We start from the raw sequence: 72,089 nt of genomic DNA, 5'->3' as shown, positions 1-72,089 counted from the left end.
AAAAAAAGAAAAAAAAAAAGAATGGTCTAAACACCTTGTTCATAATTTCCATGAATGCTGCTGGGGCATTAGTTAATCTGAATGAATAATTCTATTTGAAGGCTTTTACACTACACACCATCCACTTTGCATAATCTAATTTGAAAGATACATTTTAAAATTTGAATCTTACAAATCAACTTGTGCCATATGGATGGTGTGTGGTGTAAAGGCCTTCAATAGCACTACTCAATCCAAATGACATCGTTATGAATTTGAAGTTTCCATTCCTCGTTCTAAAGGAAATTTTGGACACATCACTCTCCTTAATTCTTAACTGGTGATACCCAAACCTAAAGTTAATCTTATAAAATATTGAGGCTCCTTAGGATTGATCGAACAAGTCACTATTCTAGGCCAATTATTCTTAAATTCTATTGTCACCTTGTTTAGTTCCTAGTAGTCAATGCACTCCCATCCTTATTTTTCACGAATAGTACTAGCGCTCCCCAAGGTGATGAACTAGGTCTAATGAATCCCTTTGTCAACAAATCTTGTAATTGACTCTTCAGTTTCTTTAGCTCCGATGGTGCCATTCTATAAGGCGCCTTGTGCACTGGGGTGGTTCTTGGCACCAGCTCAATTGAGAAGTCGACTTCCCAATAAAGGGTAGTCCTGGAAGATCATTAGCAAACACTTCAAGGAACTCCACTATTGGTATTCCAAACCTTTCTTTAGGTTCCTTTCTGGCTTGAAGTGCTAAGATTATTCCCATCATTGTCCTTCGCCAACTACCTTAGAACACCATTTCCACTTCTTCGGATGGTTGAAAGTTATCCACCGTCGACGGTTCATGCTCGTAAAATTATAAAATAATCAATACATTCATAAATGATATTAAAATTGAGTAGGTTAAATAAAATCAACTTTGCCTCTTTCGCCTTTCCTCCTATTTCTAACGGACAAGATGTTGCTATTCTGGTGTAAGATACTACCTCACTGGAACTCTTTGTTGCTTCAGCTCTATCCATAGACCACTTACCCTAGTGAAATGATCGATACAAATGACTGAGAAGCACCTGAATCAAATAAGGTACACACGTAGCACCCAAATATCAGGACTTGCCTTGAAAAAACCGAATCGTTCTAGCTCTCATAACTAAATTGCTAAAAATACTATTAGGCTATTAGAAGATTGGGAGTCCATACCTGTAATGACGCCTGCCTCTTGGGTCTCTGGTGTGTCTTCATCAATCTCCATCAACGTTAAAGCATACACCCTTGCTTGCATCGTCTACCTTTGGCCTCCCTTCCTCCTGCAAAACCGGTCATTTGCACTTGGACCACTCACTGGCACTCCTTGGCATAATTGAGCAAGGCTTGATAGCACTCCCCTTCATGGGATCTACTATAGTCGCCGCACACCAGTGTTCTGACTTTCATGTGTATTCGTGGAGTAACCTATGGTCACACCCCTATCCTATTCACAAACTTTTGACGCGACCCTCAACTACTTCCTTCCCTCGTAAAGGTAGTCTGATTTGGTGATAGAGGCCACATTTACCAGTTTTTGAAATGTCTTGGATTTGTAGGTGGGCTACTTGGGTACATATTTGTAGTTGTAACCCATCCTAAAATCACTCTGCACACATCTCTTTTGTGAAAATAATATGACGGACAAACTTTCTCAATTCCATGAACTTAGCAGCATATTGTTCGATCATCATGCTGCCTTGGACCAAATTGCCAAAATCCTTTGATTTCTGTTATTGTACTATGGGAGGGAAATACCAGTCATCAATTCCTTCCTAAACCATTCCCAAGTGATGCTTCCATGAATCCCAGTTCTATGATAAGAAATTGCCTCTTGGCATTCCACCAAATCGCTCCTTCTCCTTGAAATAAATAACTTGTGTATAGTTTTTTATGGTCCTTTGTGCAACCACACACTTCAAAAGTCCTTTCAATATCCACAATCCATCTTTTGGCCTTCGTCAGTCCTCCATTCCCAAAGAACCCCTGACCCTAATACTAAAGCACATCAATGTTGGTCGACACGTGGATGGTTAACTTGTTGGATCTATATCTACCGTTGGAAAAACTCTTGTTGTTGTTTTAGTACGTCCATCATATGGTCGATCACTCATGTCACATCATAATTACCTTCTTTGTGAGTTCAATCCTCTATGTTAACAGCCCTGGGTCATCCGTTTCCTGGAACACTTGGTTGCACTATAACAAAATCCTGTCACACAAATCCAAGTTTATCACTCTCCTGCTTGATCCTAACTCACTATACATCAAGCCAAGAATGCTCAAAGATCCAGCCTATCACACTAAAGATCATGTCATATTACTCTGATACTGCACCTATGTGACATTATGGATTTACCCAGAGTCATAAAATGCTCTAATACCAAGTCGTGGCACCCTCGACCCTCGATAGTTCTCTTGTGAGCAAACTGCGGTGCCTGGGATAGCTGGTCATCTATATCCCTTGTATTCGAGAGAAAGGTGTGTCCCTATATGCTATGGAAATATGAATTGTAATAAAATTGCAATGGAATTTGTAAAGGGATTAGTTAGAGACTAATACTAATAGTACTAGAGAGACATAAAATTAAAACCTTCATTAATAGTAATATCCATTTGTTGCTATCACTTCTTTCCAAACTTAATTACACACTAACATCATTTCCTTGCTCACATTTCAATACACAGACCCCAAAAATGTATGTCGCCCTATTATAATAAACATCTCAAATTTACAAAACATGAAACTAAATGGAGACAGGCCTCCATGGCTATTCTTTAGGTTGAGCCAGTCTTTCTTCCTAAGGATAATTCTCCTAGATTATATCTGCATCAAAGTCTACATTTTTAAAGAATGGAACAACAGGTGGGGCCACCACTGTGAAATTCCTAAAAAAACCTTAGTAAGTTAAAATCCATAACAGTACTATAATGAGAGACAATGACAATGAATATGTATGCATAATTTTATGTAAATGAGGCTGAGAACACACATAGTTTAAACATGACAATGAATCACCCTCTAAGCAAAACACATATTTATAGCTGAAGAATCACCCTCTGAGCAAAATATATAGATATGGTGAGGAATCACCGTCTAATTAAAACACATATTTCCATAAGATCTCATCAGAATACCACAATGGGGAATCACTCCACCCTATCTACACGAGAAATCTCTCTACCCAACCAAAATGTGAAATACATTCACGAAAACTCAACGAAGAATCACTCCACTCATTCACATGGGGAATCTCTCTACTCGGTCAAGATGCGGAACACTTACACCAAAACAACATCAAGGGCACTTCACATGATCAACCCAGGGACTCTCTTTACTCATGATATCTAGTGAAGCCAATACGGAAATTTCCCACCCTGATCATCATAGGAATCCCTCTACCCGTAAGAAGCTCGTGCCAACGTGGCCCTCAGGAATGGTATAAGAAATCCTCGACCTGATCCCATGAGTACAGAGCATAATGAAAGCACATCACTTATTCTAATACTAAGGTTGCACTAAAATGGCTATCCTTATGTTGACAAAGATTGGAGCTCTTAGCTTCCTCGAAGTCCTTGCGTAGAAAAGAAGGAAAAAAGTGTTGAAGTCTTTTAGGATCTTTGAAGTGAGATGTTGTCCATAATCTTTTATACGGCATGACTACTAATTATGGTCCTGACGGAACTTGATATTTCCTCTGACCTCTATCATACTTGAATGGAAGACATTCAATCTCGACCGTCCATTTGTCCTCAAAACTTGAAGAATGACTAATGGGATAAGGTGCTTATGTCTCTACAGCTTTCCTTGGGACCAAATCCATAATCCTTGCCCTAATGGAGTCTCCCACGTGGCTTTCGGCCATTTCACCAAGCATCTCTTGTTGTGCCGTCTCTAAAGGAGTACCAAGCATCTCCCTCTGACCTCTCCATGCTATCACGAAGTGCTCCCAACTCTGGATCGGGCTTGTTACCCTTTGCTTGCCTTTGTTATGATTAGCACCTCCTTTTCTTGGCTAGTGTCAGATTGTAATGTCCGTCCTTGTGGTGGGTCTTTTTATAAAATATTTTGAAAAAGAACGACGGGAATTACTGTCTGATTTAAAACTTTTTGCTTTCTTCCTAGGTTGCAAGACTCTACGTTTATAAAATAAAATGTGCTTTTACAATAAAAGAGGTTTACAATGGAAAACATCAATTTTAATAAAAAAAAAAGGCCTCTCTTACATTTAAATGCTCATGCCTAGACTTCCGTGCTCTTCCTCATGGGCCGTGTCAGTCCCAACGCGTACATCATTTCCTTCCCTGTGGGGGGGAGGGACATACATAAAAACTAAAATGAGTCGAAGACTCGTAAACATTACTTCATGCAGTTAAACTATAATAACATAGGTTTTCATTCATGCATTCATCATTCGTACATACTATACTACATGCATGAGTGCATACGTGCGTTCATTTGAAAACGTCACTAGACGGGGTTTTCCTTTGAAAATGGACTTTCTTTTTGTAAAACGTGTCCCCTGTCAGTGCCTTCATTTCTGCAAGAGTGCAGTGCCTTCATTTCTTAAAGTGCATTCGTGCATACATACATACATATATACATTCTTCTTTCACTTTCATAGGCCAGTACACATTGTTACGCCCCGTGTGTTAGGGTTAGTGGCCTTATGGCCAATGGATTTGCCCGTGGCCACGGGTTGGAATCCCATTCAGTTAGGGTGCAGCACTGGGTGCACTACCAATACTACTGCCCGGCATTGCAATCTGCCCATTCATTCATTGGGTACCCCTTTTCATTCATTCATGTGGCCGTTACGTATCTTCATACTTTTTATGCTTCCCTTTTATTCTTTCATTCATTCATATTAGCTCTGAAGAGCTGGAGCTTTCGTTCAGTTCTTTCTTTCCTTTAATAGTCCTTTCATGAGAAAATATTTATTTTCATGAGAAAACATCATTTCATGAGCATGGGCTTGAACATCCTCTTTCATGATGTCCACGAGCATCACCTCGTGGCCTTCATGAAAGTATCAGTTCGTACCGTCCATGAAACATAAAGCACGGGCTTAAACTTTGCCTTTCACGGCATCCGTAAGTATCACCTTGAACATCGGCCTTCGTGACGTCCACGAGCATCACCTCGTGGCGCTCGCGACAGTGTCAGTCCGTAGGATCCGTGAAGGCGTCGGCTCAAGCTCGTCTTTTGTGCATTTTCTTAGAAAATACATACAATAGATACATCTTATAGGAATCTATTCGCATGCATACAATTAATAACTTTGGGTGTGTAAAAAGGGGCTTTCATGGAATGGCCGTACGTACATATACATTTCAAAGCATAGCATCTTCTTTCGTAAGCATTTTCTTAAAGAGAAAAGCGTTTCATTTTCGTTTCGTGTAATTTCTAGAAAACTCTAGAAGGGCATGAACGTAATACTTACCTGGACTCCATGCTACTTTCATACCATGCAGTCCAATCATGCGCGTGTCAGCTGGCAACCTACATGCATACATAACCTTAACATCATTCTCTATCTAGTGCATAAGCAACTTAACTATAAATAGGACTACACTATACTTGGAACATTCTCTTTCTATCCCGTGCACTTACGTACCCTTTACTATGCTAAAACCTTCGGATACCACTTACGGTCACTATCTCTTCCAAACTCGACGTTCCACATCGAGTGTTCATTCACTAAGGTGAACCCATAATTCACCTTTGGATTAAGACAGTAAGACCTTCATCTTACTCTTCTCGTTAACCACATTCCGACGCATGATTCCGTCAATTGGAATCATGCATCCCAATTCCTAGACAAGACACCCGTCACTACCTTCATGCATCTTAGCCCATACTAAATCCTCATTCTCATCCATACAAGCCACACGGCTCTAAGCCAACTCTGAGGCTTAAGAACTGTGTAACTTTGCTCATGACAGATTACTCATTATATATGGTGAATCTTGTGTCTAACCAGATTACACATGTACCTTACACCCTTTATCACCTAAGATCAACATATGACACGTTGATCACCTGCCCGGAGGGACAAGGGTCATACTCCGATACCAACCTTCTCTAGACCCGGCTAGCATGACTCTTTATGCTATCCGTCCCTTTTGACAGTTCATCCCAACACTTAACATGACAAGGCTCCATTCACCATTACGCCTTGTGTCACGTCATATAGCTCGAGACTATATCCAAGCTACACCATGACCTTGTCACGTCACCTGACATCCCATTATGTCATTTCTTACATCAACTCCTTAACTCATCACGAGTACAGTTCCTCACGTACTCATGTCACATTGTGACATCTCTTCACGTTCCTGTTACATCATTTCTACAATAACTCTTCACCCATCATAAGCCTGACTGTCAGGAACCACGTCACTTTGTGACGTTGCCCAGTCATGCTTCCGCTGCATACTCTTATACTTGTTCTACTACTTCACGCATACTCCTAGCCATAAGTCCATCACGGTGACACTTGTCACCTTAGACTACATGCTGCACCATAACTACTTCGGGACATTGTTCCACAATTCTCGACACTATTCACCACGTTCTACACCCATCAACTGCACAACCATCCTTATCTCTGCGACACGTCACATGGAGTGTCGTTGCCTCGTGGAGTACTCTCCACGTATACTCCCTTTCCACACGCTACAACCTATCATAAATATGGCATACCCGCCATACGATGCATCACTCTACCACATAGAGTACACTCTACGTATACTCTCTTCACACACGTTACGCTACATCACCACTACAGCATACCCGCCGTATAGTGCGTCACTCCATTACATAGAGTACATTCTACATATACTCCCTTCATATCCGCTACAACCTATCATCAATATGGCATACCCGCCATACGATGCATCACTCCACCACATAGAATACACTCTGCGTGTACTCCCTTTTCACACTCTACAATCTATCATCAATATGGCATACCCGCCATATGATGTATCACTCCACCACGTGGAGTATACTTCTCGTGTACTCCCTTCATACACACTACGACCCATCACTATTATGGCATATCCGCCATACGTTACATTACTCTACCACATAGAGTACACTCCACGTATACTCTCTTCACACACGTTACGCTACAACCTATCATCAATATGGCATACCCACCTACGATGCATCACTCCACCACATAGAGTACACTCCTCGTGTACTCTATTCATACACGCTATGACCCATCACCGTTATGGCATACTTGCCATATGGTGCATATCTCCACCACATAGAGTACACTCCACATGTACTCCACTTACACTCGTTACGCCATATGGTGTGTCACTCCACCACATGGAGTACATTTCTCCTGTACTCCCTTCATACATATTACGATCACCATTATGGCATACCCGCCATACGATGCATAACTCCACCACATGGAGTACTATCCTCGTGTACTCCGTTCATACACACCACATCACCATTATGGCGTACACGCCATATGGTGCATCAATCCACCACATAGAGTACACTCTACGTGTACTCTCTTCACACACATTACGCCACATCACTATTATGGCATACTTGCCATATGGTACATTACTCCACCATATGGAGAACATTCTACATGTACTCCCTTCACACATGTTACGCCACATCACCACTATGGCATACTCACCATATGGTGCATCACTCTACCACATAGAGTACACTCCCCGTGTACTCCCTCTTCACATGCTACAACCTATCGTCAATATGGCATACCCGCCATACTATGCATCACTCCACCACATGGAGTACACTTCTCGTATAGTCGTCCCATTTCACAATACACCAAGAGGGTATATTTTACATATACTCTCCTTATCTTACTCTATGTCACACACAGAGTACACTCAGTGTGTACTTTTTCTACTCCACCTGCCACGACACCAATACAACACATACTCCGCAGCCACACTACACAGCACCGTCCACAAAACTTCACAGCACACTTCCCAACTATGCCCAACACATCACAGCGCACTACACATATAAGCCCAACACTTCACATACACAACACATCACATCACCACACCACACAGATATGCCCAACACTTCACAGCGCACTACACAGATAAGCCCAACACTTCACATACACAGCACATCACATCACCACACTACACAGATATGCCCAACACTTCACAGCGCATCTCAATACAGCGAATTCCATAAATACTAACAGCATAGTCCACAACCTAATCCACTAATCAATATCTAACATAAATAACGAGAGATAGAGGGTTATACCATCAACGGGATAACCCACGCATTGCTCGTTGGCCGTCATGGTTGATGACGTCGGAAAAGACATATGGGGTGGCTACACCACATATGGGAACCGTTTGGGCTTTTGGATAGCTAAGTGTGGTCTTGGAAGGGCTTGTGATGGCCTTGTGTTGGTGGCTGTGAGGAGCGTAACACGGCGGTTCTAGCCTTATGCAGTGGCGGTCAGTCATGCACAGTGACTGTCCATCACATGTAGTGGTTACCCACCACATAAAGTGGTGGTTTGACCCTAGGGCTCGGCTAAGGGAGGTGCGGTGGATCTCGTGGTGGCGTCGAGGTGGCGTCATTGTGGCTCACGGTGGCGGATCTTGCCGCACAGTGGAGGAGAAGCCGTGGGAGAGTGAGAGAGAGTGTGTGTGCATGGGTGACAGATTGGGACCGTGGGTGGTTGGGTTGGCTTGGTGGTGGCATGTGGAGGCTGAAGGGGGCAGTTACATGCCGTGGGTGGCGGTGCACAGTGTGAAACCCGTGCATGTGAGGGAGAGGGAAGCTCGTGCGTGAAGGAGAGGCTATGGGTCGTGGTTCACATGGAGGAGGAAGGGGATGAGCTATGGTGGCTCACGGTGGTGCCTAGTGGCCGTGGGAGTCGCTCACAGCGGCGCTAGAGGTCGCGCACGGTGAAGCCGTGTGTGGGTCTCTTGTGCGTGCGTGTTACAAGGAAGGTGGCTGCATGGGAGGTGCTGGTTTTGCTAGAGTTTGGGTGGCAGAGGAAGCTGCCGTGGAAGTGGTGGCGTCGAAGGACAGCGCACGGCGGCGCTATGGCCATCAAGCCCGTTCGGGCTTTACACTTCCAAGGGAGAGGAAGAGAGAGTGTGAGAGGGATGGATGGCCACATGGAGGTTTGTTGGAGGGAGGAGGTGCCGTCGGTGGTGGAGGTGAGGCTCACTGGTGCACGGCGGCGCTGGGCTGTGCAATGGGAGCTTCGGCGAGAGAGAGGGGTGCTGTGTGCTGTGCAAGCCGAGAGGGAGGAGAGAGAAAGGGGAGGGAAAAGTGAGCGGAAAGAGTGAGGGTCTAGGTATATAATCCAGTCCCTTCGTCTTGGGGTCCTCAAAACAATCTAACGTTGAGATATTAAAATACTGATTTGAAAATACGTAAACGTTAATTTAATTAAAAGCACCTCGAGGAATTAAGGTAAATATTATTTTAAACTAACTTTAGTTTATAAAATAATATTTCTTCATCATTAATAAAATGATGAAGTCTTATTTAATATATTTAAAAGAATGAAACCATTTAATTTAATTAAAGCTTTCAACATAATTTAAATTCCTTAATATTTTAAATAACTGGAATCATTTTAATAATTAACATTAAAATGATCTCCGACAATTATAATATTTTGGAGCTCTTTAAAATATTGTAATTGTCTCATTTAAAAACAAGTTTAACTCAACGATACTGGAAATACCTCATATAAATATTTCCAGTACATTTAAAATACTGGGCGTGCCTTAGAAGTCACCTATTATCTCGAGAGACACGTTGTGATGGTTCTGCACACATGACGATGCTCGCAGTCGCCAGAAAGAATGGCAGACTGTTGCATAATTCCGTCATCGAAATTTGCTTACGTCAGAAAGGAGGAGCCTTATGTAAGAAAAAATAAGCTTACGTAAGAAGAAAGGAGCGGGGGTTACACAGTTTGTCACCCTGTGTGTTCCCCGTATTTGCCAAGCTCTCTATAATGTGTTGTGCACCTTACTTCTTGTCTAGCTACACGTTTCATGCCCGGCTACACCCGTTTTGTGAGCATTTTTCCTTGTTTGGCATAGTCCTCACAATATTCTTTAAAAAAGTAAAGTTGTCTTGGTGGCAATTTTTACTTGTCACGAGTAGGATTTACCACATCCCATCTATTTTTTAAGAAGAATCGACCAATTTGAGACAAAAAAAAAAAAAGTCACCGCAATAGTATACCAATGTTGAATTCCCTGAAAATCTAGTATTAACGATGAATTTTTTTTATAAGGAGTTTATTGCCAGAAATGCCCATCCTTTGTGACGAATTTTAATCCCTGAAAAAAATTTGGCCATAAAAAGCAAACTTTTTTGTAGTGTCGACTGTACTGGGAAAGATGTAGAAAAGTCTTTGGGAAACAAATGGTGAGATCTTCTTGTAGATGGAGGTGTAGAAAGGATGTGAAACTACTTTCAAGATTGTGAATGTAAAATCTTTGGTTTGTCTATACAATACAGCTCAATGAAGATGGTTTCACAAGGAAATATTTTTGAGCGGATGTGAGATCCAAGGGAAACTATCAATTTTTGGTAATTTTGTTACATTTGATACCATATATCTCACGAATTGCTATAGGATGCCCTATGTTCCTCCTACTAGGGTGAACCATCATGATGGCTACAGGCAATACCTGATCATCATCATTGTATAATGTTTGATTGTGCATTGCTTGCAAATTGGAGGACTATGTCTTATATTTTGTTGTTAAGAACATGGCTAGAGGCAATACTTGGGCATGCCCCTATTTCCACAATCACAAATGACAAGAAAGTAGTGGGAAAGGCAATTGTAGAATTACTAGCACATACGGCTCACCAATTGTGTTTATGATATATTTTACAATAGGTGACAAAACACTTAGGACCTATATAATAAGTCCGAGTCTTTTTTAGAAAGATTTGTATCATTACACCCATGAGACAATGACGTATGGTGACTGAGTGACTCTAAATGGGGTGAATTGTTGGTGAGGTATGGTTTGGGTGATAATGCTTTATTGTAGAACCTTTATGCATGATGGGAGAAGTAGACGCCAGCCTATTTGTACTAATTTCTATGATGGTAGGTTCACAATATAGAGAAGAGAGAGCATGAAACAAATCTTCAAAAATTATGTGCGTTCGAGTTTAACGATGAGTAATTTGTCTACAAATATTAAAAGCTTTAAATGCCTAACTTCTTAAGAAAAAAGAGAAGGATGTTAAGAACAAAACATCCAAGCGAGTTTTAACAACATAATACAAGAGAAAGGAGAAGGCGGCCTCTAACACCCCTGTCCTGATTGGGTCGGAGAATTAGCTCTTGTCACTTAAAATCATATCTCAACCATACAGCCGTAGACTTTAAATTTTCAATGACGCATAGGACTCACTATTTCAAATCAACTATTCTAATATGATTAATCTAAACACCACAAAATCTCAAAATAAACATCAACCTTCCAATATTAAGTCAACTGAGCAAAACAAAACTATTGAATAAATTCTCCAATACACAAAGTACCATTTTTGTACTTAATCAACTATGATCAGGTAGCCTTATACATGCTTTCTACTCTTGATCCTCAGCTGAAACATCCAAAATATCTGAAAATATTGTGGAGAGAAGGGGTGTGTTATAAACAACTCAATAAGCAAAGAACATATACTAGTATGTAAACATAGGTCTTTTCAGAGAGTTCAGAATGCTTGAATTGGATTGGACCCTGGAGAGTATGACGATCGATACTATGTGCATGAATGTGTATACCTAAAGGATTAGGAGGTATGTGAGACATTGGAAAAAAATGGAGGATTAGAATTTTGCAACATTATGTTCGATAAAAATGATCGTGGATTAAAATAGGGGTGGAATGGATGTGATGGATAATTATTTAGCCTTTGTTTGAGGTACTAGCAAATTTTGAGGGCAAAATTTTATAAAGGGGGGAGAATGTAACACCAGGCCCATACTCAGACCCGGCCCACGAGGAGAGCCCAACTACTAGAAACAACTTTATTTTGATGTCAGAAAACACTTTTCCCTTTTCCTTTCTTCCTCCCCCTCCCCTTCATCGGTTCCTCACTCCTCCCGATTTTCACTCGTCTCCATTTCAATTTTCCCCACATCTCTATAGTTTATTTCCTCACACACCAAGTCTCTCACTCAACAAACCCACTCTCAATCTCTCCCAACCCCACTCCCTCACAAACTCTCTCTCTCTCTCTCAATTTCTCTGTAGGTTTTCACTTCCCTGCAATCCAGCCACGTTGAAGCCCCACATACGGTAAGCTTTTCTCATGGCCTCGCACCTCCTAACCCACGCACGGTCAAGCCATGGAGGACCCTCTTGTGTCATGCTAGGCACCACCTTATGCGGTCGAAGCCTCCGAGCATTGTCCTGCAACACCTCCAGCCGCAACCTTTTATTCTAAGCCAAGTCAACCACTGCTGCACCCATCACCACCAACGTCGAACTCAAGAACCCACATATTCCCCCACGACCACAGCCCACGACAACGCTCAGCCCACCACCCAACTGACCACCAACAACACTCAGCCATAGTGAAGCCAACTCTCACCCTCAACCTTGGACTATTACTGCTAGCCATAGTTGCCCAGACATCTTCTCTTTCTACACCATAAAGCAAACCCAAAAATCTCTTTTTTGATACTCAAAACAGAACACAAAAAACACTTGCCCAAGCTGGGTTTTAGCCACTGCAAACTAGCCATGCAATAAACCCAAGCTGACAACACCACCTCAACTTCATGATATGTCTCCTTAAGACATAACCAGACCATGCCAACAGTCACTTTGTGTTGGAGCATAGCATCCAAGATTGAACAAATGGAATTGAAGTCTAAAGCAGCACGTGTTAAAATGAAAGAAGAAGAGAGTTAGTTAGTCAGTCAGTTAGTTTATTTTCTTCTGGTACTTGTATATAAATACAGTGCACTCTTTTGTAATAAATTAATTCAGTCAATTTCATAAAAGCATTTCTCAGTTTCCAAGTCTCTCTGCTCCATCTCGAGTTCCATTTTCAAGCTTGATTCATGTCTTCATCTAAAACTTAACACGGTATCAAAGGGATTGGATTTTTTGACACTTTTTTTCTAGTAGCAAAGGTTACTTCCATACGATTGATCCTAGCCATAGCTACCATTAGAAATTGGCATATTCACCAACTAGATGTAAATAATGCCTTTTTACATGGTGACTCTCATGTGGAAGTTTATATGGAATTACCTCTTGGTATGGCTGAAGAGGAAGAAAACAAAGTTTGCAAACTTCTTAAGAGTCTTTATGGCTTAAAACAAGCAAGTCGACAATGGTTTGAAAAACTATCAAAGGCCTTGCTTCAATATGGTTTTGTCCAAGGCAATTCAGATTCTTTTTTGTTCATCAAGAGGTTTGAATCATCTTTCATAGCTATACTGATTTATGTAGATGATGTTTTATTGGCTAGTGACAGTTTGATAGAAATTCAATTGCTCAAGGATTTGTTACATGACAAGTTCACAATTAAAGACTTCGGAGAAATCAAATATTTCCTCGGATTGGAAGTGGCAAGGTCCAAGAATGGAATCTCAATATGTCAAAGGAAATATGCTCTTGATATACTTCAAGATACTGGGGTACTTGCTGCCAAGCCTGCTGCATTTCCAATGGAATCCAACCTTAAGCTCACTAGAACAGATTCTACCTTGTATGATGATCCATCAGCTTACAGAAGAATGATTGGAAGATTGCTATACTTAACCATCACCAGACCTGACCTTGCCTATTTAGTTCTGGTTTCAAGTCAGTTCCTTGCCAAGCCAGCAGTCAGTCAATATCAAGCAGCCACTCGAGTTCTTAGATATTTGAAGGCAACACCAGGACAGGGATTGTTTTTTCCCTCATCATCAGAATTGTAATTGAAGGCATTTTCAGATAGTGACGGGGCAGGGTGCATTGACACTCGAAAAAGTGTAACAGGGTTTGCTATTTTCCTAGGCAACTCACTAGTTTCATGGAAAAGTAAGAAGCAAGCCACAATAAGTAGGTCATCTGCAGAAGCAGAGTACAGGGCCATTGCATCAACAACATGTGAAATCCAATGGCTTCTTTATGCCTTGCAAGACTTAGGCATTAATCACCAGTAGCCAACTATGCTTTATACAGACAGCAAATCAGCCTTATCAATAGCAACAACCCTGTTCAGCATGAGAGGACAAGACATATAGAAATAGATTGTCATCTCATCAGAGAAAAACTGCAAAAAAAAGTCATCAAGTTATTTTACATTCCTTCAAGATTGCAATTGGTAGATATACTAATATACATGTTCATCTTGAGGGGGGGTGTTGGAGCATAGCATCCAAGATTGAACAAATGGAATTGAAGTCTAAAATAGCACATGTTAAAATGAAAGAAGAAGAGAGTTAGTTAGTCAGTTAGTTAGTTTATTTTCTTCTGATACTTGTATATAAATACAGAGCCCTCTTTTGTAATAAATTAATTTAGTCAATTTCATAAAAGTATTTTTCTCAGTTTCCAAGTCTCTCTGCTCCATCTTGAGTTCCATTTGCATGATTCATCTCTTCATCTGAAACTTAACACTTTGAACCACCGGTCTAAGTCGGTGATAAGAGGAAACAAGCTAAGTCACCGAGAGCAAAACCATGTCACATGAAGTTACACCATAGTCCGCCACACATAGCTTGGACTCTCTCTCCCCTTTATGCGGTAAAGCTTTCATCCTCACACCGTGCGCTCTCTCTCTCTCTCTCATCACTTTCTCTCCTTCTCTTAGTGTCTTGCCACCGCACTCACCACCGTAGACCTTAGCCCAGCTCATTGCCCCGTCATGCCTCCCCTCCTCTCTCGATAAGCCTCTGCTGCCTCTCTACTCACGAACAGTTGTCAGTTTTCAAATAAAATAAAGTTTCCACATAAAGCTTCTTACGCGGATAGTAGAGAAGATTTGTTTTGTGATATTACAATTTTGCCCTCTTAGTTATAAGCCAAATCATAAGGTGTTTTGAACTTGTATTTCTACTGGGTTTGATTTTCCAAAAGGCCTAAGCTTGACTGTAGAAAACTTTTGTGTTATTTTTAGTAGGCTTTGTCTCACTTTAAATTAGCTCAAAAAATTGTTAACAGAAAATATTTAGGGGTTCAAATTATATTAGTTGGTATTAAATTTTCATAGTTAGATTTTAGTAGTAAATAATTTAGTGTTTATTTTCTTAGTCAGAGAAATTAAGCGGATATTGATGAATTTGAGAAGTGATGGTATTTTAGGATTATGAGAAACTTAGTTTTCGAAGAATTAAAATAGGTTATTTAAGTATTTCAAGTTCAATTACAAAGTACGTGTTCAATTAAAAATTTGGTCAAGTTACATGACTATTCTATAGGTGACGATTAATATTCCCTTGGCACTGTTGTGAGAAAATTAAGAGAAGTTAAGAAGTCCAGGTAAGCGAGGTTCCTATGCTAGACTATGCATAAACAGAAATAAACTTAGTTATATGTTCTGCATTACTCATGAAATCTGTATAGAAGAGAAAAAGCTTTATGGCATGACTGATGTAGACATTAGCAATATTTTGACATGCTGTTTCTGAAATATGCAAAAGAGCGAATATGAGATTTAGGAATTTTTTACATGTTATATGAAGATGTTCTGAATCCATTTTTGATTATGTGAAAATGATATGAATATGTTCAGCACTCTGTTTGATATGATATGCATCTGAAAAACCATTGGCATGACTTTCTGATTCTATTATGATTCTGCACCTATTTTTGTTTCTGCTTTTGGTTTTAATGCGATGACTCTGATTCTATTATATGGTTGGTACGAACATCTCTTATATGAGTGCACCCACTATGGAAACAAATTGGTTTTTCTAGCATGTTCTTTCCTGTGTGCACACTCAGGGCTCCAAGAATGGATAAGGGAAAGTTTCACATTCTGATACTACATGGTTTGGCCACTAGGGATAGCACAAACCCTACCACGGGAGTTAAACATGGCATTTGATATGATATGGTAATATGATATAATACGATAGGATATGAAATCAAATGAAATGATAAGGTGAATATGTTTAGTCATGTTATGCTGAAGGGTCTTTGAATATGAATAGTTTAAATGTTGCTTTCTTCTTCTAATAATACGTTTTGAGATTTGCCTATTGAAACTGAAATATTTTGGTTTTGTATTATGAACTCTCTGAAAAGGCTCATATTTACATACAAGTATATGTTCTTTGCTTACTGAATTGCTGATAACTCACCTCTTATCTCTACAATATTTTCAGATGTTTTGGATGTTTCAGCTGAGGATCAAGAGTAGAAAGCATGTATAAGGCTACGTGATATAGTGGATTAAATACAAAGAGAGTACTTTGGTTATTCGAGAATTTTATTCAATAGTTTTGTTTTGCTCAGTCGACTTTGTATTTTGAAAGGTTGATATTTATTTTGAGATTTTGTGGTGTTTAGATTAATTATACTGGAATAGTTGATTTGAAATAGTGAGTCCTATGCATCATTGAAAATTTGGATTCTACGACTGTCTGGTTGAGATATGATTTTAAGTGATAAAAAATAACTCTCTGATACATCCGAGACTGGGGCATTACACTGCCTGTGTTTACACAAGGAAGTCCTATTAAATAGCCAAAGGTACATAGCATTTAAGGACCAAAAAGTAGCATATAGAGTGTCACCTATTGGGAAAGAAATCCTTGTTTATGAGGTGACAATTGATATACATGAGAAAAACACTCTTATGCATGTCACATGTTTGAACTAATTGGAATAATATGCAAGCATATTCTTACTATTATTGTCAAGAAATTTTAGTTGACTACAAAAAAATTACTTATTTGTGATAAGTGTTTTTCTACGAAAATTATTATTTCATATCAAAATGAGTATGTTCTTGTCACAAATATTCACTATAATCGCAAATAACTCATCACAAATATTCATTTTTTTTGTAGTGGTTAGATAGACTTCCTTCACATTGTGTTCTAGAGAGATAGACAATGAATACCAAGAGTCGTCCTTTACAAGTCATTTCAATCGGTGATGCATGGGTTAAACCAGAATTTTCATCTAACGTAATGAGAAGTATTTTGATGATAGAATTTTATAAAGTCATAGAGGTTGGGTCGATCATAATCAAGATAAACATGTGATCATCTTTCTCTCAAGTTGCAAACGGTTCATCTAGAACATGTCTCAATGGATGGTGGAGTTGAAAGAGAAGTTATCCAAGTCGATAGCGCTCATGTGTACTACTAAGTTTTGTGTAATTCTTTTATACTAGATTTTCCCCCAAATTTCTGTATCTCAATGAGCTAGGTCCTCCCTCCTTTACACAAAACTCATGGGGCATAATGCAACGTGAATAACATAGATATAGTTTGCATACATATAAGCAACAAGAACATGTATCATGAATTAAATTTATTCTTTTATTCATCTTTGTATCATGTATTAGTTACACATATTTTATTTTCCTATGAACTGCTATAAATACTGGTCACTGTACACGGACGTAAATCAATTCATTTTTAACCTCTTTCCTCCAGAAGCTTCTCTCAATCTCGACCTTTGCTCTACTAGGGTTCCATCCCTTGATGTGCTATGTTTTCGCCCCTTTGTCTTCTTCTAGGGTTTACACTTTATATGGTATCAGGCGTCCTTTTTTGATTGCTTCCATGGCGTCGTCTCACAAATCCATCTTCGAGGATGCTACTTCTCCTTACTTTCTGCATCCTAGTGATAGTCCTGGTGTTCCTTTGGTCACTCAACCTCTTCTTGATGAGAACTACTATGCTTGGTCCCGTTCGATGTTCATGGCCCTCTTGGCAAAGAACAAGCTTAGATTCTTTGATGGATCTATTCTTAAACCTTTGGATTCGACAGATTCTCTCATTTCTCCTTGGCTCCAATGTAATAATATGGTGATATCTTGGATCTTAAACTTTGTTTCTCCTGAAATTTTTTATAGTATATTGTATATTACAATTGCTTGTGAGATCTGGTCATATCTTAAGGAATGATTTTCTCAAAAAAATGGACCTCGCATTTTTCAGTGAGTAATTATTTTACTTGTTTTAAGGGTCTTTGGGATGAACTTACTAATTATAAGCCTTTTTCCTGGTTGTTCTTGTGGAGTTGTATGAACATTGAACTCCTATGTTCAACAGGAACATGTTTTACAATTTTTTATGGGATTGAATGAATCATTTGCACCTGCTCGTGCATAGATTCTACTTATGGAGCCTCTGCCTCTTCTTAATAAAGTATTTTCTCTTATTTTACAAGAGGAACAACAACGAGAAATCTCTTATATTTCTCTGCCCATGTTGATTCACACATTTTTGTTTCTCAAATTGATGGAACCAGATCTATTAAATCCTTCTCTAAGAAGGATAGACCAGTATGTAAATACTGTGGAATTACTGATCATGTGATTGAAAAATATTACAAGTTGCATGGTTTTCCCCCACGCTACAAACTGAAACAGAGGCAACGGTCTATGGCTAATAATGTTGTCCTTAGTGAAAGCAATTCCTCGACTGTTTCTTCTTTTTCCTTTACTGAGGTTCAGTATCAATAGCTTCTCTTCTAAATCTGCTGATCAATTTCATTCTGTTGTCAATGTAGTTGTTTCGAATAATTTTTCTGGTATTATTTTTCCTCATAATAAGACTCACTCTGGTTTTTCTATTGCTCAGTCTGCTACATTTAATTCAAATTCCTGGATTCTTGATACTGGAGCCACTTACCATATGGTTCATTCTATTGATTGTTTTACTTTTATTACCAGTTCTGTTAATGCTTCTGTAAAGCTTCCTAATGGTCAATCTATATCTGTTACACATATTGGCTCTGTTTCTATATATGAACATCTTGTTTTACATGATGTTTTATGTGTTGCAACTTTCGAATTCCAATTGATTTCCATTAGCAATTTAACATAGTCACTAACTTGCTATTTTCTATTTTCCTATAACATTTGTCTAATATAGGACCTGATTCATTAGAGGCTGATTGGACTGGGTAGATTGGCAGGAGGCCTTTATATACTACAACAATCATGCCTTTCTATTTCTAAACCTAATTTTTTTCTAGTACATATGCTGCTTGTTTACCTAAAATAATATCTTCACATGCTGCTCCATTTATTCCAAATGCTCTAATTATGAGCTTTGGCATAATAGACTTGGTCATCCTTCTAATTTCAGGATGCTGTTTGTGAATAATTTTGTTCCAAAATTGACTGTTCCATGCAATCCTTGTATGATTTGTCCTTTAGCTAAACAAAGGAAATTACATTTTCCTAATAATGTCCATTTGTCTGCTGCTCATTTTGATCTTGTGCATTGTGATATTTGGGGTTCATATTATGTACCTACTGTTGAATGTTACAAATATTTTTTTATTGTTGTTGATAATTCAACTTGTGCTACATAGCTTTATCTTCTTAAGCATAAATCTAAAGTTTCACATATTTTTAGAGTTTTTTATAAATGGTTAAAACAAAATTTCATTTAAAAATAAAATCATTTCACACTGATCATGACACTGAATTTTCATTTGCTCCTTTTTTGCATTCTAAAGGCATCATATATCAGCACAATTGTGTTGAGACTCCTCAACGAAGCTCTGTTGTGGAGAGAAAACATCAGCACATTCTTAATATAGATAGAGAACAATGATGATTTAGTCTCATATGCCTATTGATTTTTGGGGTGATGTTGTTTAAATAGCAACTTTGATCACTGAATTGAACAGTCGACATGAGTCTTATCACTCCTAGAGTTTCAGTGGGTGAAATAATGAGACGAAGAGAGAATGAATGGAGTTCTAAATAAAAAAGGAAACCGCACTAAGATGTCTACCGAATTCTGGGTCTAGATTTTCTTCCTATAAAACTCCTCCGCTTTCTATGTGGCCCAAAAAGAGAATGGCAAGTAGGACAACGACAATAGAAAAGTTGATGAACCATCAACTAGCAACACTCAAGCACCTTGGACTCAAACATAAGCCCCGTTTTAGGGGAGCGGAAAGTGAACAAACAATTCAAGACGATGCATGAACAGTACTCTTCACCCAACACTCTCATTGTTGGCCACTCTTTGCCAGACACAGAATGGAAAGCCAAATGGCTCAGGTTAGCTTATTTACTTATAGTCTAAATTTATTTGTGCTAATAGATTTCATTTTCGGAGTTCTCTCCCCTAAGACTCCTCAAGAATTGAAGGGAATTTGTAACAGCCAGGTAGAAATTCAGTAGATAAATTTTTTTAGGCTTTAGGAAACTTATGAAAATCTCAAAAAGGTTTTCAGGAACTAAGCAATCACGTAAGTTTTAGTCTGCAGCATAGTTAGTTTTATTACTCACTATGAAACCAGAAATGCGATTTTATATATTTGAGGTACTTAGGAAGGTGAGAATGAGAAATGGTTTACACCATTAGTCTCAGATGAATATTTATGATATTATGGCGCAATAACACTATTTTTGTCTTTCGGACAACAATTGTTTGAAAATGTGTTTCGATTTATTCAAGATACTTCGGAGTTGAAATTTATGAAACGAATTGCAATATAAGGTTAGTATGATTATTTAGGACTTTATAGTGAAATTTTTATTTTCACTTTTTTAGAACTGAATAGTAACATCTGTGTTAGCCACATTTGGTAAATAGTATAGAGAAGTTTTCAAATCATAATGCGGATTGTCCAAATCAGTTTAAAAAAGTTTTATTTTGACACATAGCAAGATCTTAGCCACACTGGGTGAATAATATATGATACTTGGTACCAAGATGAACCATGAGATGAAAATGTGAAGGAAAGGAAGGGAAATCAAGCATTGTGATTTTTTTACCAAACCAAAGAAGGTTTCAACCCTATTGAAACCCCAAATATTTGAAATCCAATTAAAACCCCAAATACCTTGTGGAAACGAAAACCCTAAATGGTTTTACAAACTGTAAATGTGGTCGGTTTTAGCCTAGTGTTAAATCACTTGATTAAATCACTTCCACATGCTATTAACCACTCAAATTCATGTCATTACACACTCTCATCCATTATTTTATACCATAGTATTTTCTTTGGGCGAAGAAAAATTGGATTTGTGCTTGTGAGAAATTGAAACCCCAAACCAAACCCTATTGAAATAGTAGATGAAAACCCAAACCAGCACATGTCGTGCGGTATCGACAGGGCCACATGGCTTAAGGGGACATGTGCAACATCCATAGTTTATGTTTAATTAATCAGTTATTTATGAACAAGATTCCAAGTTCATGTTCAATTCATGAGCAAGTTCAGCTTCAAGTCTTAGTTTCATGTCACGTTATTTCACGTACATTTCAAGATCATGTCAATTTTGTTCAAGTTCCTGTCAATTTAGTTCAATTCATGCCAATTCAAGTTATGTCAAAACATGTCATGCTATCTACCAAAACATGTCACGTTTATTCTTGTTCACATTAGTATTCATGTTTTTACTGTCATGCATGCATCCTTACACTGTCAGTTTCAATTAATTGTTAACTTGCTAAGATTTGTAATAAAATCTCACTTGGTAGTCCCAATTATCATTCCCTCCAAAATGGTAGACCATGTATTAGAATCAGGAGACACAGTAAAGGATCAACTAGAGGAGGTCGATTAGGCAGTAATGCAACAAGTGGAGCTCATCACTTCGATGCTCCATTTTATCGATAAGATTTTGACTACCTATGGGCTAACATATTAGTTATATTAGTTTTTGCATGTACTTAAGGAGCGTTGTCTCCAGTACTCATGATGTTACAGATCTTTTGGACATACATTATAACTTTTGAACATATGTTATCTTAAGATTATGAAATATGTTTGGATGTTTAGGATATATCTTATCTAGTACATAGTATTGCAAAAAAAAAAAAAATTATCCTTTGCGAATATTGCATATTGTTAGATGCATGCTAGGTATATTGCATCTTTATTTGTCATGAACGGAGGCAAGCAATTTTGTGTTGCATGTTTTGGCTTCAGAGTCCATCAGATCCCTTGCAAAATCTAGGGGTGTCATAGAATCCTAGTGGTTGCTCACCCCTATAGCATCTCTCACCCAACAATAGTGCGGCTGAGCACTACGTCTGACCATAGCAAAGCGGACGAGCACTGCCTTAAGCCATAGCAGCCCGATCTAGTACATTTCTAGCTAGAGCAGTGCAGTCAAGACCATCCCCTGCCATCTCAACTCCTTACCTTTGCCATAGAAAGGCATACAAGGAGTAAATAGGCTCACCCAGACCTACAATGCTCTACCTGATCAACAAGGCAACTCTCTAAGCAACAAAACTTCCCTGAGGAGTGATTCTTTTCTTGAGCTAAATTGCTAGCCTAGAGCAGTAGCTAGGAGGCCACCCTCGAACAACACTCGGGCATCTCAACACCCTATCTTCACCAATACGAATCGCCCTAGAGCACTCTCTCTATTTACTTTACCTATAAATATCAAATGCAGCGGCGTGTTGGATCCTCATTATCGCCAATGTGGGGCCACCCTATAGCCTCACCAGGGCTTTTCAAGCCCTTGCAACACACCAACAAAATGGCTCAAGTTGCAAGTCTCAAACTTCTCTGAACAACTGGTTTGGAGCACTCATACACTAACCAGTTTGGGTTTTGGAGAAAACTTCTCAGAACAGCTGGTGGACATAGAGGCAAGCACTCGTACCACATGCAACCCGGTCGAGCATGCCTCTCACCAACTTACAAAGTTGAAGGTTAGCAACGCACATGCGGTCGGCGCTAACAGTCACACAATAGCGGTGTGGTCGAGCACACCTACTACAACAGATCGATCGAGCACACCTCCCGCTAGAGCAACCGGGTTCAACAGTTCTCTTGTCTCAGCAGAAGTGATCGAGCCCTACGTCCCGCCACAGTAGCACTATCGAGTACGTCTCCCACATGAGTAGTGCAGTCAGTGCATGATAGGTAGTGTTAATATTTCTATTTTTATTAGTCTTGATATATATATATTTCTCAATTAATTTTGAATTTTTATGTTAACAAAGGAATTGAAGTGGTAAAGAATTATTAAGAGTAGATAATGAAAAGAAAGAAAAAAAAAAAGAAAAGAATTGGCATGAAAAGAGGTGTCGAGGATGGGAAGTCCCACTAACGGAATAAAGAAATAGAGAGAGAGAGAGAAGTAGCATACGCAGAAACAGTCTGCTTTGTAAGTTGGCAGGAGACATGCTCGACCACGTTGAGCACACCTCTTGCTACAACAGATCGGTTGAGCACACCTCCCGCTAGAGCAGCGAGGTGGATCATGCCTCCTGCCTCAGCAGAGTGATCAAGCACTGCCTTTCACCATGGAAACCCTGTCGGGGACGTCTCCAGTAGGAGTAGCGCAGGTAAGCACTGCGTCCTGTGATAACAGCTTAATTGTGCATAATTTTACTACTTTAAACAAACATTATCACAATTACATAGTGTTAACATTTATATTTTTGCTAGTCTTGATATATATAGATATATATATTTTCCCAGAAAGGGAAAAAAAAAAGAAATAAAATAACTAGCATGAGAATAGGTGTTGAGGATGGGAAGTCCCACTAACAGAACAAAGAAACTGGGAGAGAGACAGAGAGAGAAGTAGCGTACACGGAAACGAACATTGGGCTTATAAGGTCTTTAAATAGACCACATGCGCAACTGCCTATATATAACACACAAGGGCATAGAACTCAGTGCGGTAGTAGGGAAGAAGAGGAAAAAAATAAATAAAATAAATAAAAAATAAAAATAGGGGTTCTACCTCCATTTTTGCATCTATATTTACGTTTGAAGAATATTATATATCAGCTACTATTCACTATCACATTCCACATTTTTTTTGAAAACTCTACTCAACCTCCGGTTCCCTCGCTACACTCCACACTCCTGACGTGGCGAACCCGGTTCGTATCCCATATCACGGTTCATCGCCCACACCCCTCCCGAGCTGCCCTCAGACTCTCTCCCTCTTCTCCCTCACCCCGACGCCCTTACCCAACCTCACCTTTCGTTGCAGCACCCCTTAACTAGATCCCAAACTCTTCTCTCTCACCCCTCACCCCGACACCCTCACCCTTCACTTCTCTCACCCCCTTCAGTCCCGAACCCTAGAAGAATTCATCCTCACGAAGACCCATCTCCCTCACCCCTCCAGTCCCAATCTCATCTCACCGATTCCTCCCTTTAGTGGCCTCTTTCTCTGTCTTTCTCACCGAGCCCACTTTCTATCTACCAAGCCCTCTCTCTATCTCTCTCACTGAGCCCTCTCTCGTGTAAGGATCCCGTGCTAACCCTCGACTCCTCGATTCCTGTCTCTCGATCTCAAACTCCATTGTAAACTCCAGACGTTATAGAGAAACCTAGATCTACTACCTCACATCACGGTGACACAGGTTAGTCATTTTTCCTTTTGAAATTACACTAATTTTGGTAAGGTTTTTTTTTTGGTAGATTTTGTCTAAGTTTCTTGCACGTATATACATTGAGCATTTTCCTTAGCCCTCTTAATTACACTGATTTGTGCCCATATACACTGATCGTAGCATATCACTGATTTGTGCTCATATAAACTGTGTTAAGAAATTTTTTCATGTGGTCATTCTCATGTAATAGCCTGCTGATTCAAAATTACAGTGATTTGAAATTACATTGATTTCGTTGGGAGGGGAAGATTTCAATAAGAAATATTTTCATATTCAAACTATTAGTTTTGAACTGGTACATGTTGAAGTAGAGTAACTTGGGAACTGTACTCTGCATGTGTGGTCAAATTATGATTTTTGTTCTGGTTCAAATTGGTTGATGAGGTTGAAAAATTGTTGTCTTAGTTTCAAACCATACTGAATGTAAGAATTCAAATTGGTTTTTGGTAGATACTGTTAGGTGATGGATTTAGAGAACTGGTTGCTGCCTAGCTGGTGGTCTAGCAGTAAGTTAAAGAATTTAAAATTTCAAAGAGATTAATTTGGTAGGGGAAAAATAGGGTAATATAGGTTTTTAGAGTTGATAAAGGTCTAACAGAAAGATTAAGTGGAGAAGCAAAGAAAGTCAAAATGAGTTTCTGTTCAATGGCTGCATGAAGAGATATGTGAGCAGAGTGCCTAATATTGTTAGTTTTGTATGGGAGAATGGGTTGAGCTATGTTAGGCTAGTGTGAATAGTGGCTGAAGTTTTGAGTGGGGTCTGGATGAGAAGTAAAATCTTTTGGGTGAAATTAGTTGCTGTTGGGTATTAGGATTGCAATTTATACTTGGTTTAATATTGTATGATCCTCTTTATTATAGCTATAATAGAAAGTCAAGTAAAGATCCTGTGTTACTGGTTTAAAACTTCAAGAGCCATAATTGATAAGTTCTTAAAATGCATGAATTCAGTCCGAGAAAGATATTGTTTTACTTGTTACTTGTTTAAAACTTCATGAATTCATTAGTACGAAGGCTAATGGAATCACCAAGTTGTTGGTGTGGCCTGAAAGCACCACTAAAGATCTCCCACACTGAAAAAAATTCTAGAATGAAATTTTATGCCTTTCAAGTACAACACGATAATTAATTTGGTAATTAATTTGTCATATTTTTGTATTGCTTTTGAATGCATGTATGAAGTTGTTATATTTGAAACTTGATATTCTTGAATTCTAGGCAGGGAGAAATAAAGTGTAAACTCTTCCATACGGTAGAGGAAAAAATCCTGACCAGAGAGAATGCAATTCGAAGGCGGATCGTAGAGAATATGGGTGCATGTATATTGTTGTGATTGTAATAGTTTTTGATTGGTTCGTATTGGATCATATCTCTTGTAATAATTTTTTATTGGTTCGGACTATAAAATGTATAGGGATAGTTTTATGTGTAAATAGATTGTTCAGGTCGTCCTTTGTAATAGTTTTTGGTTGGTTTGGACTATAGTTTTTGTTTGAACCGAATGTGGAAATTTGTACTCGAGTATGTTCCTGAGAATTGAAATGTGAATTTTTCATATTCAATTTTATTGTATATTTCATATATGATCTAATTGTTAGTTACAATAAAAAAGAAAAAGGAAAAAACATTAACACCCTTCAGGGATCCTTGGATGCAATTTCCACAACCAAACTTGGAAGAAGGAGAATCCCTTGAACAAAAAACATAGAATGCAAATATCAATTACGAATGACACTAGCCCAGTGCTATAGCCATAAAAAGAAGAAAAAAAAAATAGAGCAGAATCTAAGTAGGCAATGTTCCCACTACTACTTTAATCGGAGAAAATTCACATCCCTCTATTCTTAAAAGTAAAATAATAATCAAAATCTGTAAAGTAGTTTCAATGTATTACAAACAGCAAAATACCTTCTCTAGTTACAATCCCTCTATTCTTAAAAGTAAAATAATAATCAAAATTTATAAAGTAGTTTCAATGTTTTACAAACAGCAAAATAACTCCTCAAGTTACAATAAAAGATTACACTTCTAGAACTATATCAAAAAAATAGATTATCAAAACTACATTATCAAAGCAGCTCTAGTGACACTCATCAACTGGAAACTCAAATTTCTCAAGCAACACCATATGTGGAGAAGCACATCATGTCCCCAATACACATAATGCACGCTCACACGTGCATTTTAAAATCCAGTATGCTTTCAGCATCAATCCTTTGCACTGGAAAGCAGACCTTTTCACTTCTAGTATCATTTTGCTTGTTGAACCTTTATTATTTATACTTGCACAAAAAGAAAAACTCATAATCCCCACAAGTCCCTTCGAATAATAATCTTTAAAACTTAGATAAGCACTTTAATACCTACCCTTCATGCGATAGCTAGTATCAAAGATGCGATAACCTGCTATGAGTAGTTGAATCACATACAGTTTTTCAAGTCCAACTTTTTCAAGACCATGGCTGAGCAGTTGAATCACATACAATTTTATTTTATTTCATAAATCAATTTTAAAATGTATAAGTACATAGTGAGTATACATGAGAACTTTGTCAGAAAATATCAAAGACTAATGGAGAATATGTATAATGAAGTGGATAAGTTTTTGGAAAGTGATACACCTTCAACTTTTTTGCAACTAATTTCCAACCTATTTTACAATCAACCAATGCAAGCATGCCACTTCATAAAAAATGAATTTTAATTTTACAAAAGTACCCTCCATTTAGTATAGAGTTATAAAATAGTTGTAAGTTGACCATTTTCCTAAATTTTGATTCAATAATTTTTTCTTATACTGATATTTTAAGATTCAGTTCTGCTTCAAAACAGTTAGATTGCATCTGAGATCTTTCATTGATGATTTATCACCTTAGAGAACTGGTTCCATCTTTTATTTTGGGTTTTCCTCTTGCATAGTTTCCGTGTACAATGGATGCACCGTTGCGTTTATTAATAAAATCTCTATTACTTATCAAAAAAACTATATCCATTGTTTATTACAATTATATGGGAAGCTAACAATAGTATGAAGAATGACATGCATAATAAAACCTTCAACTAAATTTGATACGTCTAACTTGACTAACACATCACATACAATAAAAGGCTACTTATCAAGTAGGAAGCTTTTTAAATCACATTGGCCAACAGATGCTTAAATTTCTACTTGGTTATCTGGGACCAAAAAAGAGGTCAAAAGTTTGAAGAAAAAATATGAAGGAAGCGATGAAACAAAACAAAATTCAAAAGCAGATCATATCTCACAAATTATGGACAGGGCCATTTTTATAAATTCGTGTATGACCACCATGCTAAAGAAAATGTGAATGTTATCCAGATGTTGATCTCACCTATAAATAAGGCCTTCCTTGTAAAGCCTAACAAAAGCCTCAGTCACAGCCTTTGATCTTTTCTCATCCATTGTAAAGCACTAAAAAGTAGGAAAAGTAGTAGATCACAGACTGAGATCAAACAAACATCAAATCGACTCACTTCAGATGTTATCAACAACCCAAAAATCAGTAGCAAACATACAACACCAACAACACAAAAACCCCACAAAACAGAGATCAAACAAAGATAAAATCGGCTCATTTCAGATGTTATCACAACCAAAAAATTAGTGGCATACATACAACATCAACAACCCAAAAATTCCACAAAACACAGATCAAACAACCAAAAGAGAAAAATAGAAACTCTTTTCTTTAATTTATTACCCTTCTAAGACGACATATGGTGGCTCTCGGTAGCTACAATACCAGAGGAGGACTAAAGCCATGCGGAAATGATGAAGCTGGATAAGCCGTATGGAAATGGTGAATCCAGGGGAGATTATTTGTTACACGATGCCGGAGTTGATGACTCATCATAGTTCCAGAGTGATACAGGGTGGGCAGAGGGTGAGGCCGACGAAAGGACACGAGCTAGGGGAGTGGAGGAGAGAATGCGGGGGAAATCTTCTGAAGAAGTGAAGAAGAATGCGAATGTGGGGGGGAGGGGGAAATTGAAATGCCCTTATGGACGAAATGCATGTTTTCCCTTTTTTTCAAAAAAAAAAAAATCCACGTCGGTTGGAGTGCGGAGGTTGGGTGAATAGTGGGTGGTTGTGTAGTATAACTCCAAATTTTTTTTCATAGGGTGTGGGGTGTGGGCTAGTGAATAGTGGCTGATGAGAAGAATTTTTCTTTACGTTTTGAAAGTACTATAATTTTTATTTTTTTAGTTTCTTTTAAATATTGTTTTGATGTTTATTTACATTCATATTTTGGAGTTAATTTCCATTAATATGTCTAGCTAAATTTTTTACTAAAGTTGAGGATGAAACCTCATTGAAGATTAGTAATATTATTTATGAGATTGATTTTCTTCCAATTACTTATGTGTTCAAAGATATATTGTTCTTGCTTCAATCAATTGAGAGAGATAATTTTTTATATGAATTCAATCATGTTTTTCTCATGATCTAGAATAATCTTAATCATTTGAGAGCCTAATTCATAATTTTGTTAAAAATAAAATCTAATATCTTTTGTAATTTGTTTTAAGAAATACAAGTGATGATTTGATTTTATATTTTTTAGCGAAGAGCAAAATACTTTAGACATTTTCTTAAAAAAACTAACTTTCAGCAATGATATTTTCTATGATAACAAGATTTATTTCTAGATTATCATGTAGATGTTCGAGAAGAATTAGTTCTCATAAATATATTACTATGAATTGATGAGATGAATTCCAAAACCTTAGTTCATTCTCCAGTAGTAGTTTATTCATTGTTTAGATTATTTTGCATTTTTAAAATTTTTTTAATTCTTTTAATTCTTTTATCAGCTTATTAAGTTGATTATTTCTTACTTTGATTTATTAATTGTTTAGTTCTTCACTTCTTATTTTATTTCAAAACTCATTTTTGAGAACTAAATTAGAATTTATTTAGTTTATATTTGATTGGTTTCCTATGATTTTTCAAGTCCCTATGGGTTTGAACTTGTTCTTGCTAAACTATACTTCGATATAGTTTGTCCACCTGCAAGTACAATTAAAACCTCACCGCATCTTGCCTCAATAGTGTAGTCAAGTACATATCCCATCAAAGCAGTGCGGTTAAGTACATCTCCTACAACAGCTCGGTAGAGCATCACTCTTCCCACCATAGCATGGTCGAGTATGTCTCCATCCTTAGTAAAGTAGTTGAGCATTGCCTTCCATTGTAGCAGTGTGATCGAGTACATCTCTCACAAGAGCAATGCGGTCGAGAACTGCCTTTTGCCACAGCAGTGCGGTCGAATACATCTCCCACAGGAACAGTGCGGTTGGGTACGTCTCCCGCACTAGCTCAATGCATCATCGCTCCCTCCACTACAGCACAGTCGAGGACGTATTCTGCCGTAAGAAAGCGGTCGAGCATTGCCTCCTGCCGCATCAGTGCAATCGAGTACATCTCCCATGGGAGCAGCATGGTTGAGTACGTCTCCCGCAGCAACTCGACAGAGCATTGCTCCCCTCACAACAGTGTGGTCGAGTACGTCTCCCGGAGGAGTAGCATGGTCGAGAAGATCTCTTGCCACCTCAGCTCCTTAGCTTTTGCAAGAGCAGAGGAACACACCAAGCAACAGCACTAGCCCGAAGCTACAACGATCTTTCCAATCAACAAGGGAACGCTCCGAGCAACAAAACTTCCCTGAGGAACAATTCTCTTCTCGAGCTACACGACTGGACTAGAGCACTAGCTAGGGGCCACCCTCGAGCACTACTCGGGCACCTTAGCACCCTATCTTTACCTTTTCAGACCACCCTAGAGCACTCGCTTGGACCTACCGGATCCTCAATATCACCAAAGAGGGGCCACCCTAGAGCCTCACCTTAGAGCCTTAAGCCCTCACCACACTCCTACAAAATGGCTCAAGTTCACAAGTCTCAAACTTGTGATTTGGATTATGTATGCTAACCAGTTTGGTTTTTGAAGAAAACTTCTCAAAAAAAGTTGGCGAACATAGAGTCAAGCACTCATACTACTTGTAACGCAATTGAGCACGCCTCATGCTAACTTACAAAGCTGATTTTTAGCAATGCACATACGATTTGGGCTAACACTTGTACCCTTTCGGGTGACGACGGCTAGCAACGCGCATGAGATCGAGGTTTGCTTAGCTTGATGAGAAGTGCAGCAAATCTCCCACGCCTCAGGGAAGCTGAGTGTTGGCAAAGTACATGCTATCAGGCTTTGCCTAGCTTAATGAGTGATTCAACAAATATTTCGCACCTCAACAAGGTCGAGTGTTGGCAACGTGCATGAGATATGGGCCAGCACTCACACCCTTCTAAACAACGAAGGTTAGCAACACGCATGCGATCGAGGTTAGCCTAGTTTGATGAGTGGTCGAGTAAATCTCTCGCTCCTCAGCACAACCGAGTATTAGCAATGTGGTTGAGCAACACCTCCCACCACCTCGGCAAGAGATGCTAGCAACACGTGTGCAATTGGGGCTAACACTCTTGCCATAATTTCCGCTAGTGGGTTACATCCGAGAATGGGCTTCCAAACCCCAGAACCGCTTCTCATGAGTTACCTTCAAGAACGAATCGACATGCTCAACAACTACCTGAGATATACCAAGAGGGTCAACATGTTCGCTGACTATTTAAGTGTAGGTTACAACAAATAAGCACTAACCTTAACGTCAAATCAACAACACCAATCTGAAATTGCATCAAGAGAGCAAAGAGTCCACCAGCACCAATAAAAAGCACACGAAGATAAGCACATTCCATCAGGTAGACGTTCACATGACCAAACATCCCAGAGGCCCATCCTCAATGTCCCTATCGGGATTTGCACATCTCTTCGAGGCCCGCCCCCAAAGATCTTCATTGCCTCACGCAATGACGAAAACTAGGGATAAGTTCCTAGTGTTCATCGTTCATCCTCTTGTAGTTTCCACATATCATCTTTACTTTGAATAATTAGAATATTCCCAAGGCTTCCATGTTGAACAAGTTAGCCTTAAGAATCATGGGCACCTATTGATACCAGATAAACTAGGCCCAACCCACTCGGACAATCATCAAGAGTAAGAGGGAAAATAAGGAAGACAAGACAAAGAGGTGATGAAGTATTGGAAGACAAGATCCCTAACCATTTAAGTACAAGTTACAACAAACTAACTAACCTTAGCGTCAAAGCAACAACAACAATGTGAAATCACCTCAAGAGGGCAAAGAGTCCACTACCACCAATAAAGAGAGCACGGAGATACGCACATTCCACAACGATCGCTAAATGACAACGACTATCAGTATGCTCAGTTACCATGCAGATGTTCACACGAACAGACATTCCAGATGCCAATCCTCAGTGGCCCTACCGAGATTTGCACATCACTTCGAGGTCTGCCCACAAAGATCTTTGTTGCCTCACACAATGATGAAAACTGGGGACAAGTTCCCAGTTTTTATCTTCGAATCATCTCTACTTTGAATTAATTGGAGGACTCCCAAGGCTTCCTTGTTGGACAAGCCAACCTTTAGTGGCAGAACCAGCAAATTTTTTTGGGGGCCACACTTTTCTACCACGCAAGATGTTTATGTAAAATGAAAAAAGATTAAAACATCATAAAGCATGACTATATATATAATTAAATCTCAATAATGTATTGTATACACATAGAAATAAAATTCAAAAAATACAACTTAATGTCTGTTTCAAATTCTTGACGATAATATTTCATGGAATAATATTCATCCATTATTATTTTTGTAATAAGATATTTAGAAATTATTTTCTTCATATAAGTTATCAAGTGATCTTTTAGAATGTCATCTTTTACTCTAGTATCTAAGTTAGTTTATCAAGTTTTATGTAAAATCTAGATATTTTCGTGTCATATTAAGTATAAAATGTTACAATTGAGATTTAAATAATTTTTTCCTTGTTCAATGCAGTATAGAGGATAAAACCTCTCAACCATTTTTCATATAGATCATAAATTTTAAATGATTTTTTTTTTTTTTTTGTATTTTTACTTTAGATTCCATATTAAGAAATCTAAACTTAGTTTAGTATCCATGTTATAGTTTATTATTTCTCCTAAACTTAGTTTTATTTTAATTTTTATGGGCCACATCCTTGAAATTAGATAATCTATAGAAATTCTACAAAATTCAGGGGCTATAGGAAAAAAAACATTGGAGTGGCATTTCTATGTATATTCAAATTTTAAAAATTTTTAGAAAGCATTGAGAAATTATAATTTTTTTTTTGGGGGGGGGGGGGGTGGGGGAAATTTTTATATACATAGAACTGTGTATAAAATTTAGGGGGGGGGGGGGGGGTGGGGGGCTAAGCTCTATGTAGATCGGCCACTACCAACCTTAAGAATTGTGGGTAATTGTTGATATCGAATAAACTAGTCCCAACTCATATGAAGTGATAAGACATGACAAGACATGACAAAGAAGTGGCAAAGCACTACAAGACAAGTCAAACACGTACAAGGAAAGGGTGACAGGGACAATAAGCTAACATCTCACTAATCACTCCCTAGAGGCCTTAATAAAGAGGGTTTCCTACCAAACATTCAGGGAACTTCTGGAAGGTTTCCTACCAAACATTCAAGGAACTTCTGGAAGGCTTCTAAGGGGGGGCTTCAACTACCCTTATCTTGGGGACTCCAAAGATATTATCTTCTTCCTTTAGGCAATAGGGTCTTCATTCTCCATTGTACTACCCTTATTGTACTGAGAGATATGTCAGGCCGTGAGAGTGGGTTTGCTCTCAAAACACCTTGTGAATGTAGGCCTTATGCTAAATTACGTAAATCTTGTGTATCTCCCTCATTTGCATGGTATTTATTATTTACTACCACATAGACGCTCAACCCATTATTGCGGGCTGAAAAGGGTTCATCCTTCCTTTCCGGCTTGTAGCAACAGATGCATCAACAAATTAAATTACTTAAGTGCATTCAAAGGAAACTTTTTTTTTTTATCTCTTGTACTCAAGCTTTTTACTTCAACAAAAAAAAAAATGAGTTTTTGATTTATAATAGTAGAATATTGAGTACCCTGGTTTTTAGTAGAAGGATTCCGGTTCGATACTCACAACAATGCTCTCTATATGTGATTTAGTAAAAGTTATTTTGAACTAGGTCAACTAAAATAAATAAAAATGACGTCTTCAGTTAAAAATTAAAATTTAGATGATGCAATCTTTAGAGTGGCAAATACCTAATCTTCCAGCTGCTAACAACCAGGCATTACAACAAGGAAGCGTTTAAGCAGGCTAAGAAGAATATCTTGTAAAGATTTATTCTATAGTCCCCTTAATACAGAACTCAAAATAACAAAGATTAATATTAAAATACACTAACAGAACCATCAAGATTCAAGAAACACAAACTCAGAACAGTATCCAAAAACAACAAGAAAAATATAATAATATCAAGAATAATACTCAGAAAGAAAGAATAATGGAAATAAAAAATCAACACAACAGTTTTACGTGGTTCGACCCTAATGGTCTACGTCCAAGGCAGGAATGGCCTCAGAGCTTTATTAATAATCGATGTCCTTCACAGAGAAGCCTCAGAACCATAAATATTTACAAAGCCCTCATCTCACAACAGAAAATCACACAGATTTTCTTCTCAAGTGAAACACTAAGCAATACCCTAGGTTATTCCCTCTCTGTTCTCTCTATCTCTCGAAGCCTCTCAAAACCAGAATGACCAAACACACTGAATTAGGTTTTCACATATCGGGTTAGCTATAAATATATATGATGAAACAGATGCCAACGCGTGTCATGATCCTGCGGCTTGAGTTTGAATCATTTCTGGTGTAGCTTACAAGTCACGTGCAGGCCACATGATCAACCAGCTCTGTGTATTAATCTCCAAAGGTTTCAGACTCAGCCACTTGTCCACCATTCAAAGGTCACAACAGAGAGGATTAGAGATTAAAAGCAACAGATAATAAATGTATTGACATAACATTTACAAATCTCCACCTTGGCAAAACATTTGTTGCCAAGGTTTATCAATACTCATCATTGGTCATTCCTGCATTGTCCCGCTAATGGGAACAGACTCTAGACTTCCATACCAACTAGTGTCTGAACTTAGAACAAGGGAGAGATTTAGTCATTATATCTGAGGGGTTATCCTCAGTTGAGACCTTCTCCACACATACGATTTTTGATTCTATAACATCCCTAACAAAATGAAGCCTTATATTAATATGTTTGGACCTTTCATGGAAAACTTGATTTTTAGTTAAGTGTAGTGTACTTTGGTTATCACAGTGTACTGTGATGTTGCCACTGAAGATGCTTAACTCACTTGCAATACCTTTTAACCATATGACCTCTTTTACAGCTTCAGTCAATGCTATATATTTAGCCTCTGTGGTAGACAAAACTACCATAGATTGTAAGTGTGATTTCCAACTGATAGCTCCCCCAAAAGTAGTAAACACATACCTAGTTAAGGACTTCCTTGTGTCTACATTTTCTGCAAAATCAGAGTCTACAAAACCATTTAGCTCATAACCTTTTTCAACATTATTTCCAAAACTAAGACCTAAATTAGTAGAGCCTGCCAGGTACCTAAGTACCCATTTAATAGCCTGCCAATGAGTTTTTCCAGGATTTCCCATAAATCTACTAACAACACTCATAGCATATGTCAAATCAGGTCTAGAACAAACCATTGCATACATTGTACTTCACACCATGCTAGCATAGGGAATTTGTTGCATAAAGCTAACATCAGGTTCTGTTTTAGGAGCCTGATCTAAAGACAATTTAAAATGTTGACCTAAAGGGGCGTTGACAAGTTTTACATGTTCCATACCAAATCTCTTAAGAATTTTAGAAATGTAATTTTTCTGAGATAAGTGTAGCACTCTTGCATCCCTATCCCTTTCAATTTCCATTCCTAAAGTTCTCTTAGCAGGACCCATCTCTTTCATTTCAAACTCTAATTTTAGCATGCATTTAACTTGTTCAATTAAGTCAGTGTCTTTACAAGCAACCAGCATGTCATCAACATACAAAAGGAGATAAACATAAATTCCTTTTTCTTTCTTGTAATAGACACAACTATCATAGCAGCTCCTCTTAAAATTGTTACTAATCATGTGTGTATCAAACCTTTTATACCACTGCCTTGGTGATTGTTTGAGACCATATAAAGATTTTTTAAGAAGACACACTTGATTATTTTTTATTTCATTTGTAAAACCTTCAGGAGGTTGCATATAAATATCTTCCTCAAGTTCTCCATGCAAAAAAATAGTTTTAACATCCAATTGCTCTAGATGCAGATTTTCAAAAGCTGTGTAAGCTAGCAGTAGTCTAATTGAGCTGTGTTTAACCATAGGAGAGAAGATTTCATTAAAGTCAATTCCTTCTCTCTGTGTAAAGCCTTTGGCCACTAGCCTAGCCTTATACCTGGTCCCTTCTATCCTTGGTATACTTTCCCTTTTCTTGTAGATCCATTTTGATCCAACTAGTTTCACTCCTTTAGGTTTAGTCACTAGAACCCAAGTTTTATTCTTGTTAAGAGATTCCATCTCCTCATGCATGACTAAGATCCATTTAGAGGAGTCTTTACTATTCATAGCCTCTTTATAGGACCTAGGTTCGTGATTAACTACCTCATCAGCTACAGTCAGAGCAAACATGGTAAGTTCAGCTTGACCATACCTTATAAGGGGTTTAATAACTCTCTTTTGTCTATCTCTAACCAGATTATAGGAGCTAACTTCACCTTGATCCTTGTTCCCTGAGATTTCTCCCTCAGAGTTGCTGCCTTCTCCAACTTTAGGTTTAGGTTGGGTGTTAATTTGCTCCACCTCAACCTGTAACCCCTTTAAGGGGTTATCAAGTTCTAGGTTTGGTGTATCTCCCTGTACCCGAGCCATTTGTGACTCATTAAAGACCACATCCCTGCTCACAATGCACCTATACCTACCAGGTCCATCTACCCAAAGTTTGTATCCCTTAACCCCTTAGGATACCCTATAAAGATGCACTTAAGTGCCCTAGGTTCCAGTTTATCAGTTTTTTAATGTGCATATGCAACACACCCAAAAACTCTTAGATGGTCATAAGAGGGGAGTTTTCCAGACCATAATTCTTGAGGGGTTTTGAACCCTATTGCAGAGGAGGGACACTTATTTATGAGATATACAACAGTAGTGGCAGCTCCTGCCCAAAAGGTTTTGGGCAGCCCAGAATTGGACAACATGCACCTTACCCTTTCTAAGATGGTCCTATTCATTCTTTCAGCTAACCCATTCTGGTGAGGGGTTTCCCTCACTGTTTTATGCCTAAGGATTCCCTCTTTTCTACAGTACATGTTGAACTCATTAGACAAGAACCCTAAGCCATTGACAGCTCTCAAAACCTTGAGTTTTCTACCTACTTGGTTCTCCACTAAAGACTTCCACTCCTTGAATTGTTCAAAAGTGTCACTTTTATTCTTTAAGATATAAATCCAGACCTTTCTAGAGTAATCAGCTACAAAGGATAGGAAATAACTCCTTCCATTATGAGAACTTACTCTTGCTGGTCCCCAAAGGTCAGAATGGACATAGTCTAAAGTTTGTTTGTTGTTATGAGTGGCTGGCTTAAAGCTAATCCTCTTGGTCTTCCCAAAAATGTAATCTTCACAGAAGGGTAAATTGCTTAAGTTTAGGTCACTTAGCAGCCCCTGTTTTTGCAACTTTAAAAGTCCCCTCTGACTTACATGTCCAACTCTCCTATGCCATAGCACAGATTGGTTCTCTACAGTGTTCTGTGTAGGGGATGCTTCCCCAACCACAGTTTTTCCAAGTAGTATGTACAAACCATTTTTAATTACCCCTTTCATAATTACTAGAGAACCTTTTGTAACCCTAAGAATCCCTGCTTCAGACTTGAAGGTGTATCCTGATAAATCAAGAATGCCAAGAGAAATTAAATTTCTCTTTAACGCAAGTATAAATCTGACTTCCCTCAAGACTCTTTCAGTACCATCATGCATTTTCAGTCTAACTGACTCTATACCCATGATTTTGCAAGACTTATTATCACCTAGAATTACTTGTCCCCCATTTAACTCAGAGTATGTTTCAAACCATTTTCTAATTGGACACATATGAAAGGAGCAACCTGAATCCATTATCCATTCTGTTTTTGAGTCTACTTCACTCACAGTAAGAACCTCAGCACTCTCATATCCCTCTAACACCAGAGAGGCTTCCCTGCCTTTTTAGGTTTATTCTCAAAGTTATTTTTTCTTTCAGGGCAATCTTTCTTAAAATGCCCTTCCTTGTGACAATGAAAACATTTAAAATGTTTTCCTTTTGACTTAGACCGAAATTTCTTAACATCATTTTTGCTCCTCTTCTCTCTCTTTTATGTTTTGTCCCTAACAGTCAAGCCCTCCCCATGATTTTGTTTAGGTTCCCCTCTGTTTTGAAGCTCCCTAGTGTGAAGTACAGATTGTACTTCATCTAATGTAAGTGAGTCTCTACCAAACATCATAGTCTCTTTTAGGCTTTGGTATGATGAGTCCAAAGAACTCATCAAGAGAATGGCATGATCCTCATCCTCCACCTTAATGTCTGTGTTTACTAAATCTAAAATGATTTTGTTAAACTCATCAAAGTGTTGTCCTATTGGGGTCCCAGGAATCATTTTAAAGGTGTACAATTTGGTTTTTTTTATGAAGTCTATTGGCTAAAAATTTAGTCATGTAAAGATTCTCTAGCTTCAGTCATATACCCGCAGCAGTGTCCTCACTAGCCACCTCTCTCAAGACTTTCTCTCCAAGAGAGAGGATTAGGGCACTGTGAGCGTTCTGGAGAATGTCCTTCTAGACAGTCTCCTTGTCTTCCTCTTTGGAGGAAGATCCCCTTTTTTTTCTCACCAAGGAAAGCATCTTGCAGTCCATGTTGGACTAGCAATGCCCTAATCTTAATCCTCCCTAGCCCAAAATCATTTTCACCCGTGAATTTTTCAATATCAAACCTCATGGTCCCCATCAACCTAGGCTCTAGATACCACTTGTAAAGATTTATTCTAAGTCCCCTTAATACAGAACTCAGAATAACAAAGATTGATATTAAAATACACTAACAGAACCAGCAAGATTCAAGAAACACAAACTCAGAACAGTATCCAAAAACAACAAGAAAAACAGAATAATATCAAGAATAATACTCAGAAAAAAAGAATAAAGGAAATAAAGAATCAACACAACAGTTTTACATGGTTCGACCCTAATGGTCTATGTCCACGGTAGGAATGGCCTCATAGCTTTATTGATAATCAATGTCCTTCACAGAGAAGCCTCAAAACCATACATATTTACAAAGCCCTCATCTCACAATAGAAAATCACACAAATTTTCTTTTCAAGTGAAACACTAAGCAATACCTTAGGTTATTCCCCTCTCTGTTCTCTCTATCTTTGAAGCCTCTCAAAACCAGAATGACCAAACACACTGAATTAGGTTTTCACATATCGGGTTAGCTATGAATATATATATGATGAAACAGATGTCAACGCGTGTCATGATCCTGCGGATTGAGTTTGAATCATTTCTGGTTTAGCTTACAAGTCACGTGCAGGCCACGTGATCAACCAACTCTGTGTATTAATCTCCAAAGCTTTCAGACTCAGCCACTTGTCCACCACTCAAAGGTCACAACAGAGAGGATTAGAGATTAAAAGCAACAGATAATAAATGTAGTGACATAACATTTACAAATCTTATGACCAGTGCAGACAATCAGAGTTCGTGATCTAGACTCAACATTGTTCATTGCAGAATTTGAGGATGTTCGGGACAAGGACAGAGTAAAGAGAGATGGACCATGGACATTTGATAAACATCTGGTACTGGTGAGTGAAGTGGATGGGCATAAACAAATCCATCAAATCAGATTAACAAAACCTCTGTTCTGGGTACGTATCCACAATCTCCCTCATGTGGCCAGGAACTAATATATGGGTAATTTCATTGGTAATGATATAGGGAGAGTACAAGAAGTTGACTTGGAAAAAGGTGAGATGACATTGGGTGAATTTATCGGTGTGGACATCACAAATCCCTTGTTAAGAGATAAGAAGATTAATCTAGGCACAACTCAACCTATTTGGGTCAGATTCACATACAAGAGTATCCCGACTTTTTGTTATTCATGTGGGAAGTTAGGTCATGGACACTTTGATTGTGAGCTATGGACAACGGACATGGCAACACGTGATGTAAATGAGTTTCCATACAGCCCTTGGCTCCGTGTAGGTAGCAATCGTGGTACGACAAAGGGAAGGTAGGATCAGAAAAGAGGGATGGAGAAACCATCTTTACCACTAAACATCCCGGCGGACGGTGGCAGCATCAAGCCTCGAGGGGCAATCTACTCGGAAACGAATCTGTCAAATTGAAACTTAGAGGAAATCTTGGAGGAAACTATAGAGGACATGATTGTTGGGACACAACCTATATTTAGATCGTTACAGCAGTAAGTCGTTATGGAGCAAAATATAGAAGTTCAAAATAAGCCAGAATTTGAAAGCTGTAAATCATGGGAGTTTGAAAAGGAAAGGAAGATGCGGATGATGAATGATGAGGAAGATAAGTCAAAGGATAGGCCTCTAGAAGGGAATGTGGAAGATGAATTGGGCCCATGGACTTCTAGGCTACCCCAGAATAAAGACCAGGACAGTGAAGGCCCTTTGGCAAGCTTATTTCTTTCACAAAATAATGAAGGCACCCGTAGATGGTAAAGGAAGGTGCCGTTAAGAGCATCTCAAGAGAAGAAATCTCATCAGTTAACAATCCTGGGGAAGAAGTTGGAAGTGAGGACCAAGGAAGAACATCTAAACGACTCAAGGCTCAACTGAGGGAGGATGAGGGGCATACAACAGATCAACAAATACTATCGGTGGAGGCTGGTTCCCAACCCCACCGGGAACCATGAAACTCTTCAGCTGGAATACTCATGGGCTTGAGAACTCTCGTGATATTCGAACCCTTCGAGATATTATCAAGAAGGAAGATCCCGACATTTTGTTTCTTCAAGAAACAAAACTTGCTGCTCATGCTATGGAGAAATGTAATTTCAGACTGGGGTATGCTAATTGTTTAGCTATTGACTATGTAGGGCGTAGTGGGGGGCTTGCAATGTTATGGAAAAAAGATGTGAATTTGTCTGTTCTTAATTATTCAAAGTCTCACATTGATGCTATGACGATTGATGATACTACTTCTAAAAAAGAGTGGTTCCTTATGGGTATCTATGGCCATCCTGATACAACTAAGTGCAGTAATACTTGGATATTAATTTGAGCTTTATGGAGAGGCGAGGATTAGGCCTGGTTGGTTTTTAGTGATTTTAATGAAATCATAGCACAAAGGGAGAAATGGGGTGGCAGGAATAGACCTAAGCAAGAGATGGCTGATTTTAGAAATGTCTTAACCGAGTGTGAGCTAAGAGATTTGGGTTTTAGAGGACCTATATTCACTTGGTGCAACAAAAGAGGGGGCCTTTCAAGTCTTAGTGATAGGTTAGATTGATTTGTCGTAAACTCCACCTGGTGTAATTTATACCAAAAAGCCATTGTTACTCATGGAACAATAGCTTATTCTGACCATTTACCTATTTGGTTGGAATCAGATGGTGATAATATGTTTAAAAGAAGAAAAAAGCCTCTCAGATTTTAGATTTGAAGCCTTGTGGGTTGAAGAGGAAGGGTGTGCAAAGATTGTTGAAGACTCATGGAAGTTTGGGAATTCTCATAATGGGTGAAGTAGTAGATATGATAACAGGATGCAACCAAAAGCTGGACTCTTGGAATAAACTTAAGTTTATAAAGGTTCATTTTCGTTTACAAAAGGCTAAACAGAAATTGCAGTTGGTGCAATATAGTGATCTGAAAGGATTTGATAGGGATGCAGCAATCTCAACAAGACAGGATGTTCAATTGTGGCTGGAGAGAGACGAGGTATTGTGGAGACAAAGATCAAGAGTCTTGTGGTTAGAGGAGGGGGACCAAAATGCTAAATTCTTTCATGCAAAAGCCTCACAAAGAAGAAAGAAGAACAACATTCAGAAGTTGCAAAATGAGTGTGGAGAATGGCAAGAGAGAGAGAATCGAGACAGGCTTATAGTTAACTATTTCAGTTCACTATTCACTGCTTCTGAGCAGAGGGGATCTATCGATAGCCTAGTGGAGAATTTGGAAAGGAAAGTGATGAATAGCGTGAATGAGGAGCTGGTCAAAGTCTACAATGAGGAAGAGGTTTATAAGGCTTTCATGAAGATGCATCCCACAAAAGCCCCTGGTCCAGATGGTATGTCACCAAAATTTTTCCAACGATGCTGGCATATCATTGGAAAGTCAAGTCTCTTCTGTAGTCCTAAAGGCACTTAACTTAGGTGAGTTCCCTCAATCTATAAACCATACGTTCATCACCTTCGTGCCTAAGAAAAAACACTTCTAAAAGTGACTGATTATAGACCGATTAGTCTTTACAATGTTGTATATAAACTCATGTCAAAAGTGATTGCAAATTGTTTAAAGTTGTACTTCCTCATGTTATTTCTAATTTTCAAAGTGCCTTTATTCCTAGTAGACTTATATCAGGTAATGTGTTGATTGCATATGAATTGATCCATCACTTGGGAAAGAAGAGAACTGTGAAAAAAGGTTTCATGTCCTTAAAATTAGATATGAATAAAACTTATGACATAGTGCAATGGGGTTTCTTAGAGGCTGTGATTAACAGATTGGGTTTTGACACTCGATTGATTCAATGACTAATGAAGTGTGTTAAGATTGCATCCTTTTCTATTATGATCAATGAGGAACCCACAGAGCATGTAGTTCCTACTAGAGGGTTGAGACAAGGGGATCCTCTATCACCCTACCTGTTTCTACTATGCACTAAGGGTGTCATTGGTCTTTTAAGGAAAGCTGATAGCTCCAAGTCCATCCTAGGGTCCAAATTTGTAGAGGAGCACCACGACTTAATCACTTGCTTTTTGCGGATGATAGTGTCATCTTTTGCAAAGCTGATACTAAGACCTACAGAAGATTACACTTATTGTTGCAGCAGTATGAAAGTGCCTCAGGACAATAGATTAACGAAAAGAAAACATCATTGGTGTTTAGCAGGAATGTATTAGCATGGAAACGACAAGAAATTATGTCCTTATGGGGGTTCGTCAGATGCAATAGTATGAGAAGTATCTTGGTTTTCCTTCAGTGATTGGCAAGTCGATGAGATTAAGCACAAGGTATGGCTGAAGTTACAAAGCTGGAACGAACGCATGTTCTCTCAAGGGGGAAGAGAGGTGATGATCAAAGCAATGACACTATCTATCCCAACTTATGCTATGAGTTATTTCAAGCTACCTGGTAGTCTGTGTGCAAAGCTTGAAAACATGATGGCTAGATTATGGTGAGTCAGAGAAAGGAAGAGAGGAAGATTCACTAGGTCAGTTGGGCAAAAATGTGTGAATCAAAATATATAGAGGAGGACTAGGTTTTAAAGATTTGAGAGTTTTTAATATGGCCATGTTGGTAGAATCTTGCAAGAAGATGGAAGTCTGCTGCACAAAATCTACAAGGCTAAGTATTTTCCAAAAGTTCATTTTTTTTAAGCCCCTTTAGGAACTAACCCCTCTTATGCTTGGAGAGTAATTTGGGAAGCCAAGAATCCACTTCTCAAAAGAGGAAAGTGGAGCTAGGGAATGTCAAGTCTGTGAGAATTTGGAAGGACTCTCGGGTTCCAAGTCATCCAACCCTAGAAAGGGAGTCTCCTGTGTAGAGTCTGCATCACCTGAAGCCAATGTGGAGGAATTGACTGATTGTAATACAAAGTGGTGGGATGTGAGGAAAATCATAGCTCTATTCAATCCAAAGATAGCAGCTGAGATCTTAAAGATTAGTCAAGCCAAAGTGATGTTGAATATAAATGGATTTGGGACCATAAAAACAATGGCAAATTTAGTGTCAAAAGTGCCTACCGATTCTTTAAAGCTAGCAAAGGTGATAGCATAGGGGACGCCTTGAATGCTAGAAACCAAAACTCATTATGGTCTACTCTATGGAAGTTTAAGATTCCCAACAGAGTTAAAGTATTTGTCTGGAGAGCATGCAGAGATGGACTTCCAACATTTAAAAACCTAAGAAGAAGACAAATTGATGTGGATGGTAAATGTATCTTCTGTAAGGATAAAATTGAGGATCTACCACATGCCCTTCTGCACTGTCCAAGTATTCATGATCACTGGATTATATATGTTCCTTTAATACAAAATGTGGATCAGAATATGACATTGAAGGAAGTGGCTCTGAGCATTAAGGAAGAAGGCACACTTGATGAGCTGACTAGTTTTGTACTGATTGCATGGGCTTTTGGTTCAAAAGAAATAAAATGTTGCATGAGAAAGTATGCATGGAACCACATTAGGTGATTGATTTTGCTTTATCAATGAAAAAAGTTCTGAATACCATGAGGCAAGTCCCAATTTCTCAGCAGAAGACAAGCTATAGTTGGCAACCCCCACCAGCAAACTTTCTAAAACTGAATGTAGATGGTGCAATGTTCTATGATCAACATAAGGCTGGAGTGGGTATCATTCTCCTAGATACAAAAGGGGATATTGTGATGGCAACTAGTAAGTTGGAAGAGGACGTTCCAGATCCTGCTACTATTGAAATTTTAGCCATGTTTCGAGGCCTGCAATTATGTGCAAATATGGGGATAGAAAAGCTTATCCTTGAAAATGATTGCTTGATGATGGTTTCTGAGCTTCAAGAAGCCAATATTCCATCTGCTTCACAAAGAGTTTTAGTGTAGGATACAAAAAGACTTATGCAGCTGTTCAAAGAGTACAAAGTTTAACATGTTAATCGATTAGGGAATGAGGCAGCTCATAGGCTTGCTCATATTTGATGCTCATATTTGAAATGTTGAAGATATAGAGATGTGGTGCAATAGTGTTCTATTACTCTCGAACATGAGGCAAGTCCCAATTACTCTCGAACAATATTCAAGATACTTAAAGTGGACGCGAGGAATCTTTCTCTCTAAACCCAAACCCAGACCGCAACTTTCTCTCTAAACCCAACTCATTCAGACCGGCTAGAGGGGGTGGGAGCTTCGGCTCCTTCCCCCTTCACTCTTTCTCTCTACTTCTCTGATTTTCCTTTGTATTTTGTTTTTTTCTTTTTCATTTTTCAGGCCAAATAAAGGGAGAATCGACATTCGCGGTCTTCGGGGTCATTATAGCCAACACGCGCCCTACCAGGAGGTTGCCCAGCTGCCGATCTACACGTCCACCGAACACGGCCCCAACCGGAGTGGAGCGTAGCCTGCATGCGCGAGACAAAAATTCCGAAGCTCGTCGGCGCGTGGCCCTCACGCGCCACCAAGGAGCTCTATGCCGTTGCAACGCGCGGCAGCTCCCGAACCGGCGACTATGGATCTCCCAAGACCGACCTTCGGTTTTCCCTTCCGAGGCATTTTTTGTGCACTGTTTTTTCCTTTTTACAGTGTTTTCTCTATGTAATTTATTTATGCATTGTCTTTATTTTCAAGAAAACAAAAAAACCCAAAAACATTTGTCCCTTCGGACTTAGGTCCAAAGGGTGTTGTCCCCCCTCCGCTTAGTCGGTGATGTTGGGGTTTGGTTTCTCCATACTCAACCTAGTTGGGTATGGAGTTTTATGTTTGGTTATTGTGAATTCTGTTAGGAACAGAGTTGTGCTATCTCTTAGACTTCGGTCTTTAGAGATAAGCCGTCTGGACTAGACCATGTCAGTCACAATAGTGTACTGAGATTCTACTAATGTTTGTAATTGACTTGTTGTTTAAAGTCAAAGTTGTATGTCATCTTAAATAAATGGAATGAGATCATTTTTATCCAAAAAAAAAGAGAAACATACTCTCTAATGTTTTTTATGAATACGAGTTTTCCTGTCAACCAACAAAATAAATAAATAACTAAAACATAAGGTATAGTTCAAGCATAGTGACGCACGCCTCGAGTCGGAACCCCCGTTAACGTAGCCCTCAGCAAAGCTCTCACTTTCGGAGCCGAAACAGCGAAACACACAGCGCGATGAAGTTCACAGATTCCCCAGTAATCGAGCTGCCTGTGCGCAACTCCCTCCTTTCTCTCCAACAGGACAACGGCTCCATGCACGTTGGAACCTCCGTCTGGCCCTGCTCCCTTGTCCTCGTTAGATTCGCCGACCGCTGGGTCCCGCTCACTCAAATCCCCATCGACAACAACAGCAACTCCTACTCCCACCTCCTCGACTTCCGTGGCAAACGCGCCGTGGAACTCGGCTCCGGGTGCGGGGCCGCCGGCATGGGGTTCTATCTCCTAGGTCTCACAGACATCGTGCTCACCGACATAGCCCCCGTCATGCCCGCACTCAAACGTAATCTCAAACGCAACAAACCCGTCCTGGCCAAAGCCCTTAAGCACTCCATCCTCTACTGGAACAATCTCGACCAAATCAAGTCCCTGAACCCACCCTTCGATTTCGTTCTTGCCGCCGATGTCGTTTACATCGAGGAGACCGTGGGCCCGCTCGTGTCCACCATGGAAGCTCTGGTGTCTGACGACGGCGTCGTTCTGCTCGGTTACCAATTGAGATCCCCGGAGGCCGATAAGCTGTTCTGGGAAATGTGCGAGGAAGCGTTTGATGTCGATAAGGTTCCGCACGAGGATCTTCACCCGGAGTATGCCTACGAGGAGACCGATGTTTATATCTTGAGGAAGAAGACCAAGATTAGGGTGGAGGGTTCGTAGCTATATTTCTTCACGTTCATTGGCTTGTTTGGAAGTTTTTGTTTGTTTTCCCGTGTTCTGTTATGATTAATGGCAAATCACGGATGAATTGTGTTGGAAAGTACTGTAGAAACACTTATATTCTTGATTATTATAATTTCATATACTGAACCAAGGTAAAATTTTAAATCGAGGAGAGTTCTTATGATTATTCTGGAATAAGTTTTTGAGTCTTCTTTTGTAGTGCAAGATAGTGTTTCAATTCATCATGCAGCTGAAGTTATATAATGTATGAATTGCATGCATTATCTCCGAATCTGATCTCACAGCAACACATACACAGATATCCTCACATGAGTATTGAACTGAGGAATGTGTTAATGCTACAGGAAATGAAATTCTTGCTAGAAGAATCAGGATTTTATGCTACTCTAGCTTGCCTTCGAGGCCATTTTGAGAAACAAACATATAGCTCCCCACCTTTGATACTGCCATTATCCCTGATACCTTGCCAATTGCAATTTTACCTCAAGCTTACATGATCATCATCAGCAGATGCAGCCACCAAATGGAGAGTGGGAGATGCAATTGGTGTAGGAAGTAGCATCTCAAGACTTGCTTAGCTCGTGTTTTGTTTTTCCGTTTGTTGTGCTTGTGTTTAAGCATGCCAATTTCTTTCTCAAGGTTTCTCTTTTCTGCCAAAGAACTGTTCAGCTTTAGCTCGATCATCTTGTGCTGCAGCTCTATTGTTTGGGTTTTGTACTTGTTTCCCTTGGTCTGGGTGGCGTTCTGGTAACAATCTTGAGACTCCCTATGTCATTGGTGAGAACTATCTATCAGTTTTGTGAATGGAGCAGTCAACTGGCTTGTGCGCTCCTCATGTCAATAGAGCTTTAGGCAATGTGATCCTGTCAACTTTTTTGATAGGTAATGTGATCATGTGATCTTAAATGGATGATGAGGCATTTCTTCAAATTGATGTACCTAAGGGTTTATAACGGGTGCAACTCTTGAAAATGACTGTTGGGATGCTTGAGTCTCTCCTGATTGTCCTGTGGGATGGTTTTTTTTTTTTTTTTTTGACCAGGTCGTTTTGCTTGGATCTTCACATTCATAGCCTTGCAAAAGTCAGGCATGTTTGTCTCATGCTTGCAAGTACAAGGAGGACAGTAAGAAAGATGGACAAAAAGGAGTATTGTGTTTGATTGATCTGTTAGATTTGTTTCATATGAGCATGTTATATGCACAAGAATGACAGAGATAGCAAATTAATGGGAGTTATGCTGAAGCTTTGATTATATCATGCGCAAGCATCGTAAGAGGGAGAGAAATAAAGGAAACTGAAAAGCTTTCCATATGCAGAGTAACACAGTATTTGTCCTATCTGTTTGTTTATTCGAATATAGATAAAGTTGGATGGGAAGCAATGAAACAGCTTTGGGAGTTAAAAAGTGAAGCTGAAGCAACTACCATTGAGGTTTGTGTAATTCTTCATCATCATGTTCGTAGGTTTGTCTTGACAATTGAGAGAAAATACAGATTGCATGATTGCAATTTTTATAAATGTAAAGTTAGCTATGCTTCTATTTTTTGGATTCGTAGCTGGTCTTGTTTTGCATGTCTGCATCCAGACATTCTGCGCATGCTCATGCTTGGTGAATGAACTCACCCCTTATTATGATAGATCATGGACCTTTTGTGATTGTTCTCCAGGGAACTGTTGATTGCAGTTATGGTGGCTAAATAATTTCATATCTTTGGCAAATCAATGCATGCTTATGTAGTTATGTTGACTCGGGGACTTGAGCTGGAATTTAAATGCATAGGGTAACTTGAATAGTAGGTAAACTAATTTATACTTTGTACTCAATCAACTTAATCTTCATGTATAATCTATTGTTTTTGGAAGTTATTCAGTATGATACATCAGAAGTTTCAAATAAAACCACTACAACCTGTATGTGGTTATTATCTTCAATATTGCAAAGAACCACTACACGTACATGATTGATTTAAAGAAGAATTTGCTCAAGCACAAACAAACCTAAAGTCTATCGCTTATACATCTACTGAATGTAGCTTTTAAACATCTATAACACTCAAGGTAGGTGATTCTTAATTTATAACTTCTACCTTGTAGGTTGAGTCTATCCTACTAAACTACTAATGCCATTGCTACCTGAAACATTAATCTCATCATCCTTGCATTTCCCCGCTTCATGGCTTTTTTTTTTTTTTTTCAGGTCTCTTGCTCCGCATTTCCCCACTTCATGCTCCATATACGTTTCACCTTGAAGGAGACCAATGTTTGTAAGTTTCATGGAACTCTTGGAGTCTACTTGGAATATATACAATGTATTCTTTTGTGACATATTGTTATCATTAATGGTGAATTGCAAGTCCATCATGAACTGGGGGCTGTGATTTATTTCTTTGGATGGGTGCAACTTGATTCCGGAAAAACTCGTGGGAGCAGAGTTATTGAAATAACTAAATACACTCTTAACACATGAGAAAATGAAGTATGCGTATGATTATTCCCGAGCTTGTTCGAGAGTTGATGAGTTATGCTTATGATCAATCTGCTCACAACAGAGTGAATTCAAACCATTCTTACAAGTATGTTCCGCTTCAATAATTGCTTTGCCTTTTCCAAAATACAGAGCTTTCATTTGATTTTTGCATGTATTCATCATTTTCATACATTTCTATATACTTTGTGACTACTCTTTGCACCCGACATTAAAAATGAAAAGAATACACTTGGGTGGAGCGTGGAGGACTATGGTAAGAGATCAAAAGCTCATAATGCACGATTTAGCAACCGCATGGAATCCACCATCGTGACCCTATCATTTCTCTCTCATATTTTACTGTTCAAGGAAGATGCCAGTTAATCAACCAAGGATATGCTTATTAAATTACATAACATGGTTATAAAATTAATGGCTTCGCCCCACCAGAGTTAACGTGCAAATAAATAACAAAACACACTCTGGCATTGCACACATACCACCACCGTAGATCCTCCACCTCTAACTCCCTCCATGATCACCATTTACTCTCTCTTTTCCTCTCTCAGAAAGCTCAGCCTTTTGTGGGTTTGGAAATCCTAACCCCAATCGCCACCTTGCCATGCTACGCCATCTACAGTGGGCCCCCCCCTCTCTCTCTCTCGATCTCACTATCTTCCTCAAATTTCCCTCCTCCCTCTCTTTCACTCTCCTCCTCTCATTTTCTCCTAACACTGTCCATTCTGGCCAGGTTTTTTCCTGGCCCGGTCTAGAACGTTATGGGTTTCGTCTCAGATTAAATCCGGGCCGGTACCCACATGACTAAACCCGGGTCCACTCGGGTTTTTTTTTTAAAAAATTCGAAGGATCAAAACAGCGCCGTTTTGATAAACCAAACGACGCGTTGTTTTGGTGATAGTGTTCAAAAGCCTTTCTCAGTTTCTCCTTTGGACTTCATCTCCCTTGCTCCGTAGCTCTCAACCTCTCTCTTGTCATCTCCTCTATGCCTCTCTCTCTCTCTCTCTCTCTCAAGTCTCACTCAGGCACAGCCGCACAACAATACTGAGAGGTTTAGGGTCTGTAACGTCGTCCAAAACCGCATGTAAGACTTTCTTGAATTCTTCCGTCAATTGCTTCTGTTTTCGTTAATTGTGTTCGGGGGAATTATCGGTTCTTCGCTGAAATAGCTTGATTTTGTTCAAGATTTCTTGGTTTGACTTTGCTTGTTTGGTTTGGTGATTTGACGGCATGTTGGGATAAAATGAGTATGCATCTTTCATGAGTACATAAGCAAGCCTGGTATAGTGATGGGCAGTTAATCATCGACTAGATGCATGATTTCATTGATTTGCATATTCCACCAACATTGGTATATATTTATGAGAGAAAAGTCTCGTTTTTGTGGGCTTAAAAAAAAAAAAGAAAGATTTCTTTTACTTTTTCCAAGAGAGATTATATTTTGGGTTCTTGTAAGGAGATGCCGACTTTCAATTTGGCTTTAATGCCTTAATTGTTAGCACCAATACCTTTCACACCCTGTCTTTTTCCTTCAACTCTTGATTTGATTTGCACTTTGTTTATTTCCCCCAACTTGGAAGAAAAAAGAGAGCCTTTCCCTATAAGAATAGAAAGAGCTCGACAAACTCCTCCCCTGTTTCTCCACCCATATTTATTTAGCATTTAGTAGTCTCATTTCATTGAGGTTTTTTTTTTTATTTACCAAAACTTATTACGAAATTACAAAATAGTTATATATTGATGTATCCAAAAATGAAATATAGATATCTTATGAAAATAAGGTTTCAGATAATATATCTTTCTAAATAAACATAAGACTAGCATATCCTAAAGTTGTTCGAAAACTCCATATATGCATTTAAGATCACATTTCAAGTTTTTCTCACAGATAACAAGAATCTAACAATATAAGGTCGCCATGCACAGTACTGAATATAATCATGTAATACACTTATACATCCTAATAAGATTACTGCATACCAACAGGAACACTGCAGCATATTTACCTTCTTCTTTTTTGTCGGTTCTATTTCTTTATATGTGTGTTTCTTTCTATGTTTGCATAATCTGTGTGCTTGCATAATCCTAATAAGAGTCCACAATTAGATTAGTGTTTGATTATTTATTTTGTTATATTTGATTATTTATTATATTGTGTTTGATGGTCTTTATTACTTAATAACAGATGGAAGAAGATTATGTGAGTTGTAATGTCGGTACAACCCAAGGGGTTGGTGATGACTCCTCGTCTATTCCAATAGATATGGAGGAGCATGGGAGTCTTCCAACCCCTTCATCCACATATACACAACACCCTACCCATTCCATCCCACCTTTACTCAAGAAATCCAAAAAAAACCTAGTACTACAAGAATGACACTTCATCTATGATACACCACGTCCAGAATGTATGTGAAACTTCCCCTCTTGGAGTTAAAGGAGTTGGAAAAAGTCAATCTTCTAGTGTTAAGAGGGATGTGGAAGGAAGAGTGTGTAGCCCACAAGGTCTAGTGAAGTCTGATGCAGAATAATATTTTATAATGTTACATTGAACATTTCTGGTTCTTTGTATGTGACGGCTAATGTATATTTTCAGGAACTCTGCACAATTGAATATACATTAAATGATATATGCAAGAGTCATGATATTATCACTAGGACCATGGGCATAAATATGAAAAGTAAGTATGACGAGTATTAGGGTAGCACAAATAGGTTCAACTTGATGATATATGTTGCTTTGTGCTTGATCCACAATACAAAATGGTGCCAATGAGGTTTTAGTTGAAATAGTGCAAAGAGGATGAGTTGGCGGATAGGATAGAGGCCAAGGTTAAACTCTTGTTAAGCCGCTTGATTGAGCAGTAAAACAATTTCCGTGTGGCTAGTGGGGGGAGTTCTAATGAGGCTCAAAGGAGGCCAAGTACTACTCTACTTCTACTACTACCACGACTAAATTTGATATCAAGTTAGAGAAATACCTTCAAGAGTAAAGGTTTATAGAGTTTAGATCAGAACTAGATAGGTATTTGTCGGAGGGGTGTGCACAAAAATCACCTAGTTTTGATATTTTGGATTGGTGGAGAGTTAATGCCACCAATTATCTTGTCATTGCTAAGGTAGCACGTGATGTGTTAGCCACCCCCATTTCTACTATTGTCTCGGAGTCTGCATTCAGTACTGGAGGACGCATATTGGATCTTTTCAGGAGTTCATTGTCTCCAGAGACTGTCGAAGTCCTCATTTGCACCCAAAATTGATTACGGACCAAACTTGTCAACATCCGGGAGTTGGAAGAACACGTACAGTCGATGGACCTTGAAGGTAACTTTAAAACTTGAAATATTTTTTTAATATCTATCTAACTCAATTTTTAATATTTTTTTAGATGATCATCTAGTTTCATCTTCAACAGAGGTTACTGTGAGTCTCTTTTTCCATTCATGCTAAAAAAATTTTGAGTAAGTGCTTTCTTCTTGCATAATCAGCCAACTCTTTTATTTGTATGATCAACATATATGTGTGCGCATTAAAAGATATATGTGGGCTGCTGTCTATTTTAAAGTTTGTTTCTTTGATCGGGTCATACAAATCTTGTATATACCTCACTCATCCTTGTTTAATAAGTCATGAACAATATGAAAAATTTAGAAGGTAAGAGATTTGTGCATTCTTTCTTATTCAAAAGCTGCATCTAGTAGAAGGAAATGAACCTGCAGTTCACCTTTGTAGCTAGATCACAAGGGGGTTGCGTTCTATATCACATCCCTTATAGTCAATTGGATTGGATGGGAGAGGTTTCTACTCTCTCTCTCCCTCTGCACTTGACTTTTTTCCCTTCTTAAAAGTCAGTATACTTGATGACTGGGTATTGCCCGTTCTGTGCATTAGGCTCATGATTTTTTGGAATACTCGCTTCTCTTTAAACTTGACTGAATTGTTGACTTAAAAGTCAGTATACAACGATTCATGTAGATGCAGGAAAAAATGAATTTACCTATTCAAAGTCATATATTAGCAAAGTTATTGCTAGTTTTCTGATTTAGGCAGTATATATAAGTGCATTAGGTTGACTGAATATATTAGCAAATTTCATGGCCTGCACTAACAGCCTTTCTCCTTGACTCTGATTTCATTATGTTTGTAATTAGGTAACGTTTAAGGATCCCAATTCAGCCAAGAGAGCTTGTCAAAACCACCATCCTGTGATTGTTGGAAGAAGAGCTAATTGACGGAAAAATTTCTTATTTTTTGCAAACAATTTGTTGTGTATTAGAGTTTGATTAAAGCAATATATGTGTTTTGTAATATTCTTAGCAAATTAGTTCAAACAATGTAATATGTAGTGAATTGCATCGTGTATGTTGTATGCATTTTACATGATGAATATTGATTTTTTTTTTCTTACATGCATTAGTTAAAAAGTTAATTAATTGTTTATAGGATAGAGATGTATATTGTTTTCTATTCAGAATATGATTTGAAATTCCTAATGGAGACACAAAAAGAGGGGGGGTGGGGTGGGGGTATAACCTGGAACCCAGATTTTTTTGATTTCAAAAACCGGATTCACATGATTGTAGCCCGGGTTTGACCCAGGCTAACGCAATCTGGGTTTCGGCCCAGGTTTGAAACCTGGGTTCTGGTCCAGATATACCTGAGTTCCTGGGTCGGAATCCGAATGAACGGTTTTATTTTCTCCATCTCTATTTTGTCGCTATTGCGAAAGCCACAAACCTCATCCTCCATGCCTTGGCACCGTAGGACGGTGTTAGCACCTCTGCCTCTCACATTTTTCCCTTACAGCGAACACCCCTCCCCATCTTTCTCTCTCTGTGAGTTATTGTTGTAACCCTAGCCTTGCCAGCCACCGCCACCATCTCAGGCTGGTCAATCTCCCATCCCTTCCACTGCACGCCTCCCACTTTCCCTTGTATAAGTAGATTTTAAACATCTATAAGTAGCTGATTCTTAATTTATAACTTCTACGAGAGGTTGATTCTATCCTACTAAACTACTAATGCCATTGCTACCTGAAACTTAATCCTTGCATTTCCCCACTTCGTGTTTTTTTTTCCAGATCTGTTGACATTGAGAAGGTTCCGCATTACCCCACTTCATGCTGCATTTAGTACATTTCTACCTTGAAGGAGACCAATGCTTTTAAGCTTGGAATATATACAATATTTTGTTGTGACATGTTATTGTTATCTCATTAATGGTGAATTGCGAGTCCATCATGAACTGGAGGCTGTGATTTATTTTCTTTGGATGGGTGCAACTTGATTCCGGAAAAACTAGTGGGAGAAGAGTTATTGAAATGACTAAATATACTCTTTAACACATGAGAAAATGAAGTATGCGTATGATTATTCCCGAGCTTGTTTCGAGAGTTGATGAGTTATGCTTATGATCAATCTGCTCACAACAGAGTGAATTCAAACCATTCTTACAAGTATGCTCCGCTTCAATAATTGCTTTTGCCTTTACCAAAATTCACAGTTTTCATTTGATTTTGGATGTATTGATCACCATTTTCATATACTTCTATGTACTTTGTGACTACTCTTTGCACCCGACATTAAAAATGAAAAGAATACGCAAGGGTGGAGCCTGGAGGACTTTGGTAAGATCAGATCAAAAGCTCATAATGCGCGATTTAGAAAACCGAGAGCAACCGCGTGTAATCAACCATTGTGACCCTATCATTTCCCTCTCGTATTTTACTTTTAAGCAAGATGCTACTTAATCAACCAAGGATATTATTAAATTACATAGCATGGTTATAGAATTAAGGGCTTTACCCCACCAGAGTTCACGCGCAAATAAGCAATAAAACAAAGAAAAAAGAGCAGATTCTCCTTGCCACTTGCTCGCAAAGGACAACAGCCATGCGCCAAGACTGTTAGAAAGGCGTCAAAAGGCCATAGTGTTAGAACCTCCACTGCCTGTTCGCTTAAACAAACAGAACATCGCCGTGCCCGAAATGGAAGAAGAAGAAGAAGAAGAAGAAGGAAAAGTAATGTCAGATTTTCTACCAAACGAAGTTGTAATCGAAATTCTCGCAAGGCTCCCAGTCAAGACAGTGGCGAGGTGCAGGCGCGTTTGCAAAAAGTGGTGTTCTGTGATCTCCAGCAATTCCTTCGTCACCACCCACATCAATCGATCTCTCTCTACAAGCCTTGACAACAGTAAGAGCAGCAGCCTGCGTCTCTTTCAGTCTATAAAAACAAAAAGCTTTAGTGAAGTGATTACTAGACACTACGAGCACATTAGTATGTGTTCGGATGACGAATCATTTGGAAATAATAATAATTTCATCAAGGTGAAATCTTGTCCACTTTTCTGCGGCTGTGGTATCAGTAATTATTCCAACATCGTGGGTTTTTGCAAAGGGGTAGTCTGTCGGGCTTTTGATCGTCATTTTTACGCCAATAGTTATGTTCTATGGAACCCTTCCATTGATCGAGCTCTTGGACTTCCACAGCCTAATATTGCTAGAGGGATTCCATATTATGAAGTGAGGAATTCCCATGGATTTGGCTACGATCCTTCTAGTAATGATTTTAAGCTGGTCAGACTTGTATATCTGGAAAGGCATTACATCGACTCTCAACCGCTGGTTGAGATCTACACTCTTAACTCTGGCTGTTGGCGTGCCATTGATTCTCCTCCTCAATCATATATTGTCAAGAAGAATCGCTTATCTACTTTCGTAAATGGGGCGTCGCACTGGCTCGCGCACACTCCACTCGAAGCTGCGGCGGGCACCACCTTCCGAAATGTCATACTTGCATTTGATATGGGTAAAGAGGTTTTTCATGAGATTGAAGTGCCCAGCTGCTTTGTTCGGGAGTCTCATTTGAACATGACTGTTGGGGTACGTGACGGATTACTTTGTCTAGTCCCGCATAATTATAAACAAGGGGAGAAACAGTATATTTCTGTATGGATCATGAACCACTATGGTAATGCAGAATCTTGGAGCAAGCTATTCGATATTGATATTAGTCAACGACTACAGACGGTGGTAGCCTTCAGGAAGAACGGGGAAGTTCTAATTACCGACAAAGATGGGGAGCTTCTCTCTTACGAACCGAACACGCAACAAGTAACTCATCTGGGATTCCATAGATCTTCATTCGACTCCGAGAGATGGGAGACATATTATGGCGAGAGGGCCTTTTTCATGGAGTCATACTCAGAGAGCCTTGTTCTACTAAACGTACCAAATGCTGTCTCGGAACGAAAGGAAGAAAAGGTAGATCAGCACTTACAAAATTGTTAGTTTTTGCAGAAGTTTGTATTCTAGAACTGAGACAATAATACAGCACTTTCTCAAGATTTGGTGGACTAGATCTTGCACAGGAATCACCACTATCGCTGCATCATCATATATAGTTATAAATGGGCATCCATCAATTAAGAAACTAAGGGATGAAATGGCATTCGAGAAGGTGATCTAAAGTCCAAAATTTTCCAACTTAAGAAAAATATAAGCACGCGTACAATTTCTAGGCCCTAAACTACGGGATTGGCAGCCAGGGACCGGAAGAACGGTAATACAAATTTTCTCCCAATTTGTATGCTATATTCCAAGATTGGACTAATATATTGTGCTTCACAATGGAAAACTGTGGGAAGCCATGATAAATACTAATTTTTTGCTCAATTATGTTGTGTTGTCTTGCTTAGAAGTACTCTTCCGGTGTCGGCGGCCATCCTAATTGCCAAAAAAAAATCATGAATTTTTATTGTATGTGGGTGAATATATTTTATTTATGATGTAAATTTGATACAAGTTTTGGTTGGAATGTGTAAAAACTTCATACACCACATCCTGTTTAAAACTAAACTCAACAAGAAAATAGCACAAGACAGTAGCCGCTACTTAGGACACCAACCACTACCCACAAGAACTGAGTAATAGGGTACTACATAGTACTACATACACTATACGGGCGGGTAGCAGCCGCATCCCCACTGGCCCCCAGCCCATCCTGGGCAGGGTGGCCATCTTCCATCTCGCTCTTCCACCATAATCTTCCGTTCCGACCAAACAAGCGGGCAGATCACTTGGGCAGCCACCATCCGGCCACGGGAATCAAACCTCAAATAAACATTTAAACCCCAAAGCAAAGGATGAAAGTTCATAGAACCAATAAAATCAACATATAAATCCCAAGATAAGTGATCCACAGGTAAGGAAAATTTAGATCCCAAGAAAAAAAAAAAAATGACAATTCTTGGTTAGGGTTGTGAAAAAAACCGACCCTATCGATGTGTTTGGTTCTGCTCCAGTTCTTAATAATCAAAGCTAGTTCGAAACCGGTCTAGTTCTGATTTTGATATTTAGAACACCGGTACTCGAACTGATCTGGATTGGTGTATATATATTTTTTATTTTTTATATGATTTTTAATATTATATTATATGCTAATTGCTAATTAATATAACAAGAAATTTTAATCTTATTATTCATGTCTATTAATCTTATAATTTTTAATATAACATTTGAATTTTGAATTAACATAAAATTTAATTTTATAACATGAATTTAATATAATATAAAATGAGAGATATGGGTCAATTACTTGCTAAAGTTTTGTTAGAGTATGATTTTGTTTAATCATAAAATCGGACTGGACTAGAACAAAATTGGAAAAAGCAGAAATTCCAGTTTCAATGTTGAATTGGTCCGGTATTGGTTCTTAAATTTTTAAAATCAATATATTTCGGTTTAATTTCAAAAAATGTCCAAAAATGGACCAGTTATACCCAACTCATAGCTCTGCCCAGAGCCACAATGCGAGCACCATGGATATGCGCACACTCGCGACACAGTTTGGCTGGTGGTATGCACTGTGCTATGGAGCGCAGTTAAAGAGAAAATGGGAAGAAAAAAATTTCCTACCTCTGTTGTGTGTTGGAAATTGGGTAATTGTAATTTCTCAGTAGCGTTGAAGTGCGGATAGTACATGGGTCGTTGTGTGTCCTTGATGGGATAATGTATGAGGGATGGTTGTGTTGGACTTGTGACGGTTACGGGCTGTCGATGTTGTGACGCATTATGATTGTGGGCTGGTTGCGTTGGACTGGTGTGAGCTGTGTTGATGTTTTGAGGCTGACGTACGACTGGTTGTGCTGTTTGTTTATTCATTTATGTCGATTTGTGGGCTATGATTGCCTAATATGCCAGATTGTTGGTTGTAGAAATATGTTAAGTTGGTTGACTAGAAAGAGTGATTGTTTGCTTGACGAATATATGTGTAGTACGGTTAATAGAATCCGAGGGTTGGGCTAAATATGGGTGTAGTAAGTTTTGGAGGTTGTTTTTGTGCCATGATTAGAAACCAACACATTATGATGATTTGTGTGTGCTGAATGCAATCATGGGATTTAGTTAAATTGAATTTGTACTTAGATAGGTTATTAACACGTTGGCGAATAATTTTCCGGTTAGGTTGTGATATTGATAGAACTCGAGTTCAAAGTTTAGGTAACTCTCTACAAGAGTCAGGTAATGAGGGTTTCTATGCTAGTTTTTGCAAAAAAAGAAATGGACTAATGCTGATTTTATGAAAAATATGCATATTTTGATATGAAAATAAACTTGAAAACAACCTCGGTCATTTGATCTGCATTGTTCATGAAATCCATATACGAAGAGAAAAATATTTTTCGTCATGAATAGTGTAGATATGAGTAAATTTTTGGCATTCTATTTTTGAACTATGCAAAAAGAGCAAATATGAAATCTGCAATTTTTTATATGATTATGAGATCTCTATTTGTTTAGCACTCTGATTTTGCTGTAAATTGTTACCTCTAAAAATTCTTTGACATAACTATAACACTCGAATCTAGCACCAAGCCTGTGTTTTTATATTTTTATTTCTTTTTTGGTTAGACGTATGAAAAAGTCCACTTATTTTTTTTTTTCACTACCAGACTTGAGCCTAGATTTTTTGAAATGGCCAAACAGCCCAAGCCCGTAGATCTTGTGCCAGACTCCATTACATGCACAGCTTCAATTGCGTCCGTATCCCTTGGCATGCACGATTCATGTCCATTTCGATCACGTCCCTCCTTCCTTCATCTCTAGGGTTTTGCTTTTAGTTTTCAACCACCTATATATATATATATATATATTTATACGCTTATCCCTCATGCATGAAGAAGACCCAAGCTGCCGCAGCCTTCTCCTAGCCTATTGCTCCTCTACAGCCATGGCTCCTCCACTTTTAATGTTGGACACCATCATAGAAGGGTAGATCACAGCCTTGCCCAACCCCACGAAGGAACTACAACCACCATGTTCACTGTTTTCTCCCCAAAAACTACCAACCTTCATCTCACTTAGCCTTTCTGCACCCATGCCCATCTTCACCATGGAAACTGCCGCTGCACCACCTTCAAGAAGCCACTGCAACTCCATGCATGGAAATTGGCAAGTCACCGTAAAGCGAGAGGACCTTTGCCGCCAGCCACTACCCCGAACGAGAACTCCCTACCAAGATCCTCCATGCAATCTCTTGCACCATAGCCCACTGCTCAGCCACCGCAACACTACCCTACACCACCAACCAACGCTGCCAAGACTACATGAAGACGTTGCTGCAACCTCTGTTTTTCCGAGTCAAAAACGTGCGAGAGCCAAAGCTTGATTTGACCACCCTGTTCAGAGCCGCATCTCGCACAAGCGTCTGTCGAAGATTTGGAGGGCCGCTGTAAGCCACCGGCTAGCCACGTCTCATCCATCTGTGCAACACTCGTACGTCAAAGATCACTGACTCACTAAAAAATGAGTAGCATAAAGGCTATTTCAAGTGCAGGAGGATGTCGCATAATAATTATGAATAAATTCCTAGATAGTCTCCTCAGGAAAAGTTACTTAAAATCAAACTCGTTTAAAATGGTGAAAATATTTACAAAGAGAAAATAAAAATGATGGTATGTGCAATGGATGGAAGAGTGCAACAAGAATAAAAAAGGCATTAGTTATGGACTAGATTAATATTTTTGAATTTTTGAGTATCGAAATAAAATGTAAAAGACTAACAAATTGAAATTAACAATCAAAGAATCAACTAAACTGAACAATCTTAATTAATGTGAAATTAAACAATAAAACTGAAATTATTTAAGTCCTAATTAAATTTTAATCAATCTAATATGCAATGGAACTAAGAGATTAATAAAAATAAGCTAAGAATTAAACTAGATTAGAAAGTATTTGACAAAATATGACTTGAAAATTGAAAAGTCCCAAAATCAAGATTCTAGGGTTCATTCTTGTATTCAAATCACAAATTCTCAAAATTAATTCATAGCAATTGTAAGCACTATTAAATGAAAGTTTAAGGAAACGAGAAAAATAAATAACACTACGTAAATAAACAACAATTAAAATGCCCAAAGGTATAAGCCAAATATCTCAAAAATAAATCACAAACTTTAAACTAAAATTAAATAAATAGTATAGAATGAAAAGAGCAAGCCTAATTAATGGAGATGGTGGTGGTAGACAATGGAGGAGGCGGCTGGAGCGACAATTGGACCCTGGAAGAGTTCTTCAAATGTGTGGCACTGCTTTGCAAAAAAGTCCCCAATTTCGTGCTAATGATATGCTTAAATAGGGTAGGAAAGAAATCCTAATGTCTTCATATTCCTGCACACAAAATCGTTTAAATTTTAGGACTCAACTTGGCAGCCACGTACGTGCTTTAGGATTTCGAATTTGGAAATCCTTATTAGAGACAACTTTGTAGCTCTTTAAGATAGCTTTCCAACGCATTAAGAATCGTATCAATACAATATTTGAGAGGAAAGTTATGATTAAAATATGAAAATGTGTCCATTCTGTAAAATTGACTTTTCTCAAACTTTTCATTTCTTGACCTTTTGGTACCTTGACTTTTCTCAAATTTTTCATTTCTTGACCTATAAAAATAAAAGAAATTAGAAATAAAATAAAAATAACAAAAAAGAATAATAGAATCTCAAAAATATATTGTGCAGTGAATGAACATTATCCAATTAAATTACAAGTTATAAAATTAAGTATAAATCATGCTATTCACCTATTTAAAACACAACTCATATTTATTTATCTTAACCATTTTTCCATCTAAAACCAATAATAATGTAATGAAATAAATAAAATATATTGGTTATAAATATATAAAATATGCAATAATTCAGCTCAATCAATCACCACAGAAGGTCCTTTGCACGTAAAGTGTTACGCCACCATCTCCTTCGCTCTAGGTAGAAATATTTTTCCTTCTGACGTCAAGCACTTCTCTGGTTTTATTCTTTCTCTAGAAACGCATGTTGCCTTGTAAAAATTATCTGGGCTGGTTTTATCTTAAATCATGGGCTGTTTACGTATTAGTTTCCTTTTGGATTGGGGTTTTGTTAATGGGATTAGGTTTAATATCTTTTTCAAGTGGGTTCTAGTTTATTTCATAATGGTCTTGAAACTTTTATATTTTATTTACGAAATTTATTCTAGTGATTTTAAATTGTTATTAAGTAAGAATTTTTACAAACTTATTTTCAGAAGTAAGTGGTAACTGTGTAATTTTATAGTTTGATTTCAATAGTAAATTGGTTAGATTTTTTATACCATAGTCGGAGTTATTAAATAGACATTGATGATTTTAGAAAGTGATGAAATATTTTGAGGTTATGAGAATTTTAGGTTTTGAGAAATTATATAGGTTATTTTAGAAGCTTAGGCTTAAATATTGAAATACATGTTGGATTGGAAATTTATGGGAGTTACATAACAATTTTATAGGTGACGATTGATTGTCGTTCAGTACTACTGTGGAGAATTTCTAATAAACTAAGAAATTCAGGTAAGCGGGGTTCCTATACTAGACTTTACATAAAAGTAAAATGGTCTGAGATTGATTTTTGAAAATATGCATATTTTGTTATGAAAAGAGAGTTGAACTACCTCAGTTATTTGTTCTGCATCACTCACGAGATTCTGTTTAAGAATAAAGCATTTTCTGGCATGACTGGTGTAGACATGAGCTATTTTGTATTTTGTTTCTGAACAATGCAAAAGAGAGCGAATATGAAATTTTGTGCATAAAATTATGTTTTGTGATATGATTTTATTCTGTTTTAAAGATGTTTAGTATTCTGATATGATATGATATATTTTCTGAAAACCTCTGGCATAACAATATGTTTCTGTTTCTGCTCCGTTCTGACCTTACCACGGGTGTAAAACTATGGCCTCTGTTCAGGTTGGTACCAACTTTTATGTTTCTAGTGCACCCACTTTGGAAATAAAGTAGTTTTCTGTATAGTTTTTTCTATGTGCACACTCGGGACTTCGAGAATGAATAAGGGAAAGATTCACATTTTGTTTCTGCTTGGTTGGCCATCGGTGTTTGCACAACCCTATCACGGTGGTTAACCATAGTATCTGTTCTGATATGATGAGATAAGATGTCATGTTTCAGTTTATGCTATGCCAAAGGGATTTTGTTTATGAATATTTTCGAATTTTCGCTCTGATATTTTTGATAACATGATCTGACTTTGCATTATGAAAACAAATATTCTAATTTTGCATTTTGAAAGAAAGTATTTTGTTCTATATTATGAACTCTGTAAATGCTCATGTTTACACACTAATATATGTCATCTGCTTACTGAGTTCTTGATAACTTACCCATTATCTCCAAATATTTTTCAAATGATCTTGATGGTTCAACTGGAGAACAAGAGTAGGAAGTTTTAGTAAGGTATGATGATCATAGAGGAATAAGTGTCTGATGGTACAAGTACTTATTTGAGAGTCATAGTTAGTAAATTGATTATTTTCGAATATGTTGATGTGTTGGGTTAAGGATTTTTTTGAGTCTTTGTAGAGTTTTTAATTTATGTTATTGAGAATTTCTTTGTTGTCCCTTTGAAGGAACATAGATATTTTAGTTAAGCAAAAGAATAAATATTTTATTGAGTTTTCCGGATTTTATAGTTATGGTATTGGAATTAATATTAAGCATTAAGAGCTAACTCTCCGGACCTCCAGGATCAGGACGTTACAATAACATTCTGATTCTGATCTGATATTTCTGATTCCATTATTGTGTTAGTACCAACATTTCTGTTTTTTAGTGCACTCACTTTGGAAACAAAGCGACTTTTTTGTATGGTCTTTCCTGTATACACACTCCGGACTCCGAGAATGATAAAGGGAAGATTTCCTTATGTTTCTGTCTGGTTTGGCCACTAGGGTAGCACAACCCTGCCACAGGTGTTAAATATGGTTTCTGTTCCAATATGATGATTCTGTTCTGATATGGAGATATTCAGTATTACTATACCAAAGGACTTTTGTGTATGAATACTTATGAAATGGTCGCTCTGATATTTTGATAACATATTTTGTTCTGCATTCCGAAACTAAAAATCTTTTGTTTTGCATTTTATACCATGTAATTGCTCATGTTTATATACTAGCATATGTTCACTACTTATTAAGTTGTTGATAACTCACCCCTTATCTCTACAATATTTTCAGATGATTTGGATCTTTCAACTGAGGATCAAGAATAAGAAGCGTGGACAATACTGTTTAGTGTAGGGGATAAGTACTAAGATTGCTGGAGACTATTATCCAGTAGATTTGATTTATTCAGTTGATTTGGTTTATTGGAATGTTGACAATTTTAGAGTTTGAGGAGTTGTTGATTTATTTATTAGATTGTTTCATTGATGACCTTGTAGAGGGATATATATATATATATATATATATATATTTGGTGGAAATAGATGAATTTATGTTTATGGAGTCTTTAGAAATTACATTTTTATTTTGAGAGAGAATTTTCTAGATGACAGGAAGTAACTCCCACTACACGTACATGATTGATTTAAAGAACTAGCTCAACCATAAACAAGCCCAGATTCTATGGCGTATACATCTGGTGAATGTAGCTTTAAAAACCTATAATTAAAATTTAACACTCAGGTAGTTCATTCTTAATTTATAACTTCTACCTTGTAGGTTGAGTCTATCCTACTAAACTACTAATGCCATTGCTACCGGAAACATTAATCCAATCATCCTTGCATTTCCCCACTACACGTTTTCGTTTTCCTTTTTTTCCAGGAAGTCTCTTGAAATTGATAGGGTTCCGCATTTCCCCACTACAGGCTGCATATACATTTCTACCTTGAAGCAGACCAATGTTTGCAAGTACTTTTGTGAAACTCTTGGAGCTTGCTTGGAATATATACGTTAGGGCCGCTCCTGGCAAGGGTCTCTTGGTTTGGTAGGCGTGTGGGGCCGCTGCAAGGGAACCCCGAGGGGAGGGTCGAGTATGCGGGCTGGGATAGTCCCACATCGGCTAGTAGTGTTCCTGCTAGTAGCTTTATATTGAGAGAGGCACCCTTTTTTGCACAAGCGTTTTTGTAGGATGAGTTCTACCTCAATTGGTATCAGAGTCAAAATCGATATTGCTGGGGGATAGTAGGGCCGCTCCTAGCAAGGGTCCCTTGGTTTAGTAGGCGTGTGGGGCCGCTGCAAGGGACCCCCGAGGGGAGGGTCAAGTATGCAGGCCGGGATAGTCCCACATCGGCTAGTAGTGATCCTGCTAGTGGCTTTATATTGAGAGAGGTACCCTCTCTTGCACAAACACTTTTATAGGATGAGTTCTACCTCTTGTGATTTGTTATTGTTATTGTTAATGGTGAATTGCGAGTCCATCAGGAACTGGGTGCTGTGATTTATTTTCCTAGGATGGGTGCAACTTGATTCCGAAAAAACTAGTGGGAGCAGAGTCCTGAACACATGAGAAAAATAAGCATGCGTATGATTATTCCCGAGCTTGTTTCGAGAGTTCATGAGCTATGCTTATGATCAATCTGCTCAGAACCGAAGAATTCAAAACATTCGTAGAAGTATGCCCCACTTCAATAATTGCTTTTGCCTTTCCCAAAATCCATAGCTTTCATTAGATTTTAGCATGTATATATATTCATTATTTTCATACATTTCTATGCACTTCGTGACTACTGTTTGCAACCGACATTAAAAATGACAAGAATACGCACGGGTGGTGCCTGGGGCCTTCACGATTTAGAAAACTGAGAGCAACCGCGTGGAATCCACTATCGTGACCGTATCATTTCTCTCATATTTTACAGCTTTAAGGAAGATGCTACTTAATCAACCAAGGATATGCTTATTAAATTGCATAACATGGTTATAAAATTAATGGCTTCGCCCCATTATAGGATTGTACTATCTCCAGTGGTCAAATAAGGCAAAAACAAAAATAAAATCTTACTTCATTCTTAAAATTCTAAGTGTGAACATAAGAAAGATCATGCAGAAAATTATTTTTAAAGTGGGTGCATTCAGAAACAGGGATATTGATATCAAAACTAATAACATAAGTCACTGTTTTACATCTGTGGTAAGGTCAAAATGGAAACATAAACATAATATCATGCCAGAGAGTTTTCAGGTGCAACATCATATCATAACAAAGTAATGGATAGATGTCAATCATATTCATATCATCATGCCTAAAAATTTGAGATTTCATATTCGCTCTTTTTATATAGTTGTGAAACACAGTGCCAAAAATGTTTATGTCTACACCAATCATAACAGAAAATATTTTTCTTTTCTTATTTGAATATAGTGAGTTATGCAAAAAAATTTCCAAGATTGTTTCCAATGTTCCATGAAAAAATATACAAGTTTTTCATAAAAACCAACCTCATTTCGTTTAGACAAAGTTTAGCATAGGAGCATCACTTATCTGAACTTTGGGAGTGTATTATCTACGTTTTGAGCATGTGCTCTATAAGTATCACAACCACCTAAGTAGTCTTGGCGTAAATCTCGAAGGGAGAGTGCTACTGTGAGAGGGGAAACCCAAGGGTTGTAACGTGTGACAGAGATAAAATAATAGAGAGAAGAAGAGACACAAACAGAGACATTATACAGAGATACTCACTGGTGTCGGGGATGCGAATCGCAGACGGAGTACAAACAGAGGCATCGACGTACTGAGTATATAACGAAAACAAGTAACTCTCGAGGCATACGAAGAGATATAAACAAAGAGTGAGAGAAATAGGCAAGGAGCTTACTGGCTTGGTCACGCTTGACGGAGCACGATGGCTGAAACTGAACGGAGATGAGCGAGAGAACCAGGACTTGCTACAACACACTCAAAGGGAAATTAAACCTGACTGAAACTAGAGAATCAAGAGAGAGAGAGAGAGAGAGAGACAGAGAGATAGAGAGAAAGAGAAAGAGATGGAGAGAGATAGCAAGGCTTACCGCCGTGATGAGCAACCGAAGACAGCAAGACAGTGGCAATGGCAATGGCAATCACTGCGGCACACAGGGAGAAGGGAGGTGGAACGATTTGCTAGGGAGAATTTGTGATGGAGTGGCGCACAAAGTGACAGAGAGAGCAGTTGTGTAGTGGCATGAGAGTGAGGGTGAGTGGGGGAGAGGGAAAAAAAGGAGGAGAGATTTGAAGGAAGAAGAAAAACCGTCGTGGTGAAGGGGGAGAAGAAGAAAAAGAGAACTTACCAAAAGAGCGCTGTTTCCTTCAAACGGGCTAACTCTTTGCAGGCTTGCGCCTGAGTACAATAATAGCACAGGATGGTAGCCGCTACTTAAGAGTTAAGACACCAACCACGTCTGCTCACAAGATCAACCGAGCAATATGAGACATGCATGAGTGAACAAAAGAAACACGACAACAACCCACCACTCATGGCAGCACAATAGCAGCCACTACCTGTCAGGACAACACTTCTAACACAGGCAAAATCAGGCCACCACCCTTGGCAGAATAATAGCAGTGACAATAACATACTGCAGCATGAGAAAACCAGCACCAACCAAAGGCCACAACACAAAAGACCTGATTAAAAAATAAGACTATCAGGAGTATCAGCACCGAACACAATCCACAATACAAGACACTAGACCTAACTAAGCATGGCGAGATTAACGGCACACTACTCCAAGCATGAGAAAAACAGTCATACCAAGCACCCTTACAGCTCAACCTAGCCAAGCAATACAATAAAAGAACCAAGAATTGAAAAACAAAACCAACCATTCCCTTCAATTAACAAGTTCCCGGTGAAATTATACTGTTCATATGAAAATGTGGGAGTATAAAAAGGATTGCACATATTGTTGGCCTTACAAATCCTAGGCTTAGTGGGAAAATTATCCTCTCAAATTCTTGTTAGTTTGAACTTAAGGACTTCTAGTGGGAGGACATTTTCAAAACATTAAATTGCCGATAGTGGAGAATCAATCAAGAAAATTACTAAAACTCATGGTTTCAACCTACATTCAGAATTCTTAAATTAAGGTTATTAATTATGTATAAAAAAACTAATTGGAGCTGCCAACATATGGACTGGAGATCATTCGGAATTTTTTTTTTTTTTTGGAGGAAACGGTGATTTGAGAAAAGTAGGTATTTTGACTGGATTTCTACTATCTATTTGTTATAAACTAAATAGAATTGACTTAAATTGGTGAACTTTGTGGGAGAGAGATGGAAGAATTTTAAGGGATTATGAAATAAGTGGATTTAAATCCAGGTTAACCTCGATTTAATTTCTAAATTACCCCAAATATAATTAGTTGAATAAAATATAATGGGTTCAAATGATAATGGTTATAATCAAATATGTCATTTGGGGACATATATATATATATAACTATATTTCATCAAGAAAATATTTGCATGTGATTTCATACAAACCTGAGTGTGATATATGATTTGAAGTATAAATAATTAGGTGCCATTGAACTGTGAATTGATTTTATTTATACAACTTAAATATATTTGAAATGAGAGATTTTAATGTCAAAGTTTTGGAATGTGGCTAAATGTTTGTAAGGAAATTTGCTAAGTGAGTATTGGTTCTGATTGAAATATGGATAAAACATAATGTTAATTGTGGTCTCTTTGTAAGGGAGAGTGGAAGTACCATTAGCTTATGGCTTCAAATCCAAATATGATATATATGCTATTGAGGCAGTAAATGAAAAATTGCAACCAGATCTCCGCCTCGCATAGTAGCTCAGGGTCATTTTGCAAGATATATGTGGTTGTCGGGTGGTTGCGAGCCACCCCACAACAATATTTGGACATCATGGGGTGGCATAGCATCTTGTTCCACCCGTGAGGTAGGGGACTCCCCTAGCTCCAACTTTTTTTTTTTTTTTTGGTTTTTTAGGTAATATGAGAGAACAGAAGAAATCAAAGAGGTAAAATTCAAGAAAGAACACCAAACGTCAACAAGAGAGAATAATCAAGAAAAGGGTTTTTTTTTTTAGATGAACAATTGACTAGATGGCCCAATTAGAAGAGACGAAATATAGATTATGAAGAAAAATAACAAATAAAGCAAATACTCATGATAACAAAGATATATTTTGAACTTTTATATATTCTAATGGATATGCATAGCATAAGTACTTGATCTAGCGATCTTTTAGTGGATCAGAGTGCAATCATAAGCTCATGGTTTCAATTCCATAGATGATATTTGCTTGATCTTGTACTCAATTTGACAATCTTTACTTACTAAAGTTAACTCTTCTATTTTATGCTACTTTCATTCTACATTTTGTCAACCTCAACCACACACGTTCGTATGACTTTCATATGTTGATTAGTTCCATGGACAACTACTTGAAATGTGCTAGCTACTTGCTATGATTGAAGATAACAAAGTCTTGGATGAAGATCAACAACATTTCTCTTAACTCTTTGCTAATATCTTTTTGAGAAATGCTTTAGCAACAAATAGATCCCACAAAAATAAGCTCACAAACTAACGTGGCTTTATGTGATACATTAGATTGTAAAATTACTTTTATTATAAAGTTGATCTAACGTATTATGTGAAACCATGTCCACTTGTGTTTATTTTTGTGGAATCTATTTGTGGCTGTAACACTTCTCGATTTTTTAGCCCTCTAGATTTAAGACCTTTAAGATACTATGGATTCTTACATGGAGAAATTTTAAGGTTGCAAAGATTCACTTGTGTAGACTACTTAGTATGGGAAAATTGTTTACATGTTTGTATAACACTTGGTGTGATTGAAGATAACAAAATCTTGGATAAAGAACAAAATTTCTCTTAAATTTTTGCTAATAATTTTCAGGCCTCTGGATAGAGACCTTCGAGATACGATGGATTCTTAGGTGGAGAAATTTTAAAGTTGTTAAGATTCACTTGTGTACGCTACAATTAGCATGTGAAAATTGTTTACATATTTGTATAAGCTGTGTTGAAACTATGTGGTTGATTTTATTTGAGCTGGCGCTTTAAATTCCCTAGATAATATTTACATCCCTGACTGAAAATAGTAAATATAAAATGATTCAATCTTACATTCAATTTGACAACCACTTCTTTGTAAGGTATCTTGTTAAATTCTTTCTAATATTTTTCCGGAAATTTGACAATGCCTCTAACACCCCACCTAATTACCTATTAGGATTAACCCTTAATCTCCCTTAGAATAAGCTTACAATACTATAGTATATTTGTGGGCTTTATTATTTTTTAAGGGAGTTAGTTAGATAATTATTTTACCCATTAAACTATGGCACTTAGTGTCATTAGTGGTTAAGCTTAAGGATTAAGTATGAGTGGTTTAGTAAGCAAGCCCATTAGTGATAGATACACTTAAAACCCTTAAACCCTTGAATGTCATGGGCTAAGACTTAGAAGCCTTGAACCAAGCTTATAAGAGTTTAAGTCTTTGTGTGATAGCCTTAGAAAGATTTGGTTCAGGTGTGAGGAAGGCATACGGCCTTTTGAGCCTAACTTAGTGCTAGCTTTGACCCATGACCCATTTATGATAAGGCAGGCCTTTCAAGCCCCATCTTTATGGATCTTGGGGCCTCTCATGACCTCTTAAAATTTGGAACTAAGGCCTCCCATCAACCCACACCCAAAGCCCATAAACCATGCTACTCCCTCTCATGACCTTTTTATGCCCAACAAGGCCCAAAGCCTTATCTTGCATTTTCACAATTCTTTTTGAAGTTTTTTACTTGGGTTAAGAGCATTAATCAACTTCCACATGATTAGTAATCTCTAAACTATGTTTCAAGGTTAATTTCATTTTTAATTATTTACCTTTTTGATTTGGACTTTATTAATTTTATTTTTGTTTTTCATCAGTCATAGACTAAAACATCACATGTCATTAGAGGCAAAGACATGTCATTGCCCAAACATCACAATCGACACCTTAATGCATCACTTGGTGCATTATACCAATTCAACCCCTATTCCATGCCAATTATACCTTTTTCTCAAGAAAATTTTTGTCTTTTAACACCTCACATAGTTTCCTTTAATTTAGTTTGAGTATGGGTCGTTTTAACCCGAAGGAAACTAAACTAAAGTTTCCAACCTATTCCATTGGAGGCCTAGTTGAAGCCAAACCGAATGGCTTGTGTTTTGATGCACTTCTACACATGGCTGAGCCACCACCACAAGCCACCTCACTTCTCCTCCAATTCCCAAGAGCCCCTCCAGTCATCATGGTGAACCTTGACTCAAAGCCAGCCCAAATCGAGCCAAAAGTTGATTGGCTTTTGTGTAAGATACCACTCGGCAACAACCCCAACTTCACCTTTTCTTTGAGCTACACACACATCATCACTTACCAGCCAATCCTCCTCCATCTACCACCTGAAAAATCCTTCAAGGGGTATCATGATAACTACACAAATCAACCATGGAGATGAAACAAAGGTGATGCAAGTAAGAAATGAAAATCAACCATGGCATGACCTTATGCCTCATTTTGTTTTTCACCACTTGGCAGCTCCAACACCCACTTAGCACTTTGCAGCATTTGAAATGAAGAAATGATGAGGGATAGGGCACTATTCACATCTGCACAAGAATGACACAAAGCTGGAAGTTGCACTCATGACCAACACTGCCCACTCCACCAATCACAAGGCTCTCCTCTAGCCAATGTCGGGGCCCTCCTCCCCTCTTGGAGCCTATAAAAACCCCCTCTACTCCCTCATTTCTCCACACCACTTCTCAAACTCTCTCTTGTGTAATTGAGAGCTCTTGATCTCCTCCTAGTGTGCAAGAGAGTTGAAGTCGAGTAGGTTGTGAGAGTGATCTTGCAAATAGTGAGTTTGAGAGCTTTTGAGGCCATGCTTTTTGTATTGCTTAGTCTCTTGCTATGTATTAGAACAACATGTTAGGTTTTAATTTATGCAATGAGAATGAATTTTGATTGAGTTTAAATAAGTTTTAGCATGCTAGGTTCAAAACCGGGTCAGATTTGAAGTTTTGTTTGAATTATGTTGGGTTGAATTTTTAGTCATGTCATGAGTTGGTATGATTTTATATGATTTATTAATGTCTTAGAATTATTTTTGAAGGCTTAAGTTTGAGGTTCAAATATCTGGATAGGTTTTAATTCTATCTTTTATTGATCATCCAAGCATGCACGGTGTTGATTAAGTTATGCTTAACTTATGAAGTTTTGAATTATTTTACTTAGGCTTGAAATATGAGAATTTAGAAAACCTTGTGACTGAGATAATAAAGGAAATGCATGATTTAATTCTAGTTTTTGAAACTTTACTTGATGAAAAAGACTAAGAGATATCATGCATGCTTAAGGACTAATTTAATTCCATTTGTAATGCCCTAATGGAAGACCTAAACCACTGGCCTATACTCCAAAAGAACTAGTCAATGATACAATTAGATCCCTATTGGAACCTTATAAAGAGCAAGAACTTCTCCTTCCCAAGCAATGTGAGATCTCATACACCACCTACTCTTATCCATATCATATGGGATATCACAATCTACCCCCTAAAATTCCCGACTTCCTCGTCGGGCTTGTCCATTATAGGTGGCATGGCTCAAGTCTCACATTTCTGGTTAGGATAGGCTCTGATACTATTTGTAATGCCCCAATAGAAGGCCCAAACTACATGGCCTATACTTCAAAATGACTAGTCAATTATGTAATTGGAGTTCCATTGGAACCGTATAAAGAGCAAGAACTTCTCCTTCCCAAGCAATGTGGGATCTCATACACTGCCTACCATTATCCATATCATATGGAATATCACATTATTTGTAAATAGTGAAAAATTAGGGC

General features: G+C 38.2%; 3 protein-coding genes and 1 long non-coding RNA gene across 4 annotated transcripts; 3 read left to right on the top strand and 1 right to left on the bottom strand.

Annotated features, from left to right (window-relative positions):
* Window positions 1–41,358: 41,358 nt before the first annotated feature.
* Window positions 41,359–41,991, top strand: LOC121249379. The gene has a single exon (XM_041148087.1). The coding sequence runs from the start codon at window positions 41,359–41,361 to the stop codon at window positions 41,989–41,991; it is 633 nt and encodes a 210-aa protein (XP_041004021.1).
* A 3,602-nt stretch (window positions 41,992–45,593) lies between these two features.
* LOC121250733 (protein-lysine methyltransferase METTL21D) lies at window positions 45,594–46,558 on the top strand. The gene has a single exon (XM_041149931.1). The coding sequence runs from the start codon at window positions 45,690–45,692 to the stop codon at window positions 46,386–46,388; it is 699 nt and encodes a 232-aa protein (XP_041005865.1). The 5' UTR covers window positions 45,594–45,689; the 3' UTR covers window positions 46,389–46,558.
* A 6,471-nt stretch (window positions 46,559–53,029) lies between these two features.
* Window positions 53,030–65,344, bottom strand: LOC121248736. Its single transcript, XR_005937505.1, has 3 exons — window positions 65,335–65,344; window positions 60,816–60,819; window positions 53,030–53,301 (listed from the first exon to the last, which is right to left on the bottom strand). It is a non-coding gene; the product is annotated as an uncharacterized LOC121248736 (long non-coding RNA).
* LOC121248735 (F-box/kelch-repeat protein At3g23880-like) lies at window positions 54,766–56,361 on the top strand. The gene has a single exon (XM_041147292.1). It carries the CDS (start codon window positions 54,885–54,887, stop codon window positions 56,184–56,186), a length of 1,302 nt encoding a protein of 433 aa, XP_041003226.1. The 5' UTR covers window positions 54,766–54,884; the 3' UTR covers window positions 56,187–56,361.
* Window positions 65,345–72,089: the final 6,745 nt, after the last annotated feature.

Source organism: Juglans microcarpa x Juglans regia, chromosome 2D (genome assembly GCF_004785595.1).
Source record: "Juglans microcarpa x Juglans regia isolate MS1-56 chromosome 2D, Jm3101_v1.0, whole genome shotgun sequence".
NCBI lineage: Eukaryota > Viridiplantae > Streptophyta > Magnoliopsida > Fagales > Juglandaceae > Juglans > Juglans microcarpa x Juglans regia.
This window is presented reverse-complemented; position numbering and strand designations above follow the sequence as displayed.

Coding starts and splice junctions, on each gene's coding strand:
- LOC121249379 (XM_041148087.1), top strand. CDS start 41,359: ATGGGTGAAGTAGTAGATATGATAACAGGATGCAACCAAAAGCTGGAC.
- LOC121250733 (XM_041149931.1), top strand. CDS start 45,690: ATGAAGTTCACAGATTCCCCAGTAATCGAGCTGCCTGTGCGCAACTCC.
- LOC121248735 (XM_041147292.1), top strand. CDS start 54,885: ATGGAAGAAGAAGAAGAAGAAGAAGAAGGAAAAGTAATGTCAGATTTT.